Here is a 72,089-nt window from a genome sequence, read left to right as displayed (position 1 = left end):
CTGCCCAACAAACCTTTGTCCGGTTTAAAATGGGCACATCAATTAGTTAATATAATTTTCCATTAGAATCTATATAAGTCGCAGGTGCAAACTCAGATGCATGACCGCTCACAGGGAGGTTATTCTAGTTGAATTCGTAGCTTTGCAAGATCACCAAACCCCGCCTTGCGAATGGTGGTGCGCCGGCCCTGCTTTTGCAAGGGCGATTCACTGGCAGGGACTGCGAATGAATGTTACACAGTAACATCCATTCGCAGCCTTGTGGGATCCGCCCACATCATTCGATCATCGGTGACCATCGAATGATGGTGAAGGCGCACAAATGTAAAAGCGACTCTGAAGTCACTTATATATGCGTGGCACTCAGGGGGAAGTGGACGGGAAGCGGACATCCGGTGTCGTCAGCTGCCCCCCTACACCCGTGTCATTGGCCCATTAGCATGACAACGTTTTCATAAAAACGCCCATGAAACGATGGGCACCTTCCGCTCCATGCCCTCAGGCCACCCTCTGCCCGCAAGGATGGGTGCGTGCGCCCAGCGAACAGTTTGTTCACCGTGGGCGCATGCACCCAGCGTCTATACATCTATACAAAACATTGGACCCCTTGCAAATTAAGGGGTCCATAGTGTGCGCCATTTCGATGGTGCGACAGATAGCCGATTCTAAAGACTCCCCAAGCGGTATTTGAAAAGTCGCCCACTTTGAGCGTCTTAAAGTAAAAACAGTATAACAACAATAAACAGTTATTAATGAAATCTATAAATCATTTGATTATTTTAATCCGCTGGGAACTATATTAGGAACTCAAAAGAAATGTTCTTCATATCTCTATTAATTGTCATTGCAATGCGTGGGAATTCTACTTGTTGTAAGCTACAGGAAATAAAACCCACAACAGATGATGCAAACGTCTCCTCTGCAAAGGCCCGCCGCAGAATGACTACCAACAAGACGTTTCCCAAGACAGCTGCGATGTCATTGGCTGGTGGAGGGGGGAGTCTCGTGAACTTCCTGCTTCGCTCACACATCAATGGAGGCTAAATTAATCTGTAATGATGTAGGGGGAAAAAACTGCTGAGGAGAACTTCAGTCCATTGACGTAAATTGGACATCTATTCCTATTTATTTCTGTAGAGCACTACACCATTGGAATGAATGGTCAACTGCTATGAAGACTTGAACATAAGAAGCGTCTGTGTTCTTCACCGCAACTGTGCCTGCACTTTATGCTAATGCCGAGGGCAATTTATAAAAACACTGAGGCGCCCACTTACAGCATCTCGACGGTGCAGTTCCGTTTCAAAGCATTATTTAGAAGCACCATTGGACGCACTACTGAAACTGGCACCAGGAAGAGTTCCGGTGGGCCAACGCAACTGTGGGACCACCTCTGACCAGGAGAGGATAGAGGGAGATAGAGTGGTGATGTGGGTGAGTTAGGGGGTAGAGGGTGACATGCTGGTCTATATGTGTTAGGGGGAAAAGGGTGGCCCATTTTTGAGGGGGCCACCTTTTGGAAATTTTTCCAGGACCACTTTAAATTCCCAATATGTCCATGACACTAGGAAAGGACTTTGTAGCATAAAGTTGCAGGAACAACTACAGGAAAAGGCACAACGGCTGCAACTGTGTCCAATTCACAATGACGTCCTATGAGGAGGGATCCGGCCCCTTCAACAGTCACCACCACCACATGAGGGCTGGTTCCGGAAACTCCCTGGGCTAGTTTTCCTTCCCATGGCAAAACCAAGCCTTGCTAATAAATGCCTCTTTCAAGGAAAATGTCCACGTTTGCTGCTGAACTCTACACTTGTACATCCGGCCTTAGAACAGAAAGACCGGAAAATCTTTCCTGAAATACAGAAATGGTAGTGAAATATGTAAGAAGGATAGCAAGGCTAAAGATGAAAAACAAAAGAAGCCCCATAGCTTGAAAAAGTACACCCCAAAAAGTGCACTTCAATCGCAGTTTTTTCCCAGTAGTTTTCTCAAGTACATAAATAACCAGAAAAATAAAATGTATAATATCGGCTCACTTAATGGTAAAGTCAAAAAAGTAACTGTTCACATTAATGAGAAAGCTGGTATAGTAATCACAAAGCAGGAAAGAATGGCAGGAAACAGCCGATGCACGCCAGTGTGACTTGTTTGACACGGGGGAAGAGCACCGACATTGGAAGAAGGGTGACCAACAAATCCAGATGTAGCAAGAACTGATCACAGCAATACTTCCCACATACTAGAAGCCCCCTACTACCCCCTGTACATAGATTTGTAATCTTCACAATAATACATATATATTATCAGGCTCAGTCCCGGGCGGTCACATGTGATATGTTGATAACGCTATATAAATGTGCCAATAATTATCCTGATAACTGCAATCCATATACAAAAATCAATAACGTTAATCCTGTTATATAATTCAAGAGCATTGGTGAATATAGGAAAATCAACAAACATTGTGGACATGGAACAGGAGCTGGTAGAATGCGCAGGAGGAGTAGTATCAGGTGATCACAGTGGACGTGGGACAGGAGCTGGTAGGATGCGCAGTGGGAGTAGTATCAGGTGATCACAGTGGACATAGGACAGGAGCTGGTAGGATGCGCAGGAGGAGTAGTATCAGGTGATCACAGTGGACATGGAACAGGAGCTGGTAGGATGCGCAGGAGGAGTAGTATCAGGTGATCACAGTGGACGTGGGACAGGAGCTGGTAGAATGCGCAGGAGGAGTAGTATCAGGTGATCACAGTGGACGTGGGACAGGAGCTGGTAGGATGTGCAGGAGGAGTAGTATCAGGTGATCACAGTGGACGTGGGACAGGAGCTGGTAGGATGTGCAGGAGGAGTAGTATCAGGTGATCACAGTGGACGTGGGACAGGAGCTGGTAGGATGCGCAGTGGGAGTAGTATCAGGTGATCACAGTGGACGTGGGACAGGAGCTGGTAGGATGTGCAGGAGGAGTAGTATCAGGTGATCACAGTGGACATAGGACAGGAGCTGGTAGGATGCACAGGAGGAGTAGTATCAGGTGATCACAGTGGACGTGGGACAGAAGCTGGTAGGATGTGCAGGAGGAGTAGTATCAGGTGATCACAGTGGACGTGGGACAGGAGCTGGTAGAATGCGCAGGAGGAGTAGTATCAGGTGATCACAGTGGACGTGGGACAGGAGCTGGTAGAATGCGCAGGAGGAGTAGTATCAGGTGATCACAGTGGACGTGGGACAGGAGCTGGTAGGATGTGCAGGAGGAGTAGTATCAGGTGATCACAGTGGACGTGGGACAGGAGCTGGTAGGATGTGCAGGAGGAGTAGTATCAGGTGATCACAGTGGACGTGGGACAGAAGCTGGTAGGATGTGCAGGAGGAGTAGTATCAGGTGATCACAGTGGATGTGGGACAGGAGCTGGTAGGATGTGCAGGAGGAGTAGTATCAGGTGATCACAGTGGACGTGGGACAGGAGCTGGTAGGATGTGCAGGAGGAGTAGTATCAGGTGATCACAGTGGACGTGGGACAGAAGCTGGTAGGATGTGCAGGAGGAGTAGTATCAGGTGATCACAGTGGATGTGGGACAGGAGCTGGTAGGATGCGCAGTGGGAGTAGTATCAGGTGATCACAGTGGACGTGGGACAGGAGCTGGTAGGATGTGCAGGAGGAGTAGTATCAGGTGATCACAGTGGACGTGGGACAGGAGCTGGTAGGATGTGCAGGAGGAGTAGTATCAGGTGATCACAGTGGACATAGGACAGGAGCTGGTAGGATGCACAGGAGGAGTAGTATCAGGTGATCACAGTGGACGTGGGACAGAAGCTGGTAGGATGTGCAGGAGGAGTAGTATCAGGTGATCACAGTGGACGTGGGACAGGAGCTGGTAGGATGCGCAGTGGGAGTAGTATCAGGTGATCACAGTGGATGTGGGACAGGAGCTGGTAGGATGTGCAGGAGGAGTAGTATCAGGTGATCACAGTGGACATAGGACAGGAGCTGGTAGGATGCACAGGAGGAGTAGTATCAGGTGATCACAGTGGACGTGGGACAGAAGCTGGTAGGATGTGCAGGAGGAGTAGTATCAGGTGATCACAGTGGACGTGGGACAGGAGCTGGTAGGATGTGCAGGAGGAGTAGTATCAGGTGATCACAGTGGACGTGGGACAGGAGCTGGTAGGATGTGCAGGAGGAGTAGTATCAGGTGATCACAGTGGACATAGGACAGGAGCTGGTAGGATGCACAGGAGGAGTAGTATCAGGTGATCACAGTGGACATAGGACAGGAGCTGGTAGGATGCACAGGAGGAGTAGTATCAGGTGATCACAGTGGACGTGGAGTATGCACCCATGTAGTATATCTTACCAAGTGGTCTTCTTCTCCCGCTCTCAGGCTACTCATACCCCTTTTCCACTAGAAGAAATAAGCCGGTAATCTCCGCGGGGATGCGCTTCTACCCGGGTTTTTCTGCTAGTGGAAATGCTCCCTGTCAAATAACCCAGTTTGGATTCCCCGGCAATCCTACCCAGGTAATGATCAGGGTAGCACCCGGATTCAAGGGTAGTGGAAACGCTCCCTAACCGGGTTATTTGACTGATCATGTTAAAATCTTCACTGATTGGTGCTGCTGGGGCGCTGGTGAGTGATGTCATCACTCAGAGCCCCGCAGACTGCGCACATAGCATGGAGGACAGCGTTGTGTGCACATGTGCTGCATGTCTGTCCTGCTGACTTTCCCTGCTGTATCAGAGGCTGCTCCAGCAGCCACCTTCCACTCTGCCGCCAGCACCACAGGCTGCCCCAGCGGGCTGCCCCAGCGGACACTGCTATTCATCCGGCAGCACATCATCATTATGGCTGCCAGCAATTGGTCTGATGCTGAAGTGAAGGAGCTGCTGCTCATTAGGGCAGAGGAGGAAATCAAGCGCCAGGTGACTGGTACTGTAAAAGACGCAATTTTGTACAGAAATATTGCCCAGATGATGGAGTCTAGGGGGATACTCCGCTCTCACCAGCAAGTGCTTAACAAATTGAAAGCACTAAAGAGGCAGTTCACCAAGGTCTGTGACCAGAACAGGAAAAAAAGCAGTGCCGCACGTGTCGAGTGGGTCCATTACGATCTATGCTGCAGGGCATTTGGCAACACAGCTTGACTAATCCTGTGGCACTGTCATCCTCGTTGGCCAGCCAGATGGAGAGTAGCCAGGAGCCACCGATGGAGAGTAGCCAGGAGCCACCTGACACACAGTCCACCATGGCAATGTCACCGTGCTGCCCAACTTCTCCGCTCCTGATTTCGGAAGATGGCGATGAAGAGTGCAGTCTACTCGATAGGTCTGTTTTGTCTGACACCGCACAGTCCATGGCGGAGGAGGGGTCCGAAACAACAACGGAGCAGCCGACTCGACAACAAACACCAAAACTGAGTTCAAATAGTAAGTAAAAAAATTATATATTTTTTCCCCAGTAATCAACGGTATATGTTGCAGAGTGCCGCAAGTGTGCAGGTGGGATAGGGCCGCAAGCACAGGCCTGCAAACACCTCTGCTATTATATGGTTATAGTGTTGTTTTGTTTGTCCCACTTGCAGTTTACAAGGTGCCGCCAAAGAAGAAAAAAAAAAACAGTTCCGATCAAGCAGCGAGAGCTTTCTCTTCCATAGTAATAGAACAACTGCGGGAAATGGACTCCGACATGCAGGCCAATGAGGATGCTCGTATGGAGAAGTTTTTAGAAAATGAAAGACAGATGCAGCACTCTTTCTTGGATCAATTAAAGGACATGCAGGACAGACAATTGTCCTTCTTGGAACGGATACTTAATCGTGGGTATACGCCACCCCCTCATTATCCACAGTATCTGTCACATGCTCCACAGGCCCCAGCATACCCAGCACACCATCAGTATGCATATGGCCAATACAGTAGAGGGCCAACTCCCTCTGCCCCTAGCACTTTGTGTGAGCAACAGCCACACCGAGAGCCTCTACCATATAGAGGCCCCAGTAGCCACGCCCCCAGCACAGCAACTAGCTACCACCCCACCACTGGTGCTACCTACGCCCCGACACATCCACTAGCTATGCCTCCAGTACTGCTACCAGTGCCCCACTAATCCCAGAGTATAGTGAGGCAAACACCACTAGCCGTGACAACACGTCTACTACACTGCAGCCAAACCTAGACTCCCCTGAATTTACGGTATATCGTAATTTGTCATAAGAAATACTTGTTTTTTTTCTTTGAAATCCTTTATTCTATTATTGCAATAAGAATGTTGGGTACTTGTTTCCTAGCACGGCCACAACGATCATAATCGCGGTCATCGGGGGTAAAATCGGGGCCATCGCGGGCGCTAAAAAAATCGGGTGCGATGGGCCAGATGCGATGCCCGCGATTTCCCCATAGAGAACAATGTTAAATGGCTCAATTTACCCGCGATGACCACGATTTCCCATAGGAAACAATGTGAAATGGCTCAATTTACCCAAATTATCATAGGGAACAATGGTAAATGGGCCAAAAACACCCCTGAACATAAAAATGTCCCCCCAAAAGTACTATACGCCACCCCGCGATCAACGTGAACCCGAAGCGTGGCGAGCGCAGCGAGCCCGCGAGGGGCGGCGGTACGCGTCCTCCGACCTTTTCATGCCCTACTATCCACGTCGGCGTGGAGTTGAGAATAAAATAGTGTGGCGAGTTATACGCGTCCCCTCGCGGGCTTCCCAGGTGTCCATGGCGACGCGGACACCTGGGAAGCCCGCAAAGGGACGCGTTTACCTGTGAAGGTATCCGCTGCGCTCGCCACGCTTCGGGCTCGGTGGCTCGCTGCGCTCGCCACACTATTCTATTCTCAACTCCACGCCGACGTGGATAGTAGGGCATGAAAAGGTCGGAGGACGCGTACCGCCGCCCATCGCGGGCTCGCTGCGCTCGCCACGCTTCGGGTTCACGTTGATGGCGGGGTGGCGTCAACTACTTTTGGGGGGACATTCCACTGCTCTGTGGGTTTTTTGGGGGTTTCTGGCCCATTTACCATTCTTCCCTATGCTGATTTGGCTAAATTGATCCATTTAACATTGTTTCCTATGAGAAATCGTGGTCATCGCGGGTAAATTGAGGCATTTAACATTGTTCCCTATGGGGAAATCGTGGGCATCGCGTCTAGACCATTTAAGCATTTTTAGGTGCACACGACGCGACCGACCCGATTTTTCACTGTATTCAATGCATTTCAATGGAAAAATCGGGGGCATCGCGTCGGTCGCGTCGCAGGCCACTAAAAATTACCCCCGATGGCCGCGATTGTGGCCGTGCTAGGAAACAAGTACCGAATGTTGAATACATCTATTGCATTCAGTAGCCTTGTGGGCACAGTTTGGTTAAACCCCACACCTTGCACTTTTTTCAATTTTATGGGCACTTGTTTTTTAACATGTTTACGTGCACTTTTTTTCATTTTTATGTATGCCAAAGGCTCAGGTATACGGCAAACATTTTACCAGAACATGTCTTTTCTTGTGTTGTGTGAAGAAACTTTTGAAAGTTCCAAAGATATTTTGCAGTAAAATAAAAAAATAAAAGTTATTTTGAAAGAAATGAGTGTGGTAATATTTGCCAGTAAAATAAAAAAAAAGTTATTTTAAAAGAAATGAGTGTGATCTCTTCTTCTAATATCGTAATATTTTTAATGGTTGCCCTTTTGGTGTAATGGTGGCCCTATTTTGTTACCTCCCATGATAAAGCCCTTTAAAAAGGCTTTTCCTTATGTAATCTTTAGGGAAAAAAAGGCCTTACCCGGGTTTAGTGTAAAAGGGGCTGATCAGGCAATTTACCGGGTAGCACTGTAGTGGAAATGTGTCTCTTACCCATGTCCAACCCGGGTTCGAACCGGGTACAATTTACCGGGTCTGAACCAGGTTGCTAGTGGAAAAGGGGTATCACTGAATTGTCTGCTTCCTATTTTTGTGTTGGTTCTGCTTCCTGGTTATTTTATTTTTCATTTTCAAATGAGCTCTATCCTACCACGTATCTGATGTGGTCTTTTAGGTCTTGGATTATATTGCACGCTGCCTTGACATTTCGTTTGTATTGCTTACTCAGTACTTTATCTGTGGTTAGTTCTATGTTGATATTGGTTAACACTGAATGATTGCTCAACGCGAAGCACATTCATGTAGCCTTAAACAATTATGATGCTGCCCGCGTATGATCTGAGACAGCAGATTCTGGGGAACTGTGTGTGGAACGTGCCTAGATCTCTATCACAGTCATCCTACAACAAAAAAGGAAGTTGGGTACTTATGTAATATCTGTACTCCCGTTTTTCTTATGAGACCGCGTCCCCTCGCGGGGCTCGCTTCGGGCACGGTGGCTCGCTGCGCTCGCCACACTGTATAAAATCAACTCCATGCGTAGTTGGATAGTAGGGGTATGAAAAAATGGGGTGCATTTAACATGGGAGCCCGGATAATACATAAGTACCGGAAGTTGATTTACTCTTTCAGTGGTAATTTTAGATTATTATCATAATATACGAAGAGATTCTAAAATTAATAATAATCCCATGTATTGGCAGGAACAATCTGGTGTAAGGTTCTCAATAAATGTCCAATTATGGTTGTTAAAGAGGTAACTGTTGAACTCAGAAGAGGTTTGTTACCATATCCCGTATACCAGTTATCCAAGGCTACTCTGCAAGTTGAGGCCATTAGCAAATTATCAGATAAATTTAAAGCCCAAACTGAAACCCCCTAGGGCATAGACCGAACCCTTTTCCGTGTCCTAACCCTAACCCACCCTGTCATACATTACTCAGGGTGCCTGGCAGTCGTCATCCCCAGCAACATCGGTATTCCAGCACCGTTATTCTGCCTGCGTGTAGGGCTTAGCACTATCTGTATTTTGACTGCCGGTATCCTGACCCATGGTATTCGAATGCCTGGTACACACCAGGACGATGGTGCTCGTGAGCGGGTCGTCACAGGAGCGTTCGAACCGCTCACGGGCTGACGGTGCCGTCGACACGGCGCGAAAATGCAGCTGATGTGATCGTGATCCGATCACGACCCCCACCCACTGCAATGGCCGGTTCTGAGATCCTACCTGCAGCAGGTAGGATCTCAGAAAAGACCAACCGACCCGCGGGGCCACGCATCGGATCGGGATTGCAAAAGGACAGCGAAATGGCCCAAACCATGGCCAACTTACATAAAATCGGTCGAGATTGTATCTAAATTGACTCGTTTGTGCCATATCGTCCTGGTGCGTACCCCACAAAACTGCATCCCCCTCTCATATATCCCAAATGTCAGTAGAGAGTCAGGGACTGACTTATTTCCGCAGCCCCTTTTGTGATGTTTAGATGATCTCTAGAGAATTGCAAAAATGACCCAGAATTTATGGTGAAAATAAATATTTGCAGAAAAAGATTTACTTACCCTAAACCAGGGTTGGCCAAACCAGTCCTCACGATCTATCAACCTGTGGATCTATAGTAGGAATGAATGCAGCAGGTTTGAAAATGTGACAGTAAAGACTACAGCTGTGCACCAGCTAGGTGCTTTGGAAAACCTGGACCGTTGGTAGATCTCGAGGACCTGCTTGGCCAGCCCTGTTCTATACTGCAGTATGGGAGGATACATCAATGATATTTTGTTGACATGGGCAAGCACCAGGAAAGCTTTGGATGATATGGTAAGTCATCATAAAGCACTCAACTCTCCAACTATATTCACCATGGAATCTAGTAAGTTGGAGACTAATTTCCCTAATGGAAGCAATCATTCTGTCTTACTGGTTGTAGAGCATACAATATTCAAGAATGGTTTCATGAAAGTGGATGTAGCACAGATTATTTTGGGCATATACTTGGCGTCCCGACAGACAGTATCTCAGCGGTCAGATTACTGGTGCTGGAATCTCAACACCGGTCAGAATGCCATTTCTGGAACCCTAAATGTAAGTATGTAGGGTTTGGCTGTGGGGCGGGGTGAGGGGGTATTTTAGGCATTCAGGAAGCTGGTATTGGTATTATCACAGCTGGCATCCTGACTGCAAGTATCCCACAGCCTTCCCCTCCTTTGTGACAGCCAATCCACATAGCACATGCAATAGTCAACAGGTAGATGCCGGCACTCTACTGCCCTGTTAGGTTGTAGTGGCACCAGGTGCCTTCCCTAGGCTGAACCGCAGCAGGGGTAACGGTATTCAGGTATACAGGTGGGCGGCACTCAGATGACTTGAAAGAAGGTAGACCAGACAGGTTTACACCAATGTTTCGAGATTAAAATTCTTGAACCGTTGATGTAAACCTGTCCGGTCATCTGAGTGCCGCCCACATATATATTGGATATATGGATTGGACCTGATACAAAGACATATATAGAGCGTTTTAGGACTTTATTCCTGTCCTCAAAGAGTAAACATATTCCTATTGAGAAATGTATTAGCTGTGCCTTTAAATTTTATGATTTCTACACACACACAAGTTCTAGTGATTAACCTGTTACACAACATTTCCATCAGGTAAATTGCAACCCTCGGGTGTATGCTTTATGACTGAATCACACCCCCCTCCCCCACACCCCCACCCCACATGGAGCTCACGCAAAGATGCGGCCCCAGGCAGAAACATTACTAGATGAAAAGATGATATAAGGACTTGTAAAGACTGCAATGTCCCTGTACATCCTGGGTCACTATGAATTAGAATGTCCAAACTCTTTATCTATGAGATCTCTCTACTAAGTACAAATAGTCTTTTTCTACTATGTTCTCTATTTTTTTGGCTGTAATAATTAGGACTTGGACTTAATGTTTTATTTTGACCTGTTTCAAGAACATCTATACCGAATGATTTATGTTGTTGAGCTTCTAGTCTTTGGACACCATATAGTTTATGTTATTATTTTACAGCTATTTCCTTCAATATAGACTGCACTAGTAGTAAGCCCGCACGTCCCACATGTACGGCACTTTCGTACAAGCCTGGACGATTTAAAAACAGCAACCGTTGGGTTTTGCCATGTAAACAATTGTTGCTTTAAAATACATTTATAATTGCTGCTTTAAACATCAATGTGCAAAATAGCAAAAATATGGTCATTTCTGTCCATATTTTTGATCTTTTGCACATTGATGCTTTCTCTCACTTATACTTTTGTGTTTTAATTTTTTTTTTTTTTTTTACAGTCACCTCACATTTACACTTTTACTATCACTTGCACTTTTACCACCACGGGTTATGGTAAACACACACATAACAAAAGAAAACAACATTGTTTTAAGCATACAAAAAAAATGAGATCGTCAATGAATCTTGTACAAATTAATAATGGAGGTTGGACGTAACCAAGCAGTCTCTCTTTAATTACTGATGTGTTAATTATAAAACCACGGATTATGTATAATTTACATGAGCCAGTAGTTAAAGAGATGATCCTTCAATCATTCTCTATATGCATATACACACCCAGTGCTAGACAGGGGCTTGAAGAGCCTACCGCTAGAATGTAAAGGTAGGGGGCTTGTGATTAAGAGGTATAGCCTGCCACCAAAGAGGGAGCGTTCAGCCACCAGAGAGGGCATGTCCAGCCACCAGAGAGGGCGTGGCCAGCCACCAGAGAGGGCATGTCCAGCCACCAGAGAGGGCGTGGCCAGCCACCAGAGAGGACGTGGCCTGGATCATACAGTACATAGTCTGGACCTGTTTATAATTATAGTTCAAACTGTGTTATCCACTGGATTATGATTATGAACTCTACTGAATACATCAAAGTCCTTGGAATGCCATATAATGTAACATGTATAATTAAGCACAAGATGATGACCCTGTCTGTAGATACACAACACATTAATGCACTGTAAATGTGATCGGGGACCCCCCTGTACACACATGCCAAATGTATCATACTTGCCTACCTTTGAAACCTAGTTTCAGGGAGATTATGGTTGGTAGAATTTTGCACAGTGCCCATTGAGGTGGCGTGTCATGCCCCACCCAAAGGGCGTGTCTAGTTCTATATATGGAGAGATTGTGAACGTGGCACCTAGAAGCGTGGGTGTGTACTACTACATCTGAGAGGAATCTTTTAAAATGACTTAGATCCTAATGTAGATGAGCCCCAGAGCAGTTAGTAAGAGATACTATACTTGGTAATGTGCTGGGAAATGGTGCAGATGATTCAATGTAACTGTATCTGTCTCTCATTCCTTTTATCCTTAAAAATGTAAGTGTAATGTGGGCTAGTGAGGGCGATTGCTAGACTAATGATGGAGAGAGGGAGATTGCTGTTATTTCAGGGAGTCTCCTGCAGAATGCAGGAGGGAAGGTAACTATGATGTAACAGTGTAATGTGGGCTAGTGAGGGCGATTGCTAGACTAATGATGGAGAGAGGGAGATTGCTGCTATTTCAGGGAGTCTCCTGCACAATGCAGGAGGGGAGGTAACTATGATGTAACAGTGTAATGTGGGCTAGGTGACATGAGGGAGATTGCTAGACTAATCAGGGAGAGAGGGAGATTGCTGCTATTTCAGGGAGTCTCCTGTAGAATGCAGGAGGGGAGGCAAATATGAAATGCATGTCATTGTAAAATACAACGTCGTTACCCGAGTGTGAAACTCAAAAGTGCCGCCACTGTAGTCAGCCCTGTCTGCAAGGGCACCCAGCATCCCTGGGGATGCTGTGCATGCCCTGTGGAGTGACGAAAAGGGTGTTCTCACTAGGCCCACTGAAATAGGCAACACCCACGTTCCAGGCACCCGTGCCTGAGGCGCAGCTGGGTGACAGTGCGCACCTTTGAAAATACAATTTAATTATATATAGTATGATAAGTATTTGCTACAGAATCACCTTCGAGCCATCCGAGAATGGGACAGTCATGATGCAGGATTGAATGTCCCCTAAATCTGTTAACCCAGCTGATAATTTTGTCTGTCAAAATCTTGATGCAATTTCTATAGAAACAAACCAAGCAACCATCTTCATACATGTTCTCTACAAGGTAAGGTCTCTGTAATAGAAGAACAAGGGTATGGGTAAAAACCGGTACCGGACAGCCCCCAGTATGGAGAGGCTCCATTCATTAATATCTGTCTAGAGCTTGTGATGTCCTAGGTTTTCCTATGAAGGTCAGGTGACAAGCTTGTTATTGGGGCAGAACTGGTAAGGGTCTGGCTGTCTGTCCTAGGGGTTAGCCAATCCCAATCAGTGGAGGTTACTAGGAATAAAGGGTATACAGATGTAGCACTTGTCCTTCAGGCAGGGGTTGGTGGTGGATTCACCAGCCGCCAGCCCTTTGCCATCTGCCGGAAGGGGATGCGCATGCATCCCCTTACAACGGAGCTCCCCGCCGGTCCCTACCGCATCGTCGACGGTCCCCGCCGCCCGATCCCACCTCCAACCCTGCCCGTCTCCCTGAAGTAGAGATGGGCAGGGTTCGCGTCCCCCGACGAAACGAAACTGGGATGAGCATCCCAGTCAGATGGAGCGCCGGCACGACAGCGGAGCTGAGCAAGAGGCACTCCATCTGTATAAGGGTGTCCCCAGAGGTTCAAGACCTCTTGGGAATTTTTCCCTTCAGAATCCTGCCAGCCCAAAACCCATTTTCTATTTTTCTTACTTGTCACTGCTTTGTGTTTTGTGCGGAGGCGCAGCAGGGCAGGGGAACACTGCATTTTTGTGGCTTTTAGAACAAATATGATCATTGCGGGGCAGCTACCCTTGAATCTTTGGCGAGTTTGTCCTGCTAAGTGCGAGGGGACCTGGGCATTACTTGTGCAGTTAACATCCGGTCTGGTCCATGAGGGTTTAGGTGAGCCCCCGCAATGATAGGTGCATCAATTGGGGGGGACATTTTAGCCATCCTCCGGGGCATGGCCCAAGGTAAACAATGCTAGAGCAGGAATGCAGCGTCCCCCGGCCACCTTTCCCTCGTTTAGGGCAATTACCGATTTGAATAAAAAGCTGTGAGCTTTTTGAAACCAAGTTGTACCGTGTCCGTGTCATCATTTTACACCTACGTAAGTTTTACATGGTAGGAACCTAAGGTTGTTGAACTTAGGTTAGTTTTAAGTTATTTTGGATTAAAGGTAATGCGTTAAGGATTCAAGGTTGAATGTTTTATAGGAATAAACGAATGGAGCTCTTCTGTATAAATAGAATTATGCCTTCAAATAGGCTAAAGTTTCACAGTAAGTTCAGTTAATAAATAGTAACAGTATCGGTCATCACGAGATGTACAGTACAATAACAGCGTATGAATCAGTGTGTTTCCATGAAATAGTATGTATCTAGAAAACAAAACTGAAAACATTGTTACTGTAATAGATCTGTGTCACTCCAGATTCCTTCATACTGAGCGCTACATTCTCCAATCTGCTACTGATCTACAGGCAGAAACCTTTCTGTTCCCATAAGTCACACATACCCTGCTGGGCTTCAGAGATATGCAAAGTCACTATACAGTTACAGTAACAACGGCTGCTTATTCCGCACACTCCTCAATGCGGAACAGTACATGTTTATCAGTGACTGCTGAGAACTGTCATTTCCACTGCACAAAGGTAGGTGATCAACAGCTGTGTCATCCCGGCCTCCACTGCAAGAGAAGTGACTCACATGCTAGAACAATACAGGGTCATGGCATCTGAATACTGAAACAGAAAGATGGACAGAAGCTGTTTACGGGAAAGGCAGAAAAGGAAAACCTAGAAGGAAAGAGGAAACGGCTTGAATGCCAAGGATGGGAAGAGAGATGGAGCTTGTTGGTGATCCAGAGAATAAAGCTCATTAACAGAAAAGAAAAAGGGAAGTGTTTTACTAGTAAAGAAAAAGGAAGCACAAACTTCATTGGTTGTCAAAGAACCCCATATCCTTGTTCACTAGAAGGAAGAGATAGAGGAGGTCATTCAGGTTGGCATGCAAATCAGCTGTATTTTGTTGCTTTGCAAGCCAAGTACCGCCGCCTGCCGGGCGTGTGAATGCCCGCCCCCGATACACGGCAAATGTTTGGCATAAACATCCATTTGCAGGCTTGAGCGCGGTCTCAAAATCATTCGATGGTCGGCGATTATGAAATTATTTCTGCAGTGCACAGAGAACAGGGCGGGCAGCTGACGTCCTGTTACATCAGCTCCCCACCCCTGGAAGCCAGGTGCCCACCCGCGTTTGCATAGGGGACACCCAGCATTTTCCTGGCTGCACCCAGCATTTTTGTGGGTACGTCCAGTAAATGCAGGGTGTTTGTATGCTCATACCTCAAAAACTTTTGCTCCCATTGGCTAGGGACATACGCCCTGCAAAGCTGCGCGGGTGCCCGAAAAGGGGGTGTGACCTATGAAAAGGGGGCGTGGGCTTGCAGGGTGACGCATCCTAAGGCCGTGCCCCCATTTTTCGCCGCTCAGTGTCGCTGACGCACAGCGTCTATTCTCTTCAGGCTGCCCCCCACCGCGGGACAATGGCGGCCTCGGGCAGGAAACGGAAATGTCCCCAAAAAGTGTGCTAAGTGGGTATGTATGGGAGGTATACATGCTAGTGCCCCCTGCTCGCCTCCTTCACACGCCCCCTCCCCCCAATGCGAGCACCATGGAGACTATGCAAGTCTCCGAAGGTTCACGCACAGAAGGCCTGCACATGCGCATAAGTGAATATGCACAGGCCTTCACCTCCACTTCAACCAGAGTCTTCTGCAACAGAAGAAGGAAGATAAAAGTCTTCCCTGGAAGAGAAGAAAGGAAGCAACTTTTTGTTTTTATTAGAAAGAAGCGGTGGAAAGTTCTTTATGGTAAGATAAAATAAAATCCTTACTAGAAGAGGGATACGCTGGCCGTCATCTGCAGGAAGCAAGAAAAAGGAAGCCGCGAGGAAGGGACTTTTGTTTTGTTTTTTTCAAAAGAAAGGTACTGTAGAATGTTTTTTTACAGGAAGACAGAAGATAAATTCTTCTCCGGAATTATGGAAACAACCAGTCATGACAACATTTTTGTGTCTATCGTCCGGTGTGCACGCACTATATCGTTGACGATGCAGGATCCCGCAGGACATTAGCGGCGTCCTCTGTCATCTGTAAATGCAGCTCAATCTTAGGATATCATCAACAACAGCAATAGTCCTGGATGTGGCCATCTTTTGTAAAAACGTTCAATGTGTACACAGTATAGGCCCAATTCAGAGACCAGAGCAGATCTTCGAAAATCGACTATCAGTGCTTTCTAGAGATCTATGCATTGAGTCATCGTTGAGTAGCCATGCGCTTAAACTGAGGTCACTGCAACTGCAGATTTAGTAAGTTGTGACGGGGGGGGGGGGGGATATTGTTACAAAGCGATGGGGTAGCGCCAAGCATTTTCTGATAGCGGTGTCCGGACTGTTGCCACGGGATTTAGTTTCGTGAGGATTCGCAAGTCTACAACTGACTTGAGCCTTATATTGTTTGTCTGGGAGTTCAGTAACGACATCACATTGTTTGCACCTGACTTTACACACTGACCCATCAGCCAGCAGACATATTTGTTAATCACATACGCTTAAACTGGATACATACTAAGTGGGTATCCAATTAGGTGTGAAGATACATCGGGAATAAAAAGTGGTTGTTTGGCGCCATAGCTGTCCGATATTTTTTTATCAGGTTATTCGATTGGCTCGGACAATTCAGCTCAGTATAGCCGATAAGCCATGGCCCGCGTTGTCTTATCAGAGCTAAATTAAAAGGCCCCGGTAATACAATTAGCCATAGTCGATGGCGTATCGAGCAGCGTGTACTCAGCCTTACTAGAAAGAGATTATTCTGATTCTTTTAAAGGACTAACAAAACATTGGGGGTGATTTTGATTAGCTTCGCAGTTTACTGAGCACCAGAGGTGCCGGGCGAAACGCTGGTGGGTTCCTATGGGGACCCCCATTCCTGCCGTCGTCCGCCCCCCGGCGATCCCTGCAAACTAAAGCCTTTCCCAAAGGGGACCGGCACATGCGCATAAAAGACTGTATGCATTTGAAATTCAGAGTGTTTGGTTTCACAATAAAAACACATCTGAATTACCCCCATTCTATACTTCCAGTACCTCCGTGGACATTTCTGATCTATTGATGGTTTGCAAACACCCCATTCTAGTTCCTGGATACTGTAAAAATAAATAAATAAACGTATTTAATAAAAAAAAAAAAAAAAAGTCCTTAGGCCGCGTAATAACTAACAGCTTCCCCTTTGTTTTGTCAGCTATAACAAAAACTCTTTGACCTGGTTCTAATTCGTCAGACAGGTTGCAGCAGTAAAAGCCGATTGTTTTGCAACTGGTTATTATGTTACCAAGCCTGTATGGCTGCGTCTTTCCCAAGAGAACCACAAGCTGATTTACTGCTGGCTGGGTGAGCTTCCCCAAAGCACTGCCTGTAATATGCCAGCTCATGTAGCGGTGGCCTGATCTGGGGAAATACAGCGATTATATGTATGTAGTCCTGGGATGATAATGACAGGAACAGAAAAACTCTTCTGGGCATGTGCCAAGCAGCAATGCCACACACACTTATTCATCATTTATTACATGAGCCTTCTCTAATGACACTGCCGTGACTAAGGCTTAGTTGCAGGTAGGGCGGAATGCTGGCGAACACATCTATAATCTGTTATCAGGCGGTTTCCCAAAAAACAACTGCATTAACTATGAAGGTAGTTTGTGGAGGATTGTCCTATATTACTAGAAACTGCTTTATGCATCACACAAGAGCTAATCAATCGCTGACTGTCTTCTAAACAATCAACTGCTGTAATTACAGGAGTTTATTTATTTATTAACAGTTTCTTATATAGCGCATACATATTCCGCAGTGCTTTACAGAGCATAGTTCTTAGCAAAAACACATAACGAAATACAGCACAAGACAGTTTAGGACAAGTACATGGTAAATATGGATAGTTGCACCAGGGGACAGGACACTGAAGCAATCATCAGGGTGGCAGAGGTTTATATATTCTAAGAAAGGCACATAAGGAGAGAGGGCCCTGCTCGTGAGAGCTTACATTCTAAAAAGGGAGGGTTAGACAGACGGGGTGACACAGAAGCGAAATAAGTGGGCATAAACAGTAGGTTAGGATGAGAGATGGTCGGGTTTTATGCAGGAGGGTGGGAAGAGGTCAGCTTAATCCTTGATATTTTAAGTCTAAAAAAGCGCTGGGTCATCCAGGAGTAGACAGCAGAGAGACAGTTGGAGATATGAGTGAGGATAGAGGGAGAGAGATCAGGAGAGGAGAGGTAGATTTCAGTGTTATCAGCATAGATGTGATAGTGGAAGTCGAGTGAGCAAATAAGCTCACCCAGAGAGGACGTATAGAGATAGAGAAGAAGAGGGCCAAGAATAAAATTTTGGGGGACACCTAAAATCAATGGAAGAGCAGGGGAGGTGAAGACATTAGAGGTACAGCAGGGCATTTTCAAAACTGACAGTGCAAATACAAGCATTAACAGTGATAGTAAAAGTGTTTGCAGATGTAAAAACGATGATATTATGGTTGAATAGCCAGATTAAGCCGCCAGGAGTAGTATGTTGTGAGAATAAAAGCAGTCTTTGGTTTTCTCAGTTGTTGCTTTTGTCCTTCTGTTTCACTTCAGTGTAACACTGGTATAACTGTTTGGTTATTCTTTTACAAACAGATCCTTTTTAATCACCCACCCAGCAGAATCCTACTAGCTACCTCCCAACAGGGCTGCCAATAGGGGGTGCTCTGGGTACAGCTGTCCCGGGCTCAGGCCTCTGAAAGGGCCCGGGCAAGCTCATTTTGCCCACCGCAACCCCCTCCCGACTGCCTCCACTGCGCTCAGTGTGCTGAACAAACAAAGCAGGTCCCGAAGTGCAGGCTTATTCAATTAAAATGCTGCACCAGCTTTCGAGCCAATCAGAGCAGCTGCTGGTACACGAGCTCTGATTGGATCACCACCAGTGCAGAGTTGAAGAAGCCTGCGCTCCGGGACCTCCGGGCTGCAGCTCAGCGGAAAAGGATATAAGGATATGGGGGGGGGGGGGGGGACTATTTATTAGAACTGTTGGAGGCATTTGGGTGCAGGACGATGATCTGGGCGCTGGGGTAAGGTCTGCAGTACAGGAAGCCCATCCATTACACCGGACACAGGAAAGGTCGACATGGGAAATGTTGGCACATAAAAAGGTAGAGTTTTTCAATTTTTTTTGTTTCAATGTTGACATGCGCCGCCAATTAGTGTAGCGCGTGTGCTCGCCCTGCTTTGTGCTCAACTGCTGGTGGGAATAAAGGGATCTCAGCAGGTACAATCTATAGGGAGATATCAGCTGTAAGTCCTCTCCATACATTCATGCTAGTGGTTTAAGAAGAGACCACTGGACCCCCAAATTCATTTATATCATGAATGTAAAACAGAGATTCTGAGTTGCTCGGATCTATGTTCTTGGTCACAAAGGGAAATTCCAGGCTTACAGTGCACACGCGAGTTTACACATCTTTTATGTAAGTCCGTTCTGTCCTGAGTCTGATGGAACTTGATCGGTCTCTATGAAATAGGGTATTTGGTGCGGGAACTGGGCGGAGAAAATGTAAATGCACCTCAATATCCTGACTGATGAGAGAGTCTGAGTTATGTAGAAGTGGAGGAGGTGACTGCTTCTGACTGATCACTAGTACCTAAGCTGGGGCTGGTGGACATACTAATAATGACAGTTGTTGCAGTCAGCGTGACTGTAGCCACTACTTTGTGTGTGCCTAAATGTCCCCTATACATTAGTCCAACTTATCCTAAGGACAAGTCGGACCTAATTCCCCTCGAGCTCCCCCTGGCAGCTCCCTGGGAGGCTCACTGACGATTTGGCACTTTTACATGCTATAAATCTCATGCAATTTATGGCATGTAAAACTCTCGAGGAGCAGCAGGTGGGGTACAGGGGAATTTAAAATAAAATCTATATAAAAAAAAAAAATGAGCGGAGGCTGATTGGCTGAGAGAGCTCTCAGCCAATCAGCGGCTGCCCATTCTTTGCATGTTTTTTTTGTTTAATGTCCAGCCTGTCGTCCGCCAGGAATGCAGAGTGGGGAGCACCTCTCCTGCCCGTAACTTCCCTGGTCGGCAGATAGCTGTGTGCCAGCAGTGCAGCACCGCTGGCACGCACCTAGTATCGGACCGTTTCAGATGCAATACATCTAAAAATAAGCTGACAGCCGCACATACTAGTGATCTGTTTCAGGTCAGATGGCATACACGTGTGATTGGGGCAAATTTCACCCGATTTCTCAGCCTGATCCGCCAGAAACGGGTGAAAACAAGGCCAAATCGCATAGCCCAAGGTCGATCCTTAAGAATAGGCCGATAATATATACAGACGTGTGTGTTTTCACAGCATGGATGCAAAACAAATCTGAAGGGAAATTTGGCATCCATATACATACCTCCCAACCTTCACACCCGTACCTTCACCATGTTGGAAATTTTGGGGCTTGGCCTAGCAAAAGGACCGAGGCCTATACTCGTGGCTCTCCTGAGCCCGTTTTGGTTGCTGTGGGGTATGAAAAGACGCTGTGCGCATGCGCACAGCATCTATTTACGGAGGACAGTGGGGACTCCCAACTGCCCCTTCCCCCCCGCTGTGGGACACTGCCGGCCTTGGCAGGGACATGGGAAAGTCCCCAAAAATTGAGGTTTTCCACAGTAAGTGGGACAGTTGGAGGATATTTATATATATATATATATATATATGCAGTGCTTGCTAACCAAACATTCGTGCTCCTACCTCCAATCTCTGTCTTTACAGCCCCCCCTTCTCCATATCCAGCAAGTTTGAAACAGATCAGTGTCCCTGCAAAAATTGCTTTCACTTGCTTTTATGACATCTTTTAGCACACAAAGGAGTAATTTGGTCTGTCACATGGCCTCTAGTGGTCATTGGTGGTACTTCAACAATATTAACTGGACACACTTGCCGACAATCTGTGCTTAATAGAAGAGTCAACTTTATTGGCCATGTGTGCTTGCGCACACTAGGAATTTTTTACGGATCACAGTGCAGCATCAAGCAGGGATGAAGGGGGGGGGGGGGAACACATTACATACGTTACATTAAGACATTACATGCGGGGGGCACATGCCCGCCGAGCTGCACAGCGCCTAGGCAGCCATCAGCAGCACCAATGGTCATTGCAGCAGCCAGGTGGGTAAAAATATAAGCAGGCACAGTACAGTTATCACACAGGGAACACATACCCGCCGAACAGTTTCCCGACAGTCGGAATCCTGACAGTCATTACACCGACATTCGGGGTCCCGACAGCCACCGGCTTTTCTCCCTCATGGGGGTCCACGCCCCCATAGAGAGAGAATAGAATAGGTGGCGGGCGTAGCGAGACACCATGCCCGCAACGTGACAAGCGCACAAGGGGCTTTGTTGCGCTCGCCCCGCTGTCTGAGTCCGGCCACTCGGGATCCCAACGTCGGGCTAATGACTGTCGGGATTATATACCACACCCCTCACGACGACGGTTCATTATCCGATGAAAATGACAGGAAAACACAAGCTGAGGCCCTGATCATACCGGTTTGATAAAAGACAGGTCTTTTTTTGTAGATAACTTAATTATATACACTCGAACGACATGGGTGATACTGGGGTAGCCCCATAATTAAGTGGGAAAATCCCTTTACATCTCCACAGGCCGTGCGCTCGTCCCTTCCTGCTCACATACTTAATAAACAAGCATTGTGCCAGCAGCACTAACCGCATCCATCCGGGAAATCTCCTTACAGCAGGAAATGCCTGGGACTTCCCTCTGCCACCTCCCCCTTCCATAAGTTACAGGCATGAGCAGAATCAGACAAGTAGCTGCAATGTGGGAACATTACAACACTGCCCCACACACACACACATACATACATACATACATACAACAGGGTTTCCGCTTCAATTTCAGTGTATGGAGACAGAGTTGGGAAGTTACAGATACATACTGTATGCCCTAGTAAAAGCAGCTTTCAGAGCGCTGCAACAGAAATCTGGGAGTTATTGCACACAGCAGATCTGTAGATCACTGGTAATGGAAGGGTTAAAGGTATTTGGGAGAGAAAGCCAAAAGCAGGACTGAAAAATACATCATATTATCCGGTTACAGACAGAGAGAGGCCCTTTGTGCTAGCTGGTCTGTTTGCAGAGTATATTGAGCAGAGTATATTGATGTGAGCGTTGTCTATCTCGTTTGCAGCGAAAGTGTTTGGTGGCTTTGGAACCAAATTTAGCGGCAGACCAGTGACATTTTGTTTCCCCTCGTCCGCCTTCTGTAGTAAGTGTCCCACTTCTGCCACCACAGGTGTACGCCAATATAACAGCAACACAGGTGCACAGAAACATCACACTCTCAGAGCAAAGGAAATAAAAAATTGCACTTCCATGCTTTACACTATATAGAACCTGTGTGCAAGGGCTGCGCAGGCGTTCATTCAGGTCAGGAAGACGGGCCTGGCCTGTGACGGACTGCTGATTGTTTTCTGCTCATGCCCCTTTCTACACAAGGCTGACAAAGTGATATGGATGGTAAGTATGCTACCGTTGCTCACAGATGTATAGCTGGGTACACATATGTACAATCGTCGGGCCGTTCTTCCGTTCTGCGGACGAACGGCCGTCCGATTGTATATATGTGTACGCAGTCCCGATCCCTTCGTTGCGATCGATAAACGGCCAAAAACGCTCTTGGCCGTCCACGGTCGGTCGCAGGTTCTTTGCTGCTTAATATTCTTCCGACAGGACGGCTCCATATCGAAAGAAAAGTGACATGTGTACGCACGTTCGATCGATATGCAGCCCGTTCCTGCGATCATTCCTCCCAAAAGCAGCACGCCCATGTGGGTGTTGACTAGCTGCGTCATTCCTCCATCAGCGCAGCATGTAAACAACAGGAAGTCTTCTCCCCCGTACTTTCCGCGCCATGCTGTTAAAGAATATTCGTTGTGTGTGCATTCCTTTTGAAATAAATAATCGTTGTGTGTGCCTCTCCTCAGAAGCCAGTCTCTGGTCCAGCAGCTCCGATTCTTGGTCCTTTTTCTTTTTTTAATAGCCTGCAATCTAATGGCCATAGCAGCCAAAATGCACGCACGAGCCTTCCTTCTCCTCAAGCTCATAATTAAATTGTTTGTAAAAAGGCCCAAATGCACCGATAGACAAACGTACGTACGTATATCCTGTACAGCTAGCAATGATCTGAATAGTCACGGCTCTATTCACTGTACTACACGAACGATTCTTTGTTCTGTGATCACGCCTCGTTTTGGTATGCTCTTTTAATCCAGCCCATTATGATAATGTTGTGTACATTTTTATCGTGCGAATAGCCAGAACGGGAGAGTGTGTACGGTGGTACAATCTTTTTCTTGCGATTGTTTGGACGGGAGTACATCGGACGTCGCAAGTAAAATTGTACATATGTGTACGCGCAGATCGGTCGTATGTTTTGGACGGCCGAACGTGTATTCGGTCGATCGAACGGTCGCAAGAAAAATGAAATTGTACATATGTGTACCCAGCTTTAGAAGCAGTGATAAAAGAGGAGAAGTGAGCCAGAGGAGCAGGGGCCCATTGCAACCAATCAGCTGCTCTGTATTATTTTATATTATGCAAATTATAGATGTTACATCAGTGCTGATTGGTTGCCATGGGCCACTTCTCCACTGACTCTCTTCTCACTGCTTCTTACATCTATCCCAGGGTGTGACGTGACTGACAAACCCGCACTGCATTGTGGGCTGCACATGTGCGATATGGCCAGTAGTTGTTCTGATTTAGGTTTTTAATTATGTAGGATGGAGACATGTGCCTAATGCTGCTCCTCACCTCTAGGCGCACCAGCCGGCACTAGATCAGGGTTACCTACCTGACCCTCTCCATGAGGGAGAAAATGCTCTGTTCCTGGACTTCCCTGGTCATGTAGGATTGCCATCACCTGTGTGTGGTGACACCTTTCTTATCAATTACCTAGCTCCCCACAGGTGATGGCAATCCTACATTACCAGGGAAGTCCAGGAACAGAGCATTGTCTCCCTGAAGGAGAGGGTCAGTTAGGCAATCCCGCCCTAGACATACTCACCTCACCATATCCAGCTCCCGGTATGGCCATTATTTGTACAGGCTAGTGACTAGTCTATATATGCCTCACCCCTATGAGGTGAAGTGCCACCACTGATTACTAGAGGCCCCAGATCAGACCAGGACAGGGAATACATATCTAATTGTACAGCTGCTCATTTTCAGAGCCCGACAATCAGGCTCATAGTTTTCATATTACAATACAGGGTACACAGAACTAGACATAACCATGACTGAAAAACAAGGAACAGGTATGTGAAAAACATTAAAATGCCCTACAAAACGTCTAAAATATGAGAAACAAAATTTAAATGAAAGCATGATAAACAAAATTAAAATTTCCTCATCCAGTGCTGACAGCTCTGCCCAAAACAAAGCGACCTATTTCTGCAAATGCAGCTTAGTTCCAGGTATTTGTAGGACACTGGCCTGAAGTTTATCACGGCATCTGTAAACCAATGATGGTCAACAAGCCAGCCCGTGCCGCGCCACGCCCCCACCTCCTTCCTGCTGTATGGTCAGATGGGTTTGCCATAGCTTGTAACACGCGTTCTGATAGGTTAATATAGATACAGGACAGTGTAACATGTTGTCACAAGAAGGTGAACGAGGTATTGGTGTAAGTGGTACACAAACACAGCACACAAAACTGTTCAACTGAATAGCTTTTATTTAGCCAAAAGGAACAAAATATTTAGCAACCCTGGTCCGCTGTGCATGCTTCCTTCCTCTTCTGACATTGTGGTTTGCTGTATTAGGAACTGGCTGTTCTAGAACTGAATCACTGCAGCTGGAACAGAGAAGTAGGAGAGACAGACCCGACGGTGGAAAATCCCCAGAACCGAGGCCCTGGAAGAGCAGACAGTAGATTGCTGCGGACCACAGTGACTGCTGACCCTCACTCACAGAGGGGGGTGTAGCCTGAGGAATATTGTCCTCCGGTGACCGAGGCCTGCTCAGGTCTATCGATTAATCATTTACTTAAGCACAGCATGCGAGATGGAATAGCCTACTAAAAAATAAATAGAAATGTGCAGATAATACTAAAATCTGTCGTAAACTATGACTTCTGCCTGTTTATTAACTGTTAATTATTTGCACACAAATGTTCTGCAGGGCTTTACAGTGACTAGCTCAGCCAATCACGTCAATCCTTGCCTCTGTGTGGTTACAATCTAGGGGGTACATGTAAAAAGCTGGGAGAAGTGGGATCTATCCCGATAAAGAACCTTTGTGTGTGCAAGGTTATAATGCACCAGCCAATCAGCTTCTAATTGTCAATTTACATATTGGAGCTGATTGGCTGGATCATTATCACCTTGCACAAAACGTTCTATATGGGAATAGATACAGTACCACTTCTCAGAGCTTCATCCATTTATCCCTATGAGTTTGAAAAAAAACTCAGGAGCCCGAGGTGTGCTCCCTACCACCAGTGCTGTGCCTAAACACGTGCAAAGGGGGCCGTGCGATCAAATTGGGCCATCTCCCGAAGGAGATGGGACCCGTTTTTCCCCTAACCCCTCTCAACCATAAGGCCGAAGAGGGGAAAATAGGGAACGGTGGGTCCTCTTCGCCGAAGCTTAGAGAGACCCTCATTCCTCAACCCCCGGAAGGGTTAGGACGGTGGGTCCTCCGCACCCGAAAGTTTGGAGAGACCCTCAGTAGACTTCCCTCTGCCTTGCGGCTCGGGGTCGTCCTCGGGGGAACGAAGCTCTCCCCAAAAGGCGAGAGCTTTGGCACATTGGGGAAATGGAAGGCCCGAAAGGGTCGACCACACTACCCAAAAAAACGTGACAAAACTACAAAAAACAAGGAACGTGAAAAGTGACGAACGTGAGAGGGGAAGAGAAATAAATAATAAAGACCTCAGCCAGAAGGCTGGGATGGGGGTGTGAAAAATTGTCCTACCCCATCCAAAAGGACGAGGTAAGGACGTGAAGCGCTAACCTAGAGGGGAAGTGCGCAGTGCTAGTGCCATACTAGTGCAAGGTGACTTGGGATCACCCATGCATGTTCGGCACCCCCGAGTTTCCCCCGGGGGCACAGTGCAGCCTCGGACTCCAGGCAGCCAGCGTCCGACCAAGTGTTTCTCCGCCTCACCAGCAGGCCCTTTCCGGCCCCCCGGCATGGGAATGGATACTCCACCGGGCTTTTTGATGAGTCTCCCCCGCAGCGGCCGAATAGACCAACTGAAGGAGAAGAAACCACCTACTCAGTCCCGACGTTTCACCTCTCCCAGGGATTAAGTACTGGGCTGGGCTTTTCCCTGTCTCTCTGGCCGAGGGAACCTAAAACCACCGGACCAGAGAGCAATCTACTCGGTCCCAGCTTTTCCTGTCTTCCTGGGAGTGGATACTAGACCGGGCTTTTCGAGTGACTCTCCCTCAGAGGCTATAGACCCCCGAACAAGAGCCCCATCTACTAGGCCCGATGCTTCTCCCCTCCCTACCAGTAGAAGGGTGTGTTCCCCCCCCTACGGCAGGATGAAGATACTCAGCCAGACCTTGAACCTGCCCAGAACATGAGGTATTTCAGGTCCTCAGCTCAGTAGCAAGGTGGTTTGGTCCAGCTTTTCTCTATTCTCTGCCAGGGGGGCTGTCCAGACCCAACTGATAACAGATACTACACTTGATCTTAGACAAAAGGCCGAGACATTTACCCCTATATTCCCTACCACATGGGCACGCTAGGGATGCCAGTTGCCTTATGTTGTGCTGGAGGAACAGAGAGCACCAGTTGCAACCTAGACAAACATTAGGAGAGACTATACAAACTCCACACGGATGTGGCCTTAGTCAGGAAGACCTTGGTGCTGTAAGGTGGGAATGCTAATCACTAAGCGACCCCACCAGTATACTGTTAAAATATATAATATTGGTGCAGCTTCTAATATTTATCCATCTTTTATCCATAGAAATAACAGTACTGCCTAAGTAGTTGAACAACCTGTCTAACTAAAGGGGAGAGGAATGAAGATCCCAAGGTCTTGGCTGCCATGGGGATCGTAGAAGAAACATAGGTATATAGTCCGTTTCCGACTGATTTAGGTTGGAAAAGGTTCCAACCTATTCAATATGGGCTGTTTTTTCCCGAATGCTCTGACCTGTTGGAAACCAGGTGAATTGGCAGAATAGCCGCGGATACACCTTCCATCAAACTCAAGCCGACTTGAAAAAATGTCGGATTGAGGCAGGGAGGACGGCGCCGGGTGAGCAGCAGCAGCTCAGTGGCTCCACCCTCCCCAGTCACTCACCAGGTCCTACTGCCGGCCAGGAGAGAGCTGCAGCCACATCGGACATGAATAGATTATGTTGGATCAATTCAGACAAATTAATGTCGGACACTAATACAGTGATATTCAACCTTTTTACCTCGCGGCACACTAAATAGGACTTTAAAATTGCCAAGGCACACCCTAAGATCCCCACAGGGCAAAACACATTGGCCACCACAGGAAAAAAACAAACCTATTGGCCCCCACATTAAAAACAATCACACTGATCCCCACAAATAACAAAAATAAATACATTGACCCTTTACATGAAAAGAAGAGACCAGTAAATAACATTTGAACTGGTGGTGGCTGTAAATGGGTTTGGGCATCTCTAGATGTGGGGGCACACTTGAGAACAGCTCAAGGCACACTAGTGTGCCACGGCACACTGGTTGAAAAACACTGCACTAATAGAATATACCCAATCGTGCCTGATTCGGAACTGATCGCAGGGCTACTTTTTTTTAAGCAAATGGACAAAACCATGCTGCACTGCAGATGGGGCAGATGTAACATGTACAGAGAGCTAGATTTGGGTGCATTACATTGTTTCTGTGCAGGGTAAATATTGGCTACTTTCTTTTTAGACTGTTATGCTGTGTACACACAGGGGAGATAGGTGCTATAATCGCTGGGAATATGGTCGCAGGCGACCATATTGCCAGTGATTGGGAGTGTGCCCCGGCGATAAATCGCCGGGTGCGCGCTCCCGTTTTCTGCCCCATTGTAATCGCTGGTCGCAGGAGCTTGCTCCTGCGACCAGCTAATTACCTCTGCGGCACCCCCAGCAGAGGTTCGTTTTCAACAGCGACCATCTCTGGTCGCTTGTTGAAAAAGAGACACTGAGCAATATATTGCTCAGCAATATATTGCTAGCAATATATCTCCCCCCGTGTGTACGCACCTTTATTTAGATTTCAGTTTGAACACCCAACGGTGGTGGATGCCAAGCCCTGCCAAAGTCCGCATTTCCTTCTTTTCAAATAAAAGAAAAACAAAAACCAACAGCTATGCAGTGATCGTGCTAAACATAACTGAGCACATAGCGCCTCTAATCCCTTCCTACTGCAGTCACTTTTCCCATTTCCACTTCAGTCAATGAATGTTGCTGGCTGTTACCCAAATTTGCAAAAAAAAAAAAAAAGAGAAAAGGGTAATATTTTTATTAAATGCAATTCAACCACTTCCAGAACCCATTCTAGGTTTGTCATTTGCCGCGTCATAGTATCTACTATAATCAAGGGAAAGTCAGGTCACACGAGATACGAAGGTTCGAGTCCTGCTTAATTTCCCAGCTCAGGAGCTGGCATGCCAGAGATGCATTCTACTATATGCCAACGCAGTGATATTTTTGGAACGGCTTCACATCGCTGGTAGCAGGCGGCTGTGAAGACGTGGTCAGTTTGAGGACACATGTCCTATTCAACGCGAAAAAAATTATATTCAAAAACATTTAAAAAACAGAACCGCCAGCATGTGCATCATGGAACAGGGGATTTTTGTTGATGGTTATACAACTTTCCTTTAATTTGTTTGCTTACTCCTACTTCTCCTTTTATTTTACAGCCAAGTTGCACAAGTCTGACATCACCAGGGGCATAGTATAAATATTTACAGACCGTTATAAATATTTTTCTTTTAAAAAAAACGGACAAACGTTTGTTGCGTTGGGTATTTTTTATTTCTGTAAAGAGAGCCGGCAGCGCTGAATGTGTGTTGGCAGTTCCACACAAAAAAAAAAAAAAAAAAACTTTATTACTTTATAACACTCAACATATGAAAGATTATTATTGTGACATCTCAAAAAGACTGTCCAGCTCCCACTCACAAGTAGATAGGCTAGGTCACGAATATATATAAAAAAGTACTGGTTTATTGCGGAAGATTGCGTTCACTACGGACGAGGCCGTACCTGAAAGTGTCCAACCACCTTGCAAAAGTACCTATTTATAGGTGTGGTGTAGCGCAGTTCAGGACTAATGAGTGGGAGAAGGTGTTTGTGTAAATGCAGGTACTAGAACCAATGTACTGAACTGTGTTCTGTAAGAAAGTAAAGGTGCGTACACACGGGGGTGATAGGTGCTGAAATCGCTGGCGACCATATTGCCAGTGATAGGAGTGCACACCAGCGATAAATCGCCGGGTGTGCGCTCCCGTTTTTAGCCCCCTTATGATCGCAGGAGCTTGCTCCTGCGACCAGCTGATTACCTTTGCGGCTCCCCGGCAGAGGTTCCCTTTTATCAGCGACCATCTCTGGTCGCTGATGAAAAGGAGAAACTGAGCAATATATTGCTCAGCCATATATTGCTAACAATATATCTCCCCCGTGTGTACGGGGCTTAAGTTTATTAAAAGCAGAGGAGTCACAGACAAATACCTCAGGACTACCCGTTCTAGATAGGTCTTCCTTAGTGTGTACTCGTTTCCGGACTTGATAACTCCTAGTCCACTACACTAATTCTAGTACCTGTATGTGCACAAACACCATATAGAACATTTACAGGGTTGGAACCGCAGTATGTATAGTCATGCACAAGGCTTTGGGGAACACGGTTCGCACAGCTGGGGTGCCGGGCGGGGTCCCGAAAGGCATTCACCCGACGTCGGGATCCCGACTGTCAAAAAACAGACAGCCGGGTTCCCGACGGCCGTCAGCTATTTTCCCTCATGGGGTCCCAGAACCCTCATAGAGGGAGAATAGAATAAATGGCTCGCATAGCGAGCCACCATGCCTGCAGCGTGGTGAGCGCAGCGAGCCCGCATGGGGCTTTGTTGCGCTCGCCATGCTGTCTGGGTCCGGACAGTCAGGATCCCGATGTCGGGATAATGACTGTCGGGCCCCTATACCACACCCACACAGCTGTAGCACACAGTGGAAAAAATACAACGAAAAGACAGATAAATGATCATTAAACACAGGTAAACAAATACCAGGCACAAGGCAAACCCGGAACGGCTTTACTTTATGTCACAAACATGGAGTAAAATAAACAATTTCTTTTTTGATCGTCCCAGGCAAGAAACAGAGCGGAGGTGGTCTATGCCATGGACGGGCAGTTGTGCCAATGCAGAGATGGGTATCCCCAAAAAGGAGGATGTCACCCTGATCTCTGCTCACAATCAGACTGCGCTCAATGTATGAAGGTATATTACCAAAAGCATAAACAGTCAATGAGCAGAAAGATACAGCGCAGTGCATAAGGCCTGCGGCCACACAGGAGTTGTGTTACACCTCACTGGCATATGCCTGCGGCCACACAGGAGTTGTGTTACACCTCACTGGCATATGTCTCCATTAACAACGCTGGAATCACAGTCTTCTGTCTGCAATGGTTTTAAAATAAGTGTTTTGAAGAGAATTGGGGGGGTCATAAGACGCCCTGTGTGTTTGGAGTTTTACCCATGATCTTTTTGGAACACTCCAGCAGAGCATTGTGTATGTCCTTCGCACAAGAGATCTGGGACTTGATCATGCTGAGATACTGAGTGTAGGGCAGGCTCTCAGTCTGCACGGCATCTGGCTTGGTAGCTGTAGGCACAAGAGTGGGGGAGTGCTTGGCACTGTCGTAGCTCTGAGATAGACACTCGTAGGCGAGGCGCTAGGGGAGGGGATAAGGGAGAGGTCAGAACACATCACGTACCCAATTCTTCACTGCCAACCCCCCCCTGTGATCCCAATACAACGCTGCCCAGCCACCTCCAGCTTCCTGGAGTCACCGCCCCCTCACATTACACCCCCCCCCCCCCCTGCAGCCTGCACACTTCGATCTCCTCCCTACGTAAGCAAAGAATCCCAAGTATGTCCCACCACATATCCGCCTGAGCCTGGTACATTATATTAACTACAGCTGTACAAGGCTTTACTGGAATAGGATTTGGGAAGCTTTTTTTTTTTTTATATAAAGATAGTGAAATCACTGGTTCCTAAGCCACACACATTCCAAACATTCCCTGCTAGCTCCGCTTCCAGTTTGGCTGACAAAAATACAGCCGGCACAGAGGTAATCTGGATTCGGAAGGGTGTGAAAGCTGAGGAAAGAGAAAGCCTGTGACCCCCAATAAAGGTTTCTCTTTCGTGTGTGGCCATATTTAGTCTTTCCTATAAGCCAGGCATGTCAAAACTGTGGCCCTCCGGCTGTTGTGGTGAAACTACACATCCCAGCATGCTTTGCCACAGTTTTAGCATTCCCTAATAGCAAAACTGTGGCAAGGCATGATGGGATTTGTAGTTTCACAACAGCTGAAGAGCCATAGTTTGGACATGGCTGCTCTAAGCAGAGTGGTAAGACAACAGTGCGGCATCCTTTACCCGGCCATGGATTCGCCCTCGATATAATCTATCAACGCAGGATGTCCTATATAACACCGGGATGGTCACAGTGATCCGGTGTTCATGATATTCTGCAGAAATGACAGCACCCAGACGTTACTCACCAAGCAGAGCTCCAGCTGGTCGCACAGGGCATAGAATTCCTCCAAGCTCTTATCAAACCTCTGGACTGGGAGATCAGCAATCTTCCTGTGAGAGAGAGGAGAGATGAGAGGTGAGCAATGTGCATGGAGCAGGGTTCCGGCAGGAGAGAGGAAAGGTGAGCAATGTGCATGGAGCAGGGTACCGGCAGGAGAGACGAAAGGTGAGCAATGTGCATGGAGCAGGGTTCCGGCAGGAGAGACGAGAGGTGAGCAATGTGCATGGAGAGACGAGAGGTGAGCAATGTGCATGGAGCAGGCTTCCGGCAGGAGAGGGAGAGAGGGCATACACGGGACAACTCTGCACCGCACAGCTCTCTCTCCCAGTATATGGTAAGGAACGGACAGGATGTGAGCAGCACCCAACACAGCTCTCTCCCCTCCCAGTATATGGAAAGGAACGGACAGGATGAGAGCAGCACCCCACGCAGCTCTCTCCCAGTATCTGGAAAGGAACGGACAGGATATGAGCAGCACCCAACACAGCTCTCTCCCCTCCCAGTATATGGAAAGGAACGGACAGGATGAGAGCAGCACCCCACGCAGCTCTCTCCCAGAATCTGGAAAGGAACGGACGGGATGAGAGTAGCACCCCACGCAGCTTGGCCAGTATCTGTAAAGGAATGGACAGGTCTCTGCCCATATGAGGAATGAAACAAACAAGATGTGACCCATGCAACTCTCTCCCTGTATGAGGAAGGGAATAGACAGGAAATAAGCTGTGGCCTCTGTAGCAGCTTTCTCCTCATACGAGGAAGGTAACGGACAGGAGAAAAGCTGTGGCCTCTGTAGCAGCTCTCTCCCAGTATGAGGAAGAGAACAGACAGGAGACCAGCTGTGGCCTCTGTAGCAGCTCCCTCCCTGTATGAGGAAGGGAACGGACAGGAGATAAGCTGTGGCCTCTGTAGCAGCTCTCTCCCTGTATGAGGAAAAGGACAGACCGGAGATAAGCTGTGGCCCCTGTAGCAGCTCCCCCTTGTATCAGGAAGGGAATGTAAAAAATAGATGGTAGCCCTCACAACTCAGTACATATATCCATGAATATATATATATATTTTCTAAACTCTGACAATGAAGCTTCTGATGGGATAAAGGAGGGAAATATTGCAACTACAGAGTGGGAGATTGTTCAACCCGGTGCCAATGGGGGTTATTCTAGTTCACTCTGACAAAATCCTTCTTAGATGGACAAAACCATGTGCACTGCAGGTGGGGCAGATGTTACTTGTGCAGCGAGAATTAGATTTGGGTGGGGTTTTCCTTCAAAGTGAGATCTATATTGCAGTGTAAAAATAAAGCAGCCAGTATTTACCCTGCACAGAAACAAAATAACTCACCCAAATCTAACCCTCTCTGCACATGTTACATCTGCCCCCCTGCAGTGCACTTGGTTTTGTCCATCTAAGAAGGATTTTGTCAGAAAAAGAGTGAACTAGAATAAGGCCTAATGCCCCTAATCTATGTTCCTAATGGTCTCAGCCCGGTTACATACACTGCACCCAATAGGTGCAGCGACTGCAGCGCACACAGAGGCAACTGTGTATTATATTATAACGCAGATCCGGGGAATTATGGAATCAGGCTGGTCAGGATGACCGTGCAGTAACTCGGACAGACACAAAGAGCATGTTCTGATGCAAACAACTGTCCTATTGCACAATCGCCTAAGATACAAAGGTTCATCAGTTTGTGCGGACTGGTTATGAAGTCAGCTCAGCCAGCAATCTCTTCATGCAGGAAGCACACGCTGATCAGGAACCGGTAATCAGGCATCTAGAGAAAGATATTTGCTTTAGCCAGAGCATGAGATATGGCTCATCTAACAGCGAAACCGCCGTGTCGGCAGTCACGTGACAGTGTAGAAGGAAAGTGCGCAGGGAAAAGTGCGAAAGCTGTGGCAAATTATGGGAATCGCCAAGCATAATGTTTAGAATTCTTGCCAAAAAGGAGTATTTTGGTTTTATTCATTTGCAAGAAACATAAGACAACTTTTAATAAAATCTGTCCCTTCACGGAGCTACTGACATCCGCTAGGTAGTGGTGGAAAGCTTCAGACAAGACGACAGAGGGGGAAATGTATGAAGCTCGGAGAAGTCCTATATATCCCCATAAAGAACGTTATATGTCTAAGGTGATAATGCTCCAGCCAATCAGCTCCAATATGTAAATAAACAGTCAGCTGATTGGTTGGAGCATTATCACCTTGCACATAACGTTCTGTATGGGGATAGATACCAGTGCTCCAAGCTTCATACATTTACCCCAGACTGTGGAATCTGTTGGAAGGTTTTCCGACAGTTTATCTGCCACCATGATGCAGGTTTACATGCAATGGCTATAGAAATGTAGAACAATGGGATGTATTTCACATAAAGTTGTGATTGTACAAAAGGTAAGAGCTTCTTTGGAACAGCAGACAAACCAGATGAAGGGTGCTCTCTATTCTGCAATAAGGAATACCACCCAACGATCCCGATACTGGCAGGACAGCCCCGCTATTTGTACACTGCCCCACCTATGGGTCGCAGTGTGAAGCGGTCGATGTACAGTTGGGGGAGGCAGTGATCAATGCTTCCATGCTTTGCAAAGCAGCCAGTGTACGCTGAACAGGTTGCGCTGTGCAATCTGCACAGCATCTAAGCAGACCGCTTAGAAAATGCCCCAACATCGCTCCGTTTGTAGGGGCATAGCGATAGCAATGTGCTGCCCCACATGTCGCTATCACCATGCAATTAACCCCTTCCTGACAGAGCCAGTTTTTGCGTTCCTGACAGAGCCATTTTTTTCAAATCTGACATGTTTCACTTAAGTGGGGATAACTTTTTTTTGCTTTTACTTATCCCAGTGATTTTGAGATTGTTTTCTCGTGACACATTGTACTTCAAGTTAGTGGTAAATTTGGGTCGATACAGTCTGTGTTTTTTTGTGAAAAATACCAAAATGTCGTGAAAAAATGGAAAATTTTGCAATTTGCAAAATGTCACATTTTCTGCTTGGGAGACAAATAAACATACCACTCAAAATAGTTAATAACTAACAAAGACCATATGTCTACTTTATGTTGCAATCATTATTTCAACCTCCTTTTCATTTTTTTGGACACTAGGAGGCTTCAAATATGAATAGCAAATTCTCAAATTTTCAAGAAAATTTCAAACACTGATTTTTTTAGGGACCAGTTCAGTTCTGATGTGATTTTGAGGGACTTGTATGCGAGACACCCCCATAAATGATGCCATTTCAAAAACTGCACCCCTCACAGTATTCAAAACAGCATTTTGGAAGTTTGTTAACCCTTTATGTGTTTCACAGGAATTAAAACAAAGTGTAGGTGAAATTTCAAAATTTCTTTTTTTTTGCAGAGTTTCAATTTTAATACATTTTTCTAACGAACACAGTAGATTTTACTAGAGAAATGTGACTAAAAATTGATTCCCCCAATTCTTTTGTTTTCATAAATATCCTATATGTGGCCCTAGTGTGCACGTTGACCAAACCACAGGCTTCATAATAGAAGGAGCACCTACTTGATTTTGGAGCCTCCTTTTTATGAGATTTTTTTTTAGGCACCATGTAGGTTTCTAGGCACCATAAGTGCTAAAAGTTAGGAACCTCCCCCACAAGTCACCCCATTTTGCAAACTACACCCTTCAGGGAATTCATTTAGGGGTATAGTGTACATTTCAAACCCCCAGGGGTTTCACCAATTTTGATACAACTGGGCTGTGAAAATGAAAAAATTAAATTTTTCATTTTCACAGCTCAGTTGTATCAAAATTGGTGAAACCCCTGGGGGTTTGAAATGTACACTATACCCCCTGATGAATTCCCTGAAGGGTGTAGTTTGCAAAATGGGGTCACTTGTGGGGGGGTTCCACTGTATGGGTGCTTCAGGGGTCATTCAACCAGAATCTGTGCTGCAAAATCCAAAAATCACTCCTTCCCTTCTGAGTCCTGCCATGCACCCAACTGGTATTTTTTGGTCACATGTGAGGCATTGCCATACTCGGGAGAAATTGGGGCACAGATTTTGGGGTGCTTTGTCTCCTTCATTCCTTGTGAAAATGAAAAATTTTGAGCCAGATCTGCATTTTTGTGTAAAAAAATGTAATTTTTTACACAAAAATGCAGTTCTGGCTCAAAATTTTTCATTTTCGCAAGGAATGAAGGAGACAAAGCACCCCAAAATCTGTGCCCCAATTTCTCCCCAGTACGGCAATGCCTCATATGTGACCCAAAAATACCATTTGGGTGCATGGCAGGACTCAGAAGGGAAGGAGTGATTTTTGGTGGTGGAATGAATGGTGGGTGCTATGTCGCATTAGCAAGACCCCCGAAGCACCAATACAGTGGAACCCCCCCACATGTGACCCCATTTTGGTCACCAGCTTTGGGAGGGGGGCTGGCGCTACGGCTGGTGGGGGGTTGGGAGGGGTGCTGGCGCTGCGGCAGCCGGGTGGGTGGGAGGGAGGGGGGCTGCCGGGTGGGAGGGGGGGGGGGGGCTGGCGATCGGTGGTGATCGGTGCTGTACTTAACAGCACCGGTCACCACCGATCACTGTGTTACCGAGCGGCTTAGCCGCCGGTAACACAGAAAACGCTGCAATTGGCTGTTCACATTTGAACAGCCAATCGCAGCGATCGCCGCGAGGGGGGATGTCTGCTGTCAGGGACAGCAGACATCTCCAAACTGTCACCGCGTCTATAGACGCGGTGACAGTTTATAAAACCATGACGTATATATACGTCTTCGGTCGGGAAGTACCTCCCGACCATGACGTATATATACGTCATATGTCGGGAATATCTGTCTGGAAGCATATATATATATATATATATATATATATATATATATATATATATATATATATATATATATACATACACACATATATATATATATATATATATATATATATATATATATATATATATATATATATATATATATATATATATATATATATATATATATATATATATATATATATATATATATATATATATATATATATATATATATATATATATATATATATCAAAAAAGGGGGGGTTGTGTCCCTATCCTGCGCCTATAGGTGAGCAGCACTTCTCTAAAGGCTCCGCTGCTATTGGGAGTCTGATGTGTAGGATAGAGAGAAGGAGGTGTAGAGGTGCGCTCAGAAGGTGATATCACCAATCAACAATTGTAAAAATACAAAATTTATTTCGTACAGTAAAACGATTTAAAATACATTTATGAATGGTTTACAGAAGTAATTGATGAATCGTTGTACTTCATAATGATTCCAAACAAAGGTGTAGAATGAGCATGCGAGATAACCCTACGCGTTTCGTCCACTAGGGACTTCCTCAGGGGTAGTACACCAAGATCTATGGAATCTTTATATATTAACATACAAGTACATAGAAGCAAACTCTTTACGAGTTTTATAAGGAAGGTGTGGTCACCGTGGTGAGTCAGAAGACCCTGTAGTGCTTCCACTATAACAAGCAACGGTATCAGAATAAAAGGCGAAATGGCACACCTCTCCAACTGATGTCTATTTCAGATATATAGTTGATTCCGAATCAGCTATCGCAGTAAGGACAAGCAGGGAGAGAGATGTCTCTCTCCCTGCTTGTCCTTACTGCGATAGCTGATTCGGAATCAACTATATATCTGAAATAGACATCAGTTGGAGAGGTGTGCCATTTCGCCTTTTATTCTGATACCGTTGCTTGTTATAGTGGAAGCACTACAGGGTCTTCTGACTCACCACGGTGACCACACCTTCCTTATAAAACTCGTAAAGAGTTTGCTTCTATGTACTTGTATGTTAATATATAAAGATTCCATAGATCTTGGTGTACTACCCCTGAGGAAGTCCCTAGTGGACGAAACGCGTAGGGTTATCTCGCATGCTCATTCTACACCTTTGTTTGGAATCATTATGAAGTACAACGATTCATCAATTACTTCTGTAAACCATTCATAAATGTATTTTAAATCGTTTTACTGTACGAAATAAATTTTGTATTTTTACAATTGTTGATTGGTGATATCACCTTCTGAGCGCACCTCTACACCTCCTTCTCTCTCTATATATATATATATATATATATATATATATATATATATATATATATATATATATATATATATATATATATATATATATATATATATATATATATATATATATATATATATATATATATCATTCCATTCCATTTTATTTATTTGCTGCTGCGGCTTGCGGGGGGGGTGGGAGGGGGGAAGCGCTGCGTGCGCTGAGGCTGTTGCTGCTGCTGGGGGAGCCGGGTGAGCCTGCTGCCCCGGAGCTGCCGGGTGAGTGCCGGGTGGGTGGGAGGGGGGTGCTGCTCATCGGTGGTGATCGGTGCTGCACCGATCACCACCGTTTTCTGTGTTACCGAGCGGCTTAGCCGCCGGTAACACAGGAAACGCTGTGAATGGCTGTTCAGATTTGAACAGCCAATCACAGCGATCGCCGACCGGGGGGGGCACCCCTGCCCCCCCTGGGCGGCGAGGGGGGATGTCTGCTGTCAGGGACAGCAGACATCTCCTAACTGTCACCGCGTCTATAGACGCAGTGACAGTTAGAAGCCATGACGTACATGTACGTCAAATGTCGGGAAGTACTTCCCGACCATGACGTACATGTACGTCAAATGTCGGGAAGGGGTTAATATCCAGCACGCTGGATAAATCTAGTTAATCGCCGGGGGCAGGGCCAGCGTGGTCACCGGAGAACACTGGCTCTGACAGATCGCTCAGCACACAGCAATGGTGCATGATTACGAGACATAGTAGACAAAACATCAATCGCCTGAATGTATAAGATGTAAATAAACATTCAAAGCTTTGCTACAATTTGGCATGTAAAGGTGCCCATACACTAGTAAGATTTATCTTCAGATCTGGCTGATTGGAATAAACACCTGGTTATGGATGAGTGACAGTTTGTCAGTTTTCCAGCATTTCCAAGCAAATGGTCAACGGTCATTTGCTCTCATCCATAACCATATTTTTGTTATGTTTATGTACCCTCTACCTTTACTGTGTTACATAGTAGATAAGGCTGAATAAAGACTAGCGTCCATCGAGTTCAACCTAGGTTTTAATAGCGAATCCCCTGTAAAAGACAGAATATGATTCTTATTCGTACCCTTGGATGTTTTTATCCAATAAATGTTTGTCCAACCTTATTTTGAACGTATTTATTGTATCTGCTGACACCACCTCTCCAGGAAGAGAAAGTTCCACAGTTTGACTGCTCTGACCGTAAAGATTTTTTTTCTTTTAAGGGAATGAAATCTTCTTTCTTCTAATCTAAATTTGTGCCCTTGTGTCCTAGATTCTTTTCTTGCAGTAAAAAGGGTGCTTGACAGTTCCTTATATTGGCCCCTGATATATTTGTACATGTTGAGCATGTCCCCCCTTAAACGTTCTCTCAAATGTAAGTCACCGTTTTCTGTTTTTCTTACTCGCTTATGTACTCTGTAATAGGGCGCTGCCGATCCCTTGTGGTGTCATATAAAAGAAAGTAGCAGGCCTTTATTGGACTAAATGACATAGTAATGAAGGAAGTGAAGCCAGTTTCAAACCAGGAACTCAGCAGTTGTACGTAATGTAGATAAACGCAGGACAGAGATTATGTACTGTGTGTAAAGGTGCCCACACACTAGAAAGATCTGCGCATAAATTAGCCTTCAAATCTTTTGTCCGTCCTGGAAAAAGATTTCAGGCAAGCGCACATCTTTACCAAAGATTTTTCTTAAGATTCTGTGTGCGTTCCTATGGATCTTTTGTTAAATCTTCTGATCTTTTGTTCAGCACGTAAGATCAGAAGATGCAGCTAAAGATCCACGGAAGCGCGCATCGGACTGGTATCGGTAGACTTTCGACCGATTATCGGTAAACATCGGACGATATATCGGCCGATTTATCGGCCCAAAAATCGTTCTAGTGTGTGGGCACCTTTAGACAGGCACCTGAAGAAAAACTGCGGTTGAGTTACAAAAAAAAACAACAAAAACCAAACACACAACAACTTCCCAAAAGGAGAAATAAGGGGCGTTGCCCATAGCAACCAGATTCCAGCTATCATTGTTTGGCCTGGAGTTTGTATGTTCGAGTTTACTCTGGGGAAATAAATACATTTGTTACATGCTATAGGACATGGGTCTTCAACCTATGGCCCTCCAGATGTTGTGAAACTACATGTTCCAACATGCATTGCCACATTTTTTTCCTATAAGAGCAAGCCAAAACTGTCAGGGCATGCTGGGACATGTAGTTCCACAACATCTGGAGGGCCACAGGTTGAAGACCTGTGCTATAGAACATGGGTCCTCAAACTGCGGCCCTCCAGATGTTGTGAAACTACAATTCCCAGCATGCCTTGCCACAGTTTTGCTATAAGGGAGTGTTAAATCTGTGGCAAGGCATGCTGGGATTTGTAGTTTCACAACATCTGGAGGGCAGCAGTTTGAGGACCCATGCTATAGAAGGAGAGAGTCTGCGCGGCTGCTACAGACAATGTCTCTACTTTTTCTATAAAAAAAAAAAAAAACCCTTTACCATATCTCTCTAACTTTAGAATGTGGATGATCTCCTGGATCAACGCTAAACCACTGACCTAATTATATATCTCAGCATTTCTGCTGCTAAAAGCAGGATTTAAATAGATCAATCTGGCCAGTTTCACGGCTGACTGCTCTCATGCAAAACAAGGTGAGCGCTCACTTCCCTTTTATTGGCTTCATTGGTCTGTGGCGCCATCTTATGGAGGGATCAGAACATGCAGCTCAGTGGTGCCAAACGTCTAACTGTCAAACATAAGCATCCTAAATGTGCGATGGTAGGATGAGCTGTGAACTTTTAGTTCAAAATGCATCGCATGCAGTTCACATTTGCACAGTGTTTCTTTTGGCTTGCGATGCGGGAACCCACGCATTGTATCTATTGCAAGTCAAAAAAAAGTATGTGCATGCAGTACTTTTTATACTAGATCACAGTGCATCTAGTTCAAATCGCAGCATTGTGGCGGGGCGGACAGTACGCAGTGTCCGGAAGTGCTGAATGGACACTGCAGAGAGCAGCGGCAGACTTTGAAGAAAAAAATTCAAAAGATAAGCCGGCAGTCGGCCTATCTTTTAAAAAAAAATTTCAAAGGCCTCCACACCCCCAGGGCGCTCAGTGCAGCCCGGACTCCTTGCTGCCTGCCCCTTCACATTAGTGTGTGCCAGCATTGTTTCCCCGCTGGCACACACCTAATGATCGGACCCAACACATCGTGTGTGCTTAAAAGGAACCCGCAATGTGCCGCTAATGGATCCGACCTGACAGATTGAACCTGCAGCAGGTCCGACCCGATGCGCACGGGAGCACACACCGGTCAGGTGGGGTGTCAATCAAATCCGATTTGTCGTCCCGATCTGTCGGGATCGGGCAAATCCGATTTGTCGTCCCAATCTGTCGGGATCGGGCGAAATCGGCCCAAATTGGATAAGCATATGGGCACCTTAAGACTCTCACCGTCCTGCCAAGCTCCAGACTATCAGCCCTTTTGACAGTCCTGACTTGTGCCCTCGGTCCTACTTCTATATCACTCCCCCCCCCAACATCTTAATGTCGAGCTCTCAGGACAGAACCCTCTGCAATCCCCGTCTCCGGTGCACATCCACACAATTAGGTTTCTGAAAATTGAAAGATCACTGCTTATAACTACACACCCCCAAAGGGGTGGTCAAGGGGTATGGGTCATAGGGTTGACTCAATGAAGGTGGACATACATTAGGTCATCCACTGAGGCTTAGGTAGACACCTGAAATAAGTTGACATGACTTAGGTCCACAGTGTCAGCTGTCAGACATAAGCATTATGTCGACAACGGTGAGGTTGACACTCAAAAGGTCGAAATGAGTTTTTCACAGGGTTTTTGTCCAGAATTTCAACATAGTCACCATCTAAGTGTACCCCTGCGCTCGGCCTTCCTTCAGGCATCTAAGTGTACCCCTGCGCTCAGCCTTCCTTCAGGCATCTAAGTGTACCCCTGCGCTCAGCCTTCCCCCAGGCATCTAAGTGTACCCCTGCGCTCGGCCTTCCCCCAGGCATCTAAGTGTACCCCTGCGCTCGGCCTTCCCCCAGGCATCTAAGTGTACCCCTGCGCTCGGCCTTCCCCCAGGCATCTAAGTGTACCCCTGCGCTCGGCCTTCCCCCAGGCATCTAAGTGTACCCCTGCGCTCGGCCTTCCCCCAGGCATCTAAGTGTACCCCTGCGCTCGGCCTTCCCCCAGGCATCTAAGTGTACCCCTGCGCTCGGCCTTCCCCCAGGCATCTAAGTGTACCCCTGCGCTCGGCCTTCCCCCAGGCATCTAAGTGTACCCCTGCGCTCGGCCTTCCCCCAGGCATCTAAGTGTACCCCTGCGCTCGGCCTTCCTTCAGGCATCTAAGTGTACCCCTGCGCTCGGCCTTCCTTCAGGCATCTAAGTGTACCCCTGCGCTCGGCCTTCCTTCAGGCATCTAAGTGTACCCCTGCGCCCGGCCTTCCTTCAGGCATCTAAGTGTACCCCTGCGCCGGGCCTTCCTTCAGGCATCTAAGTGTACCCCTGCGCCCGGCCTTCCTTCAGGCATCTAAGTGTACCCCTGCGCCCGGCCTTCCTTCAGGCATCTAAGTGTACCCCTGAGCTCGGCCTTCCTTCAGGCATCTAAGTGTACCCCTGCGCTCGGCCTTCCTTCAGGCATCTAAGTGTACCCCTGCGCTCGGCCTTCCTTCAGGCATCTAAGTGTACCCCTGCGCTCGGCCTTCCTTCAGGCATCTAAGTGTACCCCTGCGCTCGGCCTTCCTTCAGGCATCTAAGTGTACCCCTGCACTCGGCCTTCCTTCAGGCATCTAAGTGTACCCCTGCGCTCGGCCTTCCTTCAGGCATCTAAGTGTACCCCTGCGCTCGGCCTTCCTTCAGGCATCTAAGTGTACCCCTGCGCTCGGCCTTCCTTCAGGCATCTAAGTACTTCTGTGCTCGGCCTTCCTTCAGGCATCTAAGTGTACCCCTGCACTCGGCCTTCCTTCAGGCATCTAAGTGTACCCCTGTGCTCAGCCTTCCTTCAGGCATCTAAGTGTACCCCTGTGCTCGGCCTTCCTTCGGGCAAGGTGCCTCACTGCACTCAGCACATTATAACATTAGGCGTATTGGATGGTAGAGTATAAAATACCGCCTGTCGGCACAAGTCGGTGTAAAAAAAAAAAAAAAGTTAAAAAAAATCGTGTCAACCTTCCCATGGTCTACCTAATGCTTGTGTCGACCTGACGACTTATTTCAGGTGTCTAAATTCAGTGGCCGACCTTCATAGGGTCAACCTAGGGTCATGTGCAGGGTCCACATACTCCACGTCAATTTTGCAACCCAAATGGTAAACCATGAAAAAGCTTTAATGATATTGCAAGAATAAAATGCTCCATTCATAATCTGGATACACATTATATGATGTGTGACCCAGCAAACGGTGCAATGTGTCGCGATGTATGAAACGGCGCACTACAGTGCAATGTGCAATCACAGCGCACGTGTCGTTGAATGCCATCATTCAGTGCATTGTCCCATCTGTTGTGCAGCATGACATGGGAAGATGCTGCAAATGACCATGCATACCGACAATCGGGCTTACACAACACACGATGCGTACGATCTATGTATCCAATCCACAATGGAACATTAGATCATACGATAGATCTTTTATTGTGTTCCCAGCATCAGCGTCTACACTGTTATCCTTTACTCCAGGCTGCTCTGTTTTGACCAGGGGTAGCCAACTCCAGTCCTCGAGAGCTACCATCAGTTAATGTTTTCCAGGTCTCCTCACAGAAATCACCAGTGAAGTATTTAGCTCCACCTGTGGATCATTTGATACTTGTGTATTATCACGGCGCTCACGATTTCCATCGCAGGGCATTGTACAACCAAAAATCGTGTTGCATCGCATGCGCCCCGATTTTTTATTGTACAGGCACCCAGATGCCTGATTCCTATGTTAAATGCCCCCCCCCCCCAGACCCGATTTTTCATTGTACACCCACCCTGATGGGTAATGACTATGTTAAATGCCCCCCCATTGTTAACGCCACACCACTATCAACGCCAACCCGAAGCGTGGCGAGAGCAACGAGCCCGCGAGGGGCGGCGGTACGCGTCCTCTGACCTTTTCATAACCCCACTATCCACTTCGGAGTGAAGATGATTATATATAGTGTGGCGAGCGCAGCAAGCCACCGAGCCCGAAGCGTGGCAAGCGCAGCGAGCCCCGCAAGGGGATGCGGATTACTTCACATATATTCCACTTCCCCTAGTGGGGCTCGCTGCGCTCACCATGCTTTGAGCTCGGTGGCTCGCCACACTATATAAAATCAACTCCACGCCGATGTGGATAGTGGGGGTATGAAAAGGTCGGAGGACGCGTACCGCTGCGCTCACCACGCTTCAGGTTGGCATTGATAGTGGGGTGGCGTTTACAATGGGGGGCATTTAACATACTCATTACCCATCAGGGTGGGTATACAATTAAAAATCGGGTCTGGGGGAGAATTTAACATGGGAATAAGCCCAAATCCGGCATGATCGTATCGCATGCCATTACAATGGCATGGCATGCGACGCGATATAAACATTGTATACTCAGCTAGGGGAAAGGCTCAAATCGGGTCCCATCGCATGCCTTAATTAGTGGTATGCGATGCGATGGGCGCCGTGATAATACACAAGTACTGATCATTTATAATGGGTAATCATTATCATTAATCATTTATTATAATCATTTATAATGGGTCAGTCAAGTAATGAGTGTACCTGTAATGGGTCAGTCAAGTAATGAGTGTACCTGTGTGGTGAGCTGGAAAACGTGAACTGTTGGTAGCTCTCGAGGACTGGAGTTGGCTACCCCTGGTGACTATAGCGTGAACAGCAGTGGCCAGAATAAACATCCATCCCTGCAGCAGTGAGGCTAGCTGAGTAAATCAGGTACATGACAGACTGGTGACACTTCAGAGCATTGCTTCTGTGCATAGAACACAACCAAATACTTACTGTCCGTTATCAATGTTGGTGTTTTGGGCCAGGTTCAGGGCTGCAATTTTCATCAGGTTCTAGGAAGGAAAAAGTTAAAGAAATAAATCATGAAATGTGGGCGTCTATCACACAGCCTGTAATACAGTCACCGGAGTTGTGGTGCATACAGACATCACACCGGAAGCACAAAGCACACTACTGCAGTAGTAATTAGTATAGTCCAACTGTGTCAACAAATATAGACATGTAATATAATAATAGTAACAAGAATATATATATTAATTCCGATGGGTCGGCACTTCCCATGCTGTACAAGATGCAAATAGTGTCTGGTGCCTTCCTTGGTTACCCTGCGAGCAAGCAGGGACATACGCACTGGGTCCTCTGGGATGGCGGAATATAGATAGATAGATAGATAGATATATATATATATATACACACACACACACACACACACATACATACATACACTCTTTTGGGGACTTGGCAGAGGCACCAAGTTTACATGGAGTAAAGGGGGTGATGTATCGAGAAGTGTTATGCTGGGTACACACCAGGACGACTAGGGCCCGATCCCCACAATCTAGATCCAATTCCGATCAATTGGATGTAGATTGTGTGCTGATTGGGCCCTTTTCTGACCTGGTGTGGACCGATACCGATCCGATGCGCGGTCCCGCGGGTCGGTCGGTCGTTATTGAGATCATACCTGCTGCAGGTAGGATCTCAATGACGACCATACAGCCAGGTGCGGGTCGCCATCGGATCGGACCCGCTCACGGTGCACATCGTGAGCGGGTCGTGCCCCCCCCCGCGTCACCGTGAGCGGGTCGGACGAGACACTGACGACCCGCTCACGATGTGCATCGTGAGCGGGTCGTCCTGGTGTGTACCCTACATTACCTCTATACACTAGTATAAAGTATCGCATGTGATACCTCTTTAACTGACCCGGCGGCTGGATTGCATGCGACACATCAGATACGATGTCACTTAGTATACGATGTGTCACACGAGATCCGACTCACTTCCCCGGGATATAATTAATCCTTGTTGCTTCAGTGACAATCTCCGGATCCGAAACCGTGACACTTTTCACTGGATTTAAGGTCACGATCGGTCAATATTGTGTGACAAGGGCACAACTCGCACTAGAGTATGGGGGACCTAAGGAGCTGCAGCCCAGTGATGTTGCCAAAAGCAACCAAACAGCTCCGAGAAGGCATTTATTGTGTACAGTCTAAAGAAAATGCCAGCAACCAATCAGATTGTAGGGACACATTCTCTAAACTCCTCACTGCTTCGTACATTACCCCCACAATCTGTAGTAAGGCTTCCACATGGGGGATATCTATTCCCATGCACACCCGACTTCCTGCCACAGACATCGCCACTCTGTGGATACATTGCCGACATAGGACAACATAACAGGGAGAATACCCAGCACATCTCCCCAGCAATACCTGCAGGCTCTCCTTCAGTTGCGGGATGAGCATCCTGTATCTCTGCACAGGGTCGAAGTCCTGCTGTTGCTGCGGGAGACCGAGCTGCTGCTGTCCTCCGCCGGGGCCGAGCTGGGGTCCTGGGGCGCCGCCGCCCGCGGGTTGCTGAGGACCCACAGCCTGGTTCATGGGCGCCGCCATTGTAGGACCAGCGTTACGATACGTACGGCTGGCCGGGAGGAGGAACTAGTGACCCCGTCGGAAGTAGGGGGGCGGGGTCCGGGGATACCAGGATCCCGCTGTCAGACAGAGCGGGGGAATCCGCTGCCCTCAGTGGGGCGGGGCCTTGTGCGTCACCACAGGAAGGAACTAGGCAAAACAGCGTTCCGTGCTACGGGGACACAGCAGCTGGTGGACTAGACTTCCGGCGCTGGTGTCGGTGGCTCTGTGCTGTAAGCTATGGCGCCCACTATCCAGACGCAAGCTCAGCGGGAGGAGGGGCACAGGTCAGTCCTATCTATCTATCTATCTATCTATCTATCTATCTATCTATCTATCTATCTATCTATCCCTATCCTCATCCTATAGGCATAAACACCTCCATAGTCCTCCCTGCCACAGGCATTACAGGAGCCAGTCCTCTATGTGTCTGTGTGTGTATATATGTCCCCATGTACACACACACACGTGCCAATGCTGCACACATGCCATGGAGTTGCTATGCTGCACCATCGCCGATCAATGCATTTCTATGAGTTACAAGAGTGAAATAGGGGCACGATCATGGTGACAGGACCACCCAATCGCTGTGGATGTTACATAGTAAGGCTGAATAAAGACTTGCGTCTGTCGAGTTCAACCTTGGTTAGCGGGAATGATCCATTAGCTTCATCCCTTATTATACGTAGTGTATTCTGATATATTTAAAGATAGATTATGATTGTTTGTACCCCTGGATGTTGTTCGCCAATGAAATAAATTTATTGTGTCTGCCGACACCACTTCTCCGGGAAGAGAGTTCCACAATGTAACTGCCCTCACCGTAAAAAAATATATATATATAGTTCCTAAAGGAACAAAATCTTCTTTCCTCTAATCTAAACTCATGCCCACATGTCCTAGTTTTTTCTTACAGAAAAAAGGGCGCCTGACAGTTCCTTATATTGGCCCCTGATATATTTGTACGTGTTAAGCATGCCCCCCCCCCCCTTTAAACGTCTCTTCTCTAGCGTAAACAATCCCAATTTGTTCAATCTGTCTTCATAGCTTAAATTCTCCATTCCCTTTATTAACGGGTGCCGGATGGGTTCCCGACAGTCATTTACCCGACGTCGGCATCCCGACTGTCAAAACGCCGGCAGCCGGGTGACCGACGGCCACCCGCTATTTTCCCTCGTGGGGGTCCACGACCCCCATAGAGGGAGAATAGAATAGGTGGCTCGCTAGCCACCGCGCCCGCAAGGGGCTTTTTTGCACTCGCCATGCTGTCTGACTCCGGGCAGTCGGGATCCCAACGTCGGGATAATGACTGTTGGGATCCCGACTGTCGGAGTCCCATACCACACCGACTGTCGGGATCCCGACTGTCGGAGTCCCATACCACACCCTTATTAACTTTGTTGCTCTTCTTCTGACTTTTTCCAGTTATATGATGTCCTTTTTATAGTGTGGGGCCCAGATGTTACATTAAGTGGTTGGTGCGGCTACATCTGTATGTTTGTTTTAATCTATATTGCACTTGAACACATCTTTAACATGTAAGGGTCTGTGTCACAACACTTTGTGGGTGTGTGTATATGTACATACACACTAGTCCTAGAACCTGGGCACAACACCTGCTGTATAGGTAGATAATGCCAGTGTGCTCTCCTCTACACCAGGCAAACTAATAGTAATTTCAGGCACCACAAATGCAGAAATAAATTGAGCAAAAAAAACTCTCTTTGATATTTATCTATCGATCTGTGTGTATTTAAATTCTGTACCAAAAAGGTTAAACTGAGATCTGTCTATCTCAGTTTGCTGGTCTCTTCTTTGAAGAAAAAACAGTATTCAAATGTATTCTGTTTCCATGCACCTAGATATCTATGTATCTATCGAGGCCAGCAGCACACATGTAAAAAATGTCAAAGGTAGTGCTTGGTACATGCAGTATAGTGTTCACGCAGGATAAACAGGAGCCAGCACATCTGCAGAAAGATAGATATATAATTCACAAATAAAGAAGCTGTTGTTCCTTTACACTAAGCCACCTTGTGATTATTGCGCTTTATTTGTGAATGCACCTGATGATTTGGATATAAACTAATTTTTCTATGGATGTGCTGACTCCTTTGTGTTCTCTGTATGTCCTTGTGTGAGTGACCTCTAGAAACCAGATTCTTTGTAACTATTCCATTGCCAGAAGATGATAGATTTGGATTTGTAGAAGTTTTAGTAAGTCTATGCTTTCATTTCTGTTCCTACATTCCCTATGAAGTTTCTGAAATCCTGTTTGCATCTCTTAATGTTAAAACCGCAGCAATATTTAATGGCATTCCTTTCCTTGCTGTGTTTCAGGTCCAATTCCCACAGGACGGTTCCAGAGCGGTGAGTCACCAGTGAGGACTGGGCAGCGGTGGTGTGTGTGTCTTCCTTGGCATCTCTTACTCTCCCCTTGTATTTCTCTAGGTCTGGCGTTGTATGTCGAGTGAAATATTGTAACAGTCTCCCAGATATTCCGTTTGATCCCAAGTTCATCACTTATCCCTTTGACCAAAACAGGTCAGTGTAAGGAGGACAAAGCTGCGGAGTTCAGGTAAGCGTTGTCCCATCTCTCGTAACCAGGTTTTCTGTCTCTTGGCAGGTTTGTACAGTACAAAGCGACTTCTCTTGAAAAGCAGCACAAACATGATCTTCTCACGGAGCCAGACTTGGGGGTCACCATTGACCTGATCAACCCTGATACCTATCGCATCGACACAAACGGTAATAAAGAACACAGAACTCTGCATGGGATAAATGAACGTTCATCCTGCTATACCTAATACCGTACTTTATTTGTAGTTCTCCTGGATCCCGCTGACGAGAAACTTCTCGAGGAAGAAATTCAAGCTCCCAGCAGCTCAAAGAGGTATAATCTCCTGTCTATAATCTGTGCCCTGAATCCAGTCACACATCACTTTAAGGTCCTCTTGTGCACCTTCCTCGGCGACAGAATAAGGGCCTGAACCAATGCAGTAAACAGAATGATTAGGTGCGAGTTTTCAAAAAGGCGTTAAGCTAGTACTCTTAAATGCCTATTCACTTGCACACTTCATGAGTGCATTGAAGATTTGCACAATTCAATTGGAACACTCAATATGCACTACTCAAATTTTGTCCAAAAAGTCAACTGGGAAATAGCATGAATATGAGTGGAGAACTTCCTAAACCTCTAATTTTATAGAGGTACTAAATCTGCCTAGCATCATCTAAAGAGAGGGGGGATTCAGAGAGGTGCTAAATCTGCCTAGCATCAACTAAAGAGAGGCAGGTGGGGTTCAGAGAGGTACTAATTCTGTCTAGCATCAGCTGAAACTCCACAATGACCTCCGCTCACAGTCCTGTAGTAGAGGAGAAAACCATAACTAACATTCTCAGTCTTAAAATGTAAACCACTCCCAACACACAAAGCAACACCTCATGGTTTAATCTCTTACATTTTTATCACCGTTCCTATTGAGATGTCTGAGTGTACTTTGTACTTGTGTGTGTATGTTTGGGGGGTTATTCTATTAGCCCCAATGCTATTTTGCCCAAAAACAAACTTGGCGATAGTGTGAAAAATTACACATGTTCATTATCGGGCTATTTAATTACTGCCCGTTCTCCTAAAGGACAAGATGTATCATGCTTCAAAAAGTGATAAACAGCCAGCCAAATAGCTCCTAACTGTTGTTACAAGCTGGGTTTGAAAAATGACATGTAGGAGCTGATTGGCTGACTGTATATCACTCTCCACTCTCTTACTTTTTGAAGCTTGTGCATCTGGACCTAAAACTTTAATGCAGGAATAAAAAATGTAAACCAAAAAAAAAAAAAGCCCAAAAACAGTATTTTGTTTTTTCGTCTTTGTTTTCCAACCTTGTTTATGACCTCTGACCTCCCAATATCCCCGCAGGTCTCAGCAACATGCCAGAGTGGTTCCTTGGATGAGGAAAACTGAGTATATCTCCACAGAGTTCAACAGATACGGTATCTCCAATGAGAAGCCTGAAGTCAAGTAAGTAATGTGTTTTATATCAGACCTACTCCCGCATGCTAAGCTATTCGCTGGCTATGCTTGTGGCCTTTTGTAAAAAATATGGCGGCCAATACATCACTTGCAGGCATCCCCTTTAGGATGAGAGAAGGTAAATACGTTATTCATGGCTGTTTTACAGTGCTTGGGGGCTGGACCAGGGGAGGATACTGTGCTTTATGGTAGATGAGGATGGGATCTAGTGGCAGGAACAGTTTAAGTAATCATATTAAAATCCCTTTTCTAGAGCTGTCTGCTCTGTGAATGCAGTAATTCCTGGCAATCGGAGTTACTTCTTCCTCATATCCAGAAGAGATTCCAGATGAAATAAGTCAGCGTTAAAGAGCGTGTGTCAGTGCGCTTAGGGTGGCCAGTCCCGGGATCCCAGGATTTGGCCCCCAAAAAATGTCCGGGATTTCAATCCCGGGATTGGAGTATCCAATTTCGGGATTAAATGCCAAGCAGCTTCTGAGCACCCGCTCAGAAGCTACCCGGCTGTTCCCGGCATGCGGTCTGCGCGGCGCGACCTCTGACCGTCACACTGTGCAGACCGCTGTGTCCTGCCACAGATGACCGCTCCCGGCCGCACTGAACTCCTAACCTCCCCACCCGTTCAGCTGGTGCTGCCGCTACCTGCCGGAGGCATCAGGAAAGCACTGCTGCAGAGCTGCTCTGCCGCCCGCCTATGTAAGTAAATCTGCGGGCCGGCACCAGGCACCCCCCGCAGCGCTGCTCTGCCCCGCTCCTGGCTGCCGCCCTCCCATGTAGATTAATCTGTGTGGTGGACGGGGCATGTTTTTCTTTTAGGGATGCCAATCCTGAGAATCCCGGGATTTAGCATTTTTCAATCCCGGAATCCAGGATTGAAGAAATGCCCCGGGATTGGCATCCCTAAACGCGCTAAACCAATGAGCACAGTATATGGTGTGCCATGCAGTATTGGCTAATTGGTAGGTGCTAGTTGATACTGCTGGTGACTGCTATTGGCAGAAGGTCTAATGCTGCATCTCTCCTGACAATCGATGTGGTGATGGAGGGATCTGCTCAGTGAGTAGAACATAGTAGCTGTGAGTCTCAGTGGCAAATGCAAACATGTCTCAAAAATCCAAACAAAATTGGTAAGTGCGAAGGATCACAGTCTATGTACATGGGGTGTCCGTATGGGAAACATGTCTAATAAACCATGTGTGATTAGGGGGAGGCTGGAAAGAAACTTTTCCTTGAGCCTAGACCTTTATTAGAGTTTCATTCGAATTAATATCGCTTAAAAACACTGTAGCCAGGCCTGTTAGAGGCCCCACTCCTCCAGGTATCTTGCAGCTGTTTCGGCACTTCGGGCAGAGAGAGAAGAGACCGCTGCAGCAGGGGCGTCGAGAGGGAGGAGGGTCTGGGTACTTTTTCCCAGGCATGGGTCTGCTGGGGAGGCCCGGGTCCTGCTGCCTCCTGCCTGTCTTCTCAGTCCCTCTGTGTGTGTGTGTGTGTGTGTGCGAGGAGGCACCCAGCCCACGCCCCTTCCTGAAGGCCACGCCTATGTCTGGTGGTCACACCCCCTTTATTTTACCAGGGGCCGGCCGACCTGTTGGTTATTTACAAGTTGTCATACAGTACTGTCTGTGACAAAACAAATTGCACTATGCACCTCATTGTTTTGGTCCTTTGCTAAATGGATGATGTTTGTGTGTCCACAGAATCGGAGTATCTGTCAAGCAGCAGTTCACCGAGGAAGACATCTACAAGGACAGAGACAGCCAGATTGCTGCCATTGAGAAGACCTTTGAAGATGCACAGAAACCAGTAAGTGAAACGCATCCATTTCTGAGCCACTGAAATGCCGCTGTTGGATGCCTATTGTAACATCTTATTTCCCCTCTTCAGATTACGCAACATTACAGCAAGCCTCGTGTTACCCCAGTGGAGGTCATGCCAGCCTTCCCTGACTTTAAGGTATTCATTTCTGAAATAAGGTGATGTCGCTAAACCTCTCCCCAAGTCTTTCCCTGATGGGTTTCGGGTGACTCTGTTTGAGCCTTTTTCTTTCTGTGTCTTCTATTTATTTTCCACCTTTCTTTCCTTTTCCAGATGTGGATCAATCCCTGCGCTCAGGTCATCTTTGATTCTGATCCCGCTCCAAAGGAGGCGCCTGGCTCGGCAGCGCTGGATATGATGTCACAAGCCATGATCAGGTGAGAGCTCCGCCCCCGAGCTATTAGCATAGTACGGCGTTTGTATAGCCATGACGTACAGTTAATCATCAATAATAATGCACTTCTTTTACTGTACAGATTAGATTCAATGAATGCGTTTTCTTTGTGTTTTAACAGGGGTATGATGGATGAGGAAGGAAACCAGTTTGTGGCGTACTTTCTGCCTGGCGAAGACACCATGCGGAAACGCAAGCGAGATCAGGATGAGGGTCTGGACTACATGGCTGAGGACATGTGAGTGAAGACTGAGTCACCATCTTTGTTTCTGTCGGGCGCCCCTCTACTATCTCTCCAGTCGTTAGGACTGATTGTCTGCATTTCTCCGTCTGTCTCACTCATCGCATTCCTCATCTCCTCACCAGCTAATTTAGGTTTATTTATTTGACAGATATGACTATAAGATCGCCAGAGAGTACAACTGGAACGTTAAAAACAAGGCGAGCAAGGGTTACGAAGAGAACTACTTCTTCATCTTCCGCGAGGGTGACGGCGTTTACTACAATGAGCTGGAGACCAGGTGAGTTTATGGTTGTAAAGCTGCATTCTGATGTGTTTTATTTGAGAGCCTTTGGATTTGTTGGTAAAGTGCTGCGGTCAGCCGCTATAGATGGCCTGAGGCTGATGGGTAAACGGGGTTCTTTGTTCATCTTTGCAGAGTGCGTCTCAGTAAGAGGAGGGTGAAGGCCGGCGTCCAGTCTGGAACCAATGCGGTCCTGGTGGTGAAACACAGAGATATGAATGAGAAGGAGCTGGAGGCTCAGGTACAGTTGTGGATAAGTAGGAGGAGGAAGGTGGAAAATCACAGAACTGGAGACAGGGGGCAGTTATTGTAGAGGTTCAATACCTGAATTCAGTAGAAATGGGAGAACTTTGTAGAGAAATTAGCAGTTTCTTTTTAGACATTGAGTGAAATATGCCACTTAATAGGTCATTGGTATGGCCTCATCTAGAGTACTGTGTTCAGTTCTGGAGGCCATAACTCCAGAAGGATATAAATACATTGGAGACTGTACAAAGAAGAGCAACTAAAATGGTGCAATGGCCTACATCACAAAACGTACCAGGAAAGACTAAAATATCTTAACATGTATAGTTTGGAGCAGAGAAGGGAAAGGGGGACATGATAGAAATCTTCAAATTTATCAAGGGTTTTAACATAGTACAAGAGGGAAATTTTCTTCAAAGGAAAAGAAGTAATAGAACACGAGGACATGCACTAAATCTGGAGGGAGGTAGGTTCAGGGGAAATGTGAGAAAGAATTACTTCACAGAAAGGGTAGTGGATAAGTGGAATAGCCTCCCATCAGAGGTGGTAGAGGCTAAGACAGTAAAACAATTTAAACATGCTTGGGATAGGCATATAAATATCCTTACAAAGAAATAAGGATTAAAAAGGGTTGAGCTTACCTGAAGGGTAAAAAAAAAAGGGGGCAGACTAGATGGGCCAAATGGTTCTTATCTGCCGTCAAATTCTATGTTTCTCTGAGATGTTACATGTATGTGAGCTGTAGGTAACGTATCACATCATTGCATCTGACAGTCTGCCCCTGGCTTGTAGGAAGCACGCAGAGCTCAACTGGAGAATCATGAGCCCGAGGAGGAAGAGGAAGAGATTGAAGTGGATCGTGATATTCAGGGATCAGGTACTATTCCCATTCAACCTAGTGTGCTCCTGGTACTGTCCTGTCACACTCTTTCTATCACATTTTATCCTCTTATCTAAATCTGTCATCCTCGTTGAGTTTCAATGGGCTTACACTTATTATATCTTATGTAGACAAGTAGAACAGAAGACTCTTTTTTTGGGGGCCTTCTGTTCTACTTGTCTAAATATCGCCTTTCTGACTCTGGGAGCACCACCAACCACTAAAAATATACGGGTGAGGAAATACGTCTCACCCACTTTCAGAAATTTGTGAAGTTGGTTTGAACCAAAATCTGATCCCCAAAAATTCTTCTTCTTCAAAAAAATAAAAAATCTTCTAAGATACATGACTATTTGGGGTAGTAAAATCCTGTGCGGAACTAGAAAAAAAAGTATCCCTGTCACATTATATTTTGTTAGTATCGCACCATGAGGGATTAACAATAGAATTGTACATCAGTATGCAGGTAAAGTGTTGACTTGATGCATCCAAACACAGGTTGGAATAAATGGGGGAACACAGGAAGGGTACATCTTGTCATTATTACTAGTAATGATCATTTATGAGGGGGTAGGAAGTAATTCACCATTCAGTAATCCAGCACCCTACCAGTGGCAGGTGGTGATGAGAAATCGGGGGGTGTATAGGTGATGGGATAGTTCTTGGACTGGGGAACCAAGGAAGACTTAGCGGTGTAACCAAGTAGCTTAACTGGGAAAGGGAATAGACTGGAGGAGCTGAGTTGCACTCTGAAGTGGATTGGGAACTAGTCACCTAGTTGGCAGAGAGAGGAGGCCAGCACAGTGCTGCGGAGACTGAAGTCAGAGGGGAAGGCCGTGAAGGAGGGAGGTTGCAGTAGCTCAGGTGGGAAATGACTAATTATGAGTTTTAGGCCATCCATAATGTAAAGTATGGACAGCCAAGGATTACATCCATGCAGGGGACTAAGGTTTTGGGTGCATAGGTGAAGATGCTGTTGTCAGCAGATAGAGGGGGATAAGAGACTGTCCCAAATAAGGGAAATACAATGTGTTCAGGTTTGGTCATCGTTAGAACATATTGAGACAATCTTCTCTGATATGCTCTTTGTCTAACTCTTTCCTTTGTCACCTAGACGCTGAAGACGGAGAGAAGGGAAGCGAGAGCGAGAAGGAAGGGAGCGGTGCTGAGCCCTCCGGCAGTGAAAGCGAGCGGGAAGATGTACCAGAGGAGAAAGATGAAGAGGAGAAGGAAAGCAGCGAGGATGACCGAGCGGCCCGAGACAAGGAGGAGATCTTCGGTAGTGATGACGACGATGACAGTGATGATGATGACGACGATGATGGGCAAAATGAGAGTGGCGCTGAGCAAGAAGACAGCGGCAGTGAGGAGGAACAGAAAAGCCGGGGGCGCAGGAGCCGCAGCGCTAGCAGCAGTCCTTTCGGAAGTGACCGCTCCCAGCAGGACAATGAAGAGAAGAGTGGAAGTGAGCCAGGGTCTGCATCTAGTGATGGCAGTGACAGTGACTGATCGTCTCACTACTCATAGGCAAACTTTTGTATATAGATCTTGTATTATACTTTTACTTTAATAAACAGGTTTCAGTTACTGTTTGATTATTAATGCCGGCGGGCGTGAAAACCAACATATGGACAGTTTGCAGACGCGTATTACTCTACGTATGGGCAGATACATGTTTAATGTTCATTCTAGCACATTGCACCTGTTACAACCTTCGCACTTCCTCTTTCCTGCTGGGGTGTCGTCTCTGCTCTGGTGGTTCCAGCACACTCTGGTCTGAAAGTGCTGAGAGGCAGACCAGAGTGTGATAGAAGCACCAGAGCAGCGAGCTACATCCCAGGCAGGAAACTGCTTGGGTTGTGATGGGTGCTTGATTAAATACTAAATACGTATTCATAAATGCAATGTGGGCGTAATCGTGGCTGATTTGGGGTCTACTCAACCCCTTAGAGTTTTATTGTTAGAGTTTTATTCAGCGCTCATTGTGAAAAGTATGTATTAGAAGCCGTAACTCTGCCCTATTGTAGTGTATAATCTATTTTCGCAATCTGTGACCGTGGTGCTTCCAGTTATCTGCAGTCATGTATTGTTGGGGCCAAATGTAGTAGGATGTGAGAATCAAAAAATGAGAGATTTTGGGAGAGTTTTGCTGCTTTAAAAAAAAATTGGAAATCACTTGGTTGATTTAAAAAAAAAAAAAAAAAAAGTGAGAATTCTCCCCAAATCTCTTCTCACTTTATGGCTCGCATACCCTATTACATTTTTACCCCTGGTGTCTATATGATCAGTGATTAACCTCCTGTTCTCCTAGATCAGGCATGGCCGAATTATGGCCCTCCAGCTGTTGTGAAACTACAAGTCCCATCATCCCTTGCCACAGTTTTGCTATTAGGGAATGCTAGAACTATGGCAAGGCATGCTGGGATGTGTAGTTTCACAACAGCTGGAGGGCCACAGTTTGGCCAGGCCTGTCCTAGTTAATCAGCTACACTGTTACATATTGCTGTCTTCTCCCCACCCGCTGCAGTTACGACACATTACCCTGATTGATGCTGCAGATCTTACATGTTATGGGGCCTACACACTGGGAGATGTTGCTGAGCAATGTAGATTGCTCAGCACACTGCACTGCACAGCGATGTGTCAGTGCTGTGTGATCTGTTGGAGCCAGTGTTCTCCGGTGAGAACACTGGGCCTGCCCAACAGTTAACTAGATTTATCCAGCATGCTGGATAGTAATTGCCGGGCTATAGCTATGCACGGGGCCTCGCATAGCTATCACTATGGCACCTACACACGGAGCGATGGCGTGAGATCGCTTAGAAAATGCTCTGAAATCACCCTCTGGGTAGGCCCCATTAGAGTATCACTTCACGCCCTCCTACTCCTCTTGTGTCAATATGAAAAACCCACGTGGCACTTTAGCAGAGTTAATAAAAGTCATATTGCATGCAACCGCTACTGAGCTTAATCCCGCCTCCCTATTCCACGCCGGTCCCTGCCCCTCTCCTGATTGGTTTGTTCTGCACATGGGCAGTTAACCAATGTCCATTAATAGGTCAAATAGTTTCCCATCAATGGTATTTATGCCATGGATGGTAAACCTTCCAATGGGCAAGCCTACTGTATAGTACAGTTATGTAGTGCTCCTCACAAGCAATCTAGAGCATGAATTTGTTAAGAACACAGACTGGACCTTATATTACATTTAAGGCCAGATGCATCAAGCTTCAAAAAGTGATAAAGTGAAGAGTGATAAACAGCCAGCCAATCAGCTCCTGCCTGACATTTTTCAAATCCAGCCTGTGACATGGCAGGTAGGAACTGATTGGCTGGCTGTTTATCACTCTCCATGTTATCACTTTTTGAAGCTCGATATATCTGGCCCTTAACATGAAAAAGCCAATGCTTAATGTTTGTTTAAAATAGGATAGTAAAGAGGGGTACGGTAATACGCAAACCTGTTTCCTAAAATAGAATGAAGAAAATGCAGAAGTAGGAAAACATTTCCCCATTGCTTACTGATGTCACAGGAGATTGCAGACATATGGGTCATAACCCCAATCCAGCTGCAAACTGAACGTCCCATATAATGGGGGGGGGGGGGCATTTCTGATTTCCAGCGCATTGCTTGCTGTAATGAAAGATTTATGGATTTAATATACACTCGCTGCTGGTAGACTAGGGTAAATTAACTACGGTGGGAGTTCTGTTGCAGATGGGATGTTGCTCGCAACAACCAATCAGATTCTGATTCTAGAAATCTTCTCATGTGTTGCGTTGTCTGGTCATTTGGTCAGACACCACTGAAAACTCCCATCATCCCTCTAATCGCTCCCAATACCTGGATGCAGGGTTATACCTTTCCTGTGCACTAGGTGGCAGTAAGTGCATACATATTACTTGTGTAATGTTAGCAGCCACTAATCTCTGACGGATCTGGCTCTCTCACTGGCCTGTATTCATTTCTCTCTGCTGTAGATTCATGCTGAGAGAAAAGACAAGTGGTATTTAAAACAGACCAAGAAGGGCCGGGTGAAGGCTTTAAACTGTTTATCTTCCACCCTCCTGCATTATTGTGAAGGCGATTTCCATATAGCGTCTGTCCATTCGCTAGTCACGCCGTACATGATTGCTTTTTGGGCATACATGTGTTCTTCATCGTCAACCTTAGCGCGTGTACCATGTCCAATAAACAAATACACTTCTTTCTGACTAGAAGTGTATGAGTTTGGATTTAGCCAGATTTATCTGGATCACAAATTATTGGCTCTCAGATGTCACGTGTTTGGTATAGCCAATAAGAAAAATCCAGATAAATCCAAACTTAATTTCCTCTACCTCCCCATGGCAGCCAACCTCTGGGTTCTCTCCCTATAGGTAGATATCTGGAAAGGAACAAAAAAGACACCTCCCCTATATAAGGACTGCCCCTTCCTAGGCTCAGTGTCTTTTTTTTCCTTTCCAGGTAGAGAGAGTGCTTACCCTGAGGTTGGCTGCTGCCTTCTCCTCTGCCTAGTGCAGTTGGGGTCTAGGCTATGCTTAAAAAGGATAAAAACCTCTCCCGCCATCTGGCGTGGTTGGGAGATGGCGATACAGTGTCCTGCTGCCAGGTGCAGTTAGGTCGCTTACCCCGGGTTCAGATTCCGCAGTGCATGGCTTTCCGTCTGAGGCCTGGAGGTCGGATGGCCGGGCGGCTGTAAGCGGTGATTCCGGTGCGGTGTATCGGAGGTGCCGGCCGAGTCATACGGGGGCGCCGGCCGCGTCATCATAGGCGGCGCCGCCAGGACAAGGGCAGCGCTCGTGCTGTGGGACGCCGGGCGCGTCACTAGAGGACGCGTCACCAGAGGGCGCGGCAGCAGGCGTGACGCGCGGGAGTGCGCGCCGCGTCATGGCGCGCGGCAGGATGGGGGAAATAACCCCTGCGTGTGGGCACTGGACGCTATGTGCGTCATAGCCAAGCGCCATATAAGCGCAACACAGGCGCAGGACGGCGCCATTGTTATTTCAAAACACCGGCAAGAGACAAGAACCCGGGGAGTAGGAGTATATTGCCACTGCTTCTCCAGAGGGCAGCTGCAGGAGGCTATTTCAGAGCGAAGGTGAGACCCTAGGCTTTGCCAGGGCTGTGTGTATGCCTACATATTTATGCTTACTGAAGTTGTGTCCTTGTGCAGATACTGTCAGGCACGTTGTACTATGGAGGATGAAAGAAAGCAGCCTGCAAAGTCAGGGTAAGCAGGAAAGGCAGTTATTTATTTATTTATTCTTTTATTGTATGAATATTGTTGTGGTATAGCCAGGCACTTATAATGTGTGTACTTCGGCAGGTCCGAAGCAAGCAAGGAAAAGGCAGAAGGGAAGGCCAAGCATAAAAAAATGCATCTGGCCAAGTGCACGCTCTGTGACAAAACGCTCCCTGACAAGTGTGCAGGGTCTGTCTGTGACAATTGCAAGGGTTCTCAGTTGCTGGCACCTTCACAAATGACAGAGCTGGTTGCAAAACTCAGAACAGCGTTGGCGGATACCTTTGTGACAAAGGAGGATCTGGCAAAGATGTCGGCTAAAAGGCCTAGGGAGGCTGACTCTGGTAACTCAGAGGATTCAGAGGAAGGCCCTGCTCCTGCTATAGAGGAGGAAGTGGAGGAAGGAGAAGTGATGCAGGAGAAAGCAGAATTAGAATTTAATCCGGACTTGCTGGATAACCTGCTTACGCTGGTGAACAAGTCTCTTAATATAGACGTAGCACAGGAGGAAGGCAAATTACAAGATCTGCTTTTCAGAGACAAAAAGAAAAAGTCTAAAACATTCCCGCTGTCTTTGACACTCAAAGAAGTGGTAGAGGACGAGTGGGCTCATCGGATAAAAAAGTGGCGGTACCACTAAGGGTTAATAAAATGTACCCTTTTAAGCCTCAGGAAGTTAAGACGTGGGAGGAACCGCCGAAGGTAGACGCGGCTATCGCACGCATATCTAGGAAGACAACGCTTCCGTTGGAAGACGCCAATATATTCAAGGACTCCATGGAGCATAAAATGGAGATGGGGTTGCGTAAGCAACATGTCACATCAGGAGCGGCGATCAAAGCGTCATCAGCAATCGCAATTACTTCTAGAGCGCTCAGGTCGTGGTGCCAGGACCTAGAGTCAGATATGATCGACGGCATTAAAAGGGCAGACCTACTAAAGATTGTACAAAATATGCAGGTAGCCATAGAATTTGTGTGCGATGCCTCACTGGATGCAGTCAGGCTGGCAGCGAGAGTCAACGCCAACGCAGCAGTAGTGAGAAGGGCTCTGTGGCTGAAACCGTGGGCAGCCGATGCACAATCAAAAAATAAGCTCGTATCCCTACCATTTCAGGGAGAGTATTTGTTCGGCAAAAAGCTTGATGACATCATCACAAAGGTGTCAGGAGGAAAATCAGTGTGGCTACCGCAGGACAGGGGTGCAAAGAAACCCTTTAATAAGTCTCAGAGGTTCCAGCAATCAGAATTCAGAGAGGCAAGAACTTACAGGCCAGGAAGGAACTATAGGCGGCCGTGGTTTGGAAATCGGAGCTCCTTTCGAGGTCAAAGAAACAAGGAAGGAAGGTTCTCGTTCAGGCAGTCATCTCAATGACGCCAGGGACAGGGTCGGGGGCAGGCTGTTAGAATACAAACAGGCCTGGCTCCGATCGACAGAGGACAGGTGGGTCCAAGAAGTGGTCTCCACCGGCTACAAAATAGAATTCATTATGACACCCGGAAACTGAATGGAGGAATCCCCTGTGCCAAGATGCCCGAAAGAAAAGGAGGCGCTAATGAGCAGCTTGCAGACTATGATCTCTCAGGGTGTAGTAGTCATAGTTCCCAAGGATCAAGAAGGCCAAGGCTGGCACTCCAGATTTTTTGTAGTAAGAAAGGCAACAGGGGGTTTCAGGACCATTCTAGATTTGAGAAGACTCAATACATATGTCAAGACACAAAACTTCAAAATGGAGTCGATAAGATCTATCCTCCCAGACATCAAACAAGGGTCTTTCTTGACAACGATAGACTTAAAAGACGCTTACTTACATATTCCCATATGTCAACAGCACCAAAGATACCTAAGGTTCAAAATCAAAGGAATTACTTACCAATTTACGGCTCTGCCGTTCGGCCTATCTACATCCCCAAGAACCTTCACAAAGGTTCTGGTGGTGCTTATAGCAAACTTGAGAAAAGAGGGGGTGACAATATGGCCATATTTGGACGACCTACTGATTATGGCGAAGACAGAAGGAATGTCGAGAGATCATACAGAGAAGGTGATGAAGTATCTAAAACACCACGGATGGCTTATAAACAAGGAAAAAAGTCACTTGGAGCCAACAAGAGCTGCAAAGTATCTGGGTGTGGTGATAGATACAGAAGCCATGAGGGTCAGATTGACACCAGAAAGGCAGGAGAAATTAAGGTCAGAAGTAGTCAAGCTTCTGAGAAAAAGGCTAGTGTGCGCAGGAGACTGTCTAAAAGTTTTAGGCCTCATGTCGGCAGCGCTAGACACTATCAGATGGGCCCGATTTCATACAAGAAACCTACAAGGGTGCTTTCTATCCCAATGGGATGGCGACGGGAAGAATCCCATGCAAAGGATCTCCTTGTCAAAGCAAGCGAAAGAAGACCTAAGGTGGTGGATGGACATAAACAGGTTGAGACAAGGAAGATCATTCGCAAAAAGGGAGCAGATAGTAGTCACCACCGACGCCAGTCAGTCGGGATGGGGAGCTGTGTGCGGCAAAAGAACAGCACAAGGTCAATGGAGACAAGCCGAGTCAAGGGCACACTCAAATGTAAGAGAGATGAGGGCAGTGCTTATGGCATGCCGGGCATTTCAGGTACAACTGTGGCAAAAGGAAGTTGTAATCAGATCAGACAACAGAGCCGTAGTGGCATATGTGAACCGCCAAGGCGGTACAAGGAGCCGAGAACTGATGAAGGAAACGGCATACATACTCCAGTGGGCAGAAGGGCACGTCCAAAGCCTGTCGGCAGTGTTCATCGCAGGGAAGGAAAACCAGCGAGCAGATGCCCTAAGCAGGTGGGCAATAAGACCAGGGGAGTGGGAATTGTCCCCACAAATATTCGACATGCTGACATGCCACTGGGGAGTCCCGAAGGTGGACCTAATGGCCACCAAGTACAACGCAAAGGCCAAAAAATTTATATCAAGGCACTGGGAACAAGGGGCATGGCAGGCGGACGCCCTGACCGCCAGTTGGGGAACAGGCCTGGCGTACGTCTTTCCCCCATTTCCAGTGATTCCGAGACTGTTGAACAAAATCCAACAGGAACGGATGACGGTCATAGCAATCCTTCCCTACTGGCCGAGGCGAGCCTGGTTTGCCAAAGTGGTCAGGATGGCAGTGGATGCTCCCTGGGAACTACCGGACATAGAAGACCTGATACGGCAGGGGCCCCACGTACAGAGGCAGCCCGACCACTGGAATCTGACGGCGTGGCTGCTGAGACAAGAAACTTGGTAGCAAAGGGGTTTTCCAGAAGGGTCGTGGATACCCTGTTGAAGGCTAGAAAACACACTACGTCTAAAACGTATTACCGGATATGGAAGGCATATACAGAGCTCTGCAGAAGGGAAGGTAAAGACCATATGCTGGTCACTTCGGTGCTGGACTTTCTGCAGAGAGGGTTAGAAAAAAACCTTTCAGTGAGCTCTTTAAAGGTGCAAGTGGCGGCTTTGGGAGCTATGATGGATATTAGGCTGGCAGATAACAAGTATGTCCAGAGGTTTCTACAAGCCTCGAAGAGAATAAGGCCTTCATTCCACAAACCCATGGCACCATGGGATCTGAACATGGTTTTAAATGTCCTGACAGAAGAACCATTTGAGCCACTGGAGCAAGTGCCCATCAGAATGTTATCGCTGAAAGTGGCGTTCTTGGTGGCAATAACATCCGCAAGGCGAGTGTCAGAGTTGCAGGCTCTTTGGGCTGAAGAGCCGTTTCTGAACGTGTTCAACGACAAAGTGGTTCTAAGGACGAACCCTAACTTCTTGCCTAAGGTAGTGTCACGATTCCACGTGAATCAGGAGATAGTGCTCCCCACCTTTTGTGACAAGCCGGCGAATGAAAAGGAGGCTAGATTGCATAAATTAGACGTCAAACGGGCTATACTGATCTACCTGAAGAGGGTGGAATCATGGAGGAAGACTAAGAGACTCTTTGTGCTATCAGAAGGGAAAAACAAGGGCTTGGGAGCCACCAAGACAACTATAGCCAGGTGGATTAAGTCTTGCATAGCAGAGGCATACAGGATCAAAGAGATAGATCCACCTGAAGGCATCAAGGCGCACTCTACAAGGGCAGTAGCGGCGTCGTGGGCAGAAAGGGGTGCGGCCTCAATGGAAGAACTGTGTAAAGCGGCATGTTGGGCTTCAGCACACACCTTCACCAAACACTACAGAGTAGATGTAGGGTCATCAAGTGATGCAAAGTTTGGGAGGAAGGTCCTCAGCGCAGTGGCGCTATGAAAAAAAGAAAAAGAAAGTTAACAGCAAGGAAGAGGAGGTGAAGAGAACCTCGTATCCTTTTTTCTTTCATTTGATGTCCGATTTATTGGTTTGATTATATGGACATACTGTATTGAATAGTAATCCTAAGTTGAAACCCACCCAGTGAAGTAACTGCTAGGGTATTACCCAGAGGTTGGCTGCCATGGGGAGGTAGAGGAAAGTACGGATTATTACCTGTTAGTACGATTTCCTCTACTCCTCCATGGCAGCACTATTCCCTCCCATGAGCAACTTAAAAAAAAAAAGTTATATGTGTATGTTATGTTTAAAGCTGTATAATTTAAAAGACACTGAGCCTAGGAAGGGGCAGTCCTTATATAAGGGAAGGTGTCTTTTTTGTTCCTTTCCAGATATCTACCTATAGGGAGAGAACCCAGAGGTTGGATGACATGGAGGAGTAGAGGAAATCGTACTAACAGGTAATAATCCGTACTTTTTGCAGTAAGAACCAAGTCCATCCGAACTTGCACATCAATATTTCTGCCATCTTAATTTGCCTCTGACCACTTGTCCTCTCTACAGTGTCCTGAGAACCATAAGGTGAAACAATCAGTCCCGCAGCCTCCTATGCCCCACATTAAATTAGATTAGTTACGTCTTTATTGTCATCACCCCAATTAGGGCGACAAAATTCAGTTTAGCATCCATCCAAATACATACATATAATAAAATACCAAATGATCCACAGACAATTTACAATAAGACTTAAGTCCCATTAACCCTCCCCCCATGACCCAAACTAGCATTTAATTCTAAAATGGCCCTAGGAAAAAAACTATTCTTCATCCTACTGGTCCTATTCCTTAGGCAACTAAACCGTCTACCCGATGGCAGTAATACAAACAACCCATTAGCCGGGTGGGTACCATCTTTTAAGATATTATGCGCCCTACGCAGACGACGTTTCGGCTGAATGTCATCAGCAGAAGGGAGAGTAGTACCCATTATCCGTTGGGCCAGTTTAATTACCCTCTGGATTGACTTCTGTTCTGCAACGGTACAATTCCCATACCAGACGGAGGTACAACTAGTTAGAATGCTTTCCACTGCACTACGATAAAAATTTACCAAAATTGTTGTTTTTTCAGCATTCTGAGAAAAAAAAGGCGTTGATGGGCCTTTTTTTTACCAAACATTTTATGTTAGTTGACCATGTTAAATCCTCAGAGATATAAGTGCCCAAGAATTTAACTAAATTTAGCAGGGCTGAGGCATGCAGACTCGTACCTCACAACTTTTGTATTCCCTACAGCTAAGGGGCGAGTGGGCATGGCATTGGGTAGATGGGGCGTGGCATAGCGCAGTGACCCTCATGAGCGACTGGTCAGCCTCTGAATTGAAGAGATACCGTTTGCTTGCAAATCTCTTCCTGCGATCCCCAGCTGAGCAGTAGTGGTCTCCGCACCCCGCCCACGGTTCATTGATACCCACAGGAGGGACAGTCTCCAAATAGCAGGACTGCCCCGCTGTAATTGGGACAGTTGGAAGGTATGCAGACTCGTACAGGGAGTTGGCAGCCTGCACATAATCTGCAATGTACACGGAACACCTCCGATCCTGGTCTGGTATTTAGACAAAGGGAAAGATGCAGAGTTGAGCATCTCAAGGTCCATCTGCAGCTGGTTTATGGCAAGTAATGATCAGTGATCTGTGGCAGATGCAGGATATACATCCCCTAATAGGCATGATAGGTCCTGATTCTGGTTCACTTGCAAAAACAAATTTTCTCTCTAATGGACAAAAAAATGCTGCAATGCAGGTGAGGCAGATGTAACATGCAGAGAGAGTTAGATTTGGGTGGGGTTTGTACTTCAAACGGATATCCATATTGCAGTGTAAAAATAAAGCAGACAGTATTTACCCTGCACAGAAACAACATAACCCCCAAATCTAACTCTCTCTGCACATGTTACATCTGCCCCACCTGCAGTGCAGCATGGTTTTGTCCATTAGAGAATTTGCTTTTGCGAGTAAACCAGAATCAGGCTCTATATGCGTCAGTCACATTTATGAGACCTTGTTCTTATGGTACACCTCATCTGTAAGAAGTTACATAAAAGGCACAAGTACTCATTGACAAGTGGTTCCGGTGGATAGATCTACAGTGGCTAGATAGCCAGTCGATAGGTCTACCCCAAAAGGTCGACATGCAAAATGTCGACATGAAAAAGGTAGACACATGACAAGGACAACATGAGTTTCGCAAGAGTTTTATTTTTAATTTTTGTAACCAGCTTGTTCTTAAATCACCATCCGTGTCGGCATTGAGGGACAATGTATAATAGTGTGTCGACCATAGCGTGACACAGAGCCCAAAGCATGATGAGCCAAGTGAGCCATGCGAGGGTACGCGTTACACTAATTGGGTAGTTGTCGACATTGACACCAAAAAAAGTGAAAAACTCACATTTACCTTTTCCATGTCGACATTTTGCCCCTGACAACCTTACCCAAGTCAAACTTTTGACCCTGTCAGCCTATTGTATGTCGACCTTTTACAGTAGACCTGCTGACTGTCTATCTAGACGCTGTCTCTCTAATAATCCAGACCTGGCATAGGAGTCCATTATTTTTGTTGGCCTGCACAGTGCAATTCGCACAATTTACTCCCCACAATTTGCTACTCGCATTCTTCCACCCCTCCCCAAGTTCAGAATGTGCCACGTGCCAGTTGGAGACATGGGACGGTAGTGGGTGACGGGGTGAGAAAGTGGTGGTGGTGGTGGGGAGAGGGAGGTGGTGATAGGGAGAGGCAGTGGGTTATGGGGAGAGGCAGTGGATGATGAGGAATGGCAGCGGGTGATGGTGAGAGGCAGTAGATGAAAACAACGGCCAGAGAGGACCCCATCCTACCTCACTAAGGGCCTTATTCTAGTTCACTCTTTCTGACAAAATCCTTCTTAGATGGACAAAACCATGTGCACTGCAGGGGGGAAGATGTAAAATGTGCAGAAATAATTAGATTTGTGTGAGTTATTTTGTTTCTGTGCAGGGTAAATACTGGCTGCTTTATTTTTACACTGCAATATATACCTCACTTTGCAGTAAAACCTCACCCAAATCTAATTCTCCCTGCACAAGTAACATCTGCCCCACCTGCAGTGCACATGGTTTTGTACATCTAAGAAGGATTTTGTCAGAAAGAGTGAACTAGAATAAGGCCCACAGTAAGGATCAGGCTTCTCAGGTAGTGGGGCTCACCCTGCTCTGTACTAGCTGTCAAAATTTTTTGAAAATGGTCAAGCGGTGGGCCAGGGGAAAACTCATTGTTGCTCTTGGGAGCAGCTGTGGGCACCTAGATCACAGGGCTCCCGGTGCAATGGACCTCCTGCGCCACTAGTAGATCTGCCTCAGGTACAACCATTTTACCATGCAGCCAACTGATGATAAGCAATGTTTTTAGCACCAAATGGTTTGCACATCACTATTATATTATTCTGGCTTAATTTCATGAATATATATATATATATATATATATATATATATATATATACATATAATGTATTAATAAATGTGATTAGCTTAGCCCGCCTGATGTATTTGAGTGCCGGAGAAACCCTCGCGCACAGCTGTGGCTTTGCGGGCATTAATCTTAGGGTTGGTCCAAAATGAACTTTCCTTGGGGGTGCAGCTCAGATGGAAGTCTGTATATTCTGCACCCTTTGGTTGCCTACATTTTGACCATGAGGACATTATGACGGTCTACATTTTTGGACACTGTAATCAGTTCTGACTAGAACCCGTGAGGAGAAGGCTGTGCATTATTATATAAGGAATGAAGCGCGGTGAATGTAACGCCTTGTTGTGGTATAGCCACAGAGCAGGTTTGTGACACAGTCTTGTAAATCCATCTTTGTTTTTAAGTGAGACATCACTTTTATAGAAGGATATGACTGGAGTGTAACATGCCGCTTCAGCCCATGTCACCCAGGAATAAAGGGTGTATCGTCACCCGAGTAACTACTGGTAAGAGCATGTACTGTACATTCCTCCTTTACGGTTCAGTTGTCTAGACATAACCCAGATATACTAGGGTATGGGTAAAAACCGGAACTGGAACGCCGAACCGGACAGGCTCCATTCATCAGTATCTGTCATTCTGGAGCTTGTAGTGTCTGGTCCGGGAGGGTGCCTGCCTGGGGGGTGACCTGTCTGGTGGGGCTGCTGTGACACCTTTCACCAGGGAGAGGAGAAGGGGAGAATATAGCCACCTTGCATGGTCCGGGGGTCTAAAAAACCGGAACGGTCTGGACCATAAGAGGAGGCTCAAAAAGAAGGGAGAGGGGGGACCCGCACCAAAAATTTATTAAGTGTGATTCTTTAACAATTTGTGGATGGCGAAACTGTCAGTCAGGGGGAATTTAGAGCATATATGTTCCCTCCCTGGCTTAGGGTGCTGCCTACTGATTAGAGTTTAAGGTATACAATATAAAAAAGTCCGAAAGAAAATCAGTTTGTTTAGGCACACTCCACATCCACACAGTCTAATACGACCTAAAAACACAATGGTGTGATACCTTAAAGGTGTATATTTTAATTTTATAGATAGTTATATTTCACTTCTATAGCTAACAGGCCATCAAATGTGATGTATATTCTACAATTTTATTAATTATGTTGGACCTGATAGTAGAATTCCCTGTAACAGGGATTGATATGGCGAAAATTTATTAAAAAAAGTTGATAGATATAGGAAAAAGAGAATTAGAAAAGATTAAAATTAGGTCTCTGTAACCTGTTGATTCCAATGTTAGAAGGAAGGCTTTAGTGATGCCTTTTCCCATTAGATGTGCCAGATGTATGTTCACTTATACACGCTATGTTGCTTTATAAAGAAAAAAGTGTATGTCAGATCTAGTCCCAGATCACTGCGGACCTTTCAATGTGTCTATCCTTTCTTCAGTGTGTGAGTTACTTTATTTGATGTTGCTTATTTTTATGCATAACCAGTGTATCTAAACACTGTTGCACAAATGTTGCAAATACATATATATCCTGGTTGATCTGTCTCTATCGCACAGGGTACAGCTTACAGTGATATCCTTGTTCTTGTAGCTAAGAGTCACCCCAGATTTATATAGGATGTGTATCTATAATATCCACACTCAGATGGGAGATGTGTCTGCCGCAAGAGCCCCTCACTCCCCCTTTGATATCTGATGTGTCCTTATTATATCCACACTGTGCAATCTTCTGATTGCGTACACACTGTGCAATCGCACGGCTATACCACATACATTTATGCTGATGCCCTGTGCTGGACCGATTTATAGTAATGTCCGCACTGGATGGCTTCAGGGTATTAATAGTTCCAATATCCCAGTACCAGTTTTCTATTACTGTATTGCGCTATCATGTATATTTGCATAGTAATTACACTGTGGTAGGTTGCACATGCGTGTAAGTTCTCTGAGGTAAGGTTTGACTCATGTGTAATTTGTTTAGTCTTTATCTTAGATTGTGCTACTCCAGGTTTATATACACACTGAGCGATTTAAGTCTTTATAGTAGACAGATTGATATTTATATTTCTTCACAGGAAAAACACACTCTAGGTTGTTCAGTCTTAACAGTGGATATGGCACTTCTCTTGTGTCATATCCTAAATGTTTATAGATTAGTGTTAGTCAGCGGGGGTTTTTTATTTATTTGAGACAGCGTGTGTGCCGGTATTGCTATTAACTCTCACTTTGATGTCTGTTAGGGATGCTTCCCCTGTTAGTATCTCTGGGCAGTAAGTGTATTAATCACTATACACCCTATACTTATATGCGTGTTGTATAATAGGTGAGATAACAAACCTACACCGGGTCTTGCACACAGTACAATCCGGCTAGGTTACACTCACAAATAAAGCCTGGCGCTCACTGTCCAGGTTACAGCAGATCATATAACTCTCCTAGCCGGCGTAAATACACTTAGTTGCTCGGATAGCTGGTGAGGTACCTATGAGCCCACTGTCGACGTCTATATAATACGCTGCCCGGCTTGTCACCCGCACGGGTAGCCTGGGTCAGCGTCTATACACCGCTGTAACCGACTGGGTTGCCCCGCTGTCAGGCATTAGCTGTGTCACTGACAGCGTGCACCCGCACCACTATGCGTGCGCTTCACTGTCGGCGCTCTCCACCGCTGAACACACACTAGATAAACTGACTATACACAAAAAATTGATACATTGGCTACATCTAATTGCAGATTTACAGAGGCCTATTGCCGATGCGCATTTCGCCCTTGCAGGCTTTTTCAAGGCTCTACCTAGAAGAGCCTTGAAAAAGCCTGCAATACTGAGGAAGCGGGACCTCCGCGAAACAGCTGTCTATCCCACAACTACTTTTGCACCTTGAGCTACTGAGGAGATACCAGACTCCCCATCACTGCAATCAGGTCCAGACCTAAGAAAAATCCCTTTCCTCCTGCAGCAGATTGACTGTCCCTTAGACCATAGCAGGCAACTATCCGGGTTGGTGGTAAGACCCCTATTAAGGGGCTGTTAACATTATAACCATTTGATACAATTGTGAATACGACCCCACAGAGATTGTTTTGTCCTGCTATCATTTTGGGAAAAGGGCTTCATTGTTTTCCCTTTATTTTTGCTTTTATCTGCTCTGAGTGGTCTAGAACCACTAAGATCACCTTGAGTGATACTTTTCATGTTTAGGAATGAGATTTATTATTACTTTTTCTTAGTGAAAATCATATAGATAGTGACAGGAATATTTTCTATGACTGTAAATACAGGTGATTAACCTGATGTATGATAGTGGTAAATTGATATACAGGTGTATACTATGATACTGTGACCAAAGGACCACTCTCTTGATCCTTCTTGATATCATATATTACTACTTTCACCTGTTATCTTGTTTCATTTATTTTCAAAAAAAAAAATTCTCTATACAACTGGGAATTTTCCAAAATTGTCCTTAAAGGTGGGGTTCACCGCTCATCGCCCACCAATACTGCAAAGCAAGTGGGAGAAAGCAGCGTGCACATACACCCTACAAGGCAATAAACTTTGTTCTCTAAAACTATACACTTTCTGGGCTCAAAACCTCACTGATTGAGGGTAGATTTCCCTGCAAGGGCCCAGCCAATCAGGGAGTCGCCCACTCTAACAGAGAGGGAATCTACAGCCCAACTATTTAACACCCTCATCTGCAACTGTCGCACGGCAAGACCCGCTCAATTGCACAGTCTGGTTTAGCCAGGCATACAGAGCAATCAGCAGCAGTCACCGTGATTACAAACAAACTGCAGGGGTGTACTGACACTCAATTTGTTCTTCTCCATCTCTCCTTTTTCCCTCTCTTCTCTTCTATTCACCGCAACCCTCCCTTGGAAACTCCCTTTCTTCTCCGCTCCTTCCCCTCTTTTTCTCTCCCCCCCTTCCTTTTCTCCCTCTCTCTTTTTTCTTTTTCTTTTTTCTTCTCTCTTTTCTCCTTTTATCACAAATTTTCCTATCAATAGAAAATTATAAATGGCCTGAAAAACCAAGAATTTTTGGTGCAAAATAAGGTATATTACCATAATAACAAATATTCGCGGTCCACTCCATATACTGTGGTACCTCAACAATTAACAGAGAACTCTGTGAATTGGAGTCTCAGGAATCTGTACATGTTTTTTGGTACTTATGAGTTATCTGGGCGCCCGATTTTTTGATTGTATGCCTTAAGTTAAGGCATACAATCAGATGCGATGCGATGCGATATCGCATCGCATCGCATCGCATGCGACCATCGGATGCGATGACCCGATTTTTCCATAGGAATCAATGTTAAAATGGACAGAGTCCATTTTAACATGGAATTCAATGGGAAAAAGGGGTCCTCTTCATACCCCTACTATCCAAGTGGGCATGGAGTTGGATATAAACCTGTGGCGAGCGTAGCGAGCCACCGAGCCCGAAGCGTGGCGAGCGAAGCGAGCCCCGCGAGGGGACGGTATTCTATGTCCCCTCGCGGGGCTCGCTACGCTCGCCACGCTTCGGGCTCGGTGGCTCGCTACGCTCGCCACAGGTTTATATCCAACTCCATGCCCACTTGGATAGTAGGGGTATGAAAAGGACCCCTTTTT

The 72,089-nt window shown here is 46.4% G+C and overlaps 2 protein-coding genes across 3 annotated transcripts; one reads left to right on the top strand and one right to left on the bottom strand.

Annotated features, from left to right (window-relative positions):
- Nucleotides 1-29,011: 29,011 nt before the first annotated feature.
- MED29 (mediator complex subunit 29) lies at nucleotides 29,012-46,687 on the bottom strand. 2 transcript variants are annotated; one of them, XR_014460778.1, is made up of 5 exons: nucleotides 46,364-46,687; nucleotides 44,919-44,977; nucleotides 31,802-31,886; nucleotides 30,643-30,966; nucleotides 29,012-30,599 (listed from the first exon to the last, which is right to left on the bottom strand). XR_014460778.1 is itself a non-coding variant. In XM_083159964.1 (4 exons), the coding sequence occupies exons 1-4, from the start codon at nucleotides 46,541-46,543 to the stop codon at nucleotides 30,736-30,738; spliced, it is 555 nt and encodes a 184-aa protein (XP_083016090.1). In that variant the 5' UTR covers nucleotides 46,544-46,686; the 3' UTR covers nucleotides 29,013-30,735. The 2 variants fall into 2 exon arrangements, 1 of the variants encoding a protein (XP_083016090.1); XM_083159964.1 differs by having other exon boundaries at nucleotides 29,013-30,966; nucleotides 46,364-46,686.
- On the top strand, nucleotides 46,665-56,041 carry PAF1 (PAF1 component of Paf1/RNA polymerase II complex). Its single transcript, XM_083159963.1, has 14 exons — nucleotides 46,665-46,848; nucleotides 48,902-48,931; nucleotides 49,013-49,105; nucleotides 49,188-49,309; nucleotides 49,388-49,454; nucleotides 50,484-50,585; nucleotides 52,292-52,397; nucleotides 52,479-52,547; nucleotides 52,683-52,786; nucleotides 52,925-53,041; nucleotides 53,196-53,324; nucleotides 53,463-53,568; nucleotides 54,366-54,450; nucleotides 55,568-56,041. The coding sequence occupies exons 1-14, from the start codon at nucleotides 46,802-46,804 to the stop codon at nucleotides 55,960-55,962; spliced, it is 1,572 nt and encodes a 523-aa protein (XP_083016089.1). The 5' UTR covers nucleotides 46,665-46,801; the 3' UTR covers nucleotides 55,963-56,041.
- Nucleotides 56,042-72,089: the final 16,048 nt, after the last annotated feature.

This window comes from Crinia signifera, chromosome 9 (assembly GCF_055691185.1).
Source record: "Crinia signifera chromosome 9, ASM5569118v1, whole genome shotgun sequence".
NCBI classification, from domain to species: Eukaryota; Metazoa; Chordata; class Amphibia; order Anura; family Myobatrachidae; genus Crinia; species Crinia signifera.
The sequence above is the reverse complement of the archived record's forward strand: the minus strand, read 5'-3'. Positions and strand labels throughout refer to the sequence as shown.

Coding starts and splice junctions, on each gene's coding strand:
- MED29 (XM_083159964.1), bottom strand. CDS start 46,543: ATGGCGGCGCCCATGAACCAGGCTGTGGGTCCTCAGCAACCCGCGGGC. Junction 44,978..46,363: donor AACTGAAGGAGAGCCTGCAG/GTATTGCTGGGG, acceptor TTTCCTTCCTAG/AACCTGATGAAAATTGCAGC. Junction 30,967..31,801: donor ACCAGCTGGAGCTCTGCTTG/GTGAGTAACGTC, acceptor CCCCTCCCCTAG/CGCCTCGCCTACGAGTGTCT.
- PAF1 (XM_083159963.1), top strand. CDS start 46,802: ATGGCGCCCACTATCCAGACGCAAGCTCAGCGGGAGGAGGGGCACAG. Junction 53,325..53,462: donor TACAATGAGCTGGAGACCAG/GTGAGTTTATGG, acceptor TCATCTTTGCAG/AGTGCGTCTCAGTAAGAGGA. Junction 53,569..54,365: donor AGAAGGAGCTGGAGGCTCAG/GTACAGTTGTGG, acceptor CCTGGCTTGTAG/GAAGCACGCAGAGCTCAACT.